Raw genomic sequence first — 65,945 nt, 5'->3', positions numbered from 1 at the left:
ATTTGACTTATTTTTATTTTTTATTTTTACATTAAATGGGTTTCAACTTGAGAGCTCTTGGAACGAGAGGGTTTGAGTAGCAATTTAGCTAAAAGCTCGTTGGCTAATTAGCATATTTATTTATATATTTCCTCATCACATACATATAAAAAAAAAAACAATAGGATAGCATCATTCCCGATTTCGGTATATGCCGCCCAACACTTAAACATGCAAGCCAATATTATTTATTTATTCCATTTCATTTCATTTTTATTCAGGTGGTAGGAGCCTCCAAACAAGACTCCCAAGGCCACATCCCACAAACCTGAGTTGGCAAACACCAAATATGCTATCTCAAATCCACCGATATAATTAAAAGATAAACCATGTATTTGTTCTTACAGATTCATCACAGATTCATCAGTGTGCCACTTCAACCCTCATAATTTAGAATTTCCTAATTCTATCCTTATTGTTTTTATGAAGTTCATTTTTTTCCCTTGAATACCTAGAGATTAATCTAAATAAAACCCAAAATAACAAGAAAAAACCAAATTAAAAATTAAACTATTAATACTTAGGAGTAAGATTGGAACTTTATAAAAACTAAAAGGATAAAACTGACAGATTTTAAATCTTATAAGGAGTGGGAGTGAAACTTACTGAATCTGTTGGAGCAAAGAGAAAAACAAAATCCCATAATTATATATACAGAGACCAACGTAACTCTTTGATTTGATCTATCCGAAAAGGAGAAGTTTACACATCAGCATCTAATCAAGTTTGACCTAACCTAAGATAACCCTAACTCCTAAATAAATCTTAAAAATAGGGAAACGATAAAACGAACAAGGGTCAATACGCGGCGCCTTGCTGTCTCTTCTTCTCCTATAAATAACTCTCTCAAGAATCGCCGAACTCTCAAACGAGAAAAAAAACGATCATCATATTCATCCAAAAAAGCAAGAAATCAAAACTGTAATCTCCTCTGATACTCTACTTTTTCACGTATAGAAATCTGCATTGATTGACGATAGATTCTTCTTCTCTAATTTTCACTACTCTCCCACAACGATCTGAAGCGGATATATATATATATATACACACCATGTCAAAGGGTGAAATGGCTAATTCAGATCTCTCAATGATCCTTCCAAGAGTTCTCATCGTCTCCCGTCGAACCGTTCGCAAGAATAAGTTTGTAGATTTTGTTGGTTCGTTCCCTTTTCTCCACTACGTACCCTTAATTTGTCTTTTGTTATTATTGAATCACAAATCAAAAGCTCACCTTCTACGTGCGAATTGAATCTTTTTGCATGAATGATTTGAGTTTTCAAATAAAAACTCGAACGCGGTTTATCACTTGAGTGCTGCTCAGTCTCAAAAAATAATTTTTCAGTTTTCTGAAACATAACCAGTGTTTTATATTTAATATACAGGAGAATATCATCTAGATTTAATTGTAAGTTATGGGGCGGTGCCAGTTATAGTCCCAAGGGTAAGTGGAGTCCACATGCTATTGGAGAGCTTTGAGCCTATTCATGGTGTTTTACTGTGCGAAGGTGAAGATATCGATCCATCTCATTACGATGCAGAACTATCTGTTTTTTCACCAGAAGAACTTGAAGAGATTAGAAAAGTCCATGTAAGTGATACTTCCATTGACAGGGAGAAAGATACAATTGAATTAAGGCTTGCAAAGCTTTGCCTTGAAAGAAATATACCATACCTAGGAATATGCAGGGGATCCCAAGTCCTTAATGTTGCTTGTGGAGGTACACTTTATCAGGATGTTGAGAAAGAACTCTCAAAGAAAGTCCCTGAAGAACAAAGAGTGGTGCACATGGACTATGAGAATTATGACGGACACCGGCATGTGGTAAAGGTATTGGAAAACACTCCTTTGCATCAGTGGTTTAAAGATTCTTTGGAGGAAGATAAAATGGAAATCATGGTTAATAGCTATCACCACCAAGGTGTGAGGAAATTGGCTCAAAGATTTGTTCCAATGGCTTTTGCTCCTGATGGATTGATTGAAGGGTTTTATGATCCTGATGCTTACAATCCTGAAGAGGGAAAGTTCATCATGGGTCTTCAATTTCATCCAGAAAGGATGAGGAACGAAGACTCCGATGATTTTGACTACCCTGGATGTCCATCGGCATATAAGGTAAAGCCAAGACCTTAATAGTGGTAGCAACTAGAATCTAGTTTTCCTTTGAAAAAACCAAGAATACATGGTTTCTCTGCAGGAATTTGCTAAGGCAGTTATCGCTTACGAGAAGAAGCTTAATCGGTCAGAATGCGTGCTGGAAGCTCCTAAACTTAATCAAGAACTGGAGAGAAAAAGAAGAATACTTGTCAGAAGTTTCTCAATTGCAAGAAACATGTACAGCTCAGGAGGTGGAACTGGTCAAGAATCAGATCTGCAAGTTGGAGCAGAATTTCTAGAGGTTAGCATATATATGAAATCGATCGTGCTAGAAATGATTTATTTATTTATTTATCTGGACGTCCCTTTAGAGTGCATTTTACATGTAACCTGCAGGCAAGTACTGCGCTAAGTTTGCAGCAAGAGAAGAGACTGAAACAAATGGGTGCAACAGTGAGAAATGCGTCTGTGTACAAAGAAAGGTTGACCATGAATGAGGAGAGGGAGAGACTTGCAAGGGCTATCATGGGAAAAATGTCGATCAGCCAGTTATCCGACCTGATATCCTTCTATCATATGATGGGAAACTTATGTTCAGAGGCCTTGGAGAGAAAGCTTCAAGACCGGGTGGATGAAGAACCTGATTTCTAGAGAACACACTCTGCTAGCTTTTGTAAAACTGCTGTCTCTCTTGAGTCATTTCTTCCCTTCTTCAATAAAGTCTTGATGTTTCTCCCCTCTTTCTCCCCTTTCCGGTGGCAAATGAAATTAATACTCGCACCATCTTTCGCTAGCACGACTCGACATGAGAACAAAAAAAAAAAAAGTACAGCGTTTTTGACAAGTTTAGAAAAATATTAAGAATGACAAAGGTGAAATGTTGATTTAAAATAATCCAATCTAACAAAATAACCTCATAACGTTAGTGATATCTTAATGGTGATTATTAGTTACAATCTGTTCTAATTAAAATAAATAACACGTCATCAGTTTGGACCACGTAAACCACTCGTGTAAATAGCAACTCTCATACAATCTCTTTTCTTCTCAATCGCACCTTAAGATTTTCTCAGCAGAGAAAGTCAGGGAGAGAGGGATTATGAAACAAGGGAAATTTTGGGTATTTGAAACAATATTATCAGATTCATTGATTGAGAATGGTTTGTGAAAATCTTCAAAAGAGGGGTGGATAAGCAAAGCCATCCTATAAGTAGAGGAAAGCTTTCCCAAATTTACTCTAATATATTGAGTACCGAAATGCGCAAGCCGAAATTATCACGGCATGATTTAGCAATAACCAAACATGCCATCTAGGCTGTATTCGTATGTTGGAAAAACATGAAGATGAAGGCTTGGCTTAGAGATTGTAAAGGTAACAAAACAGGTTGAAAGAATAATATATAGAACCAAGGACTTCCATTAATTTTAGTTGCAAAGATTCTGCTTTTTTACTTCAATTTCCATCAGTCCAAGTCATGCTGGCATACCTATTCTGGCAGCACGTGAGTTGGCAAAATGGGCAAAGGGAGATACAAAGTAGAGGCAGTCGTCGGCTGTTTTCCACAGTTGACTGTTTTAGACAAAACTGACCTGATGTATTCCTGGTCTTGGGAGATGGTTTTTATTGTAATCTTACATGTTATTACTTTTTAAATAGGCGTGTATAGCATGCAAGTTCTGGAGAGCACAACATTATGCATCATAGCACACACATGGATGAACTTGTGTATATTTTTTTGAGTTAAAAAAAAAGCTTGGATTGATTCTTGTAATAACTTGTGTGTTTATTTCTTTCTATATATATTCCACTTATTTACAAAATTGAAAGAGTGTAGAAAACTTCTTTAGTTTGTGGACAAACTAGTTGTGAACAAATAGAAGAGAAGAAAAAACTGAGTCCAGCAGAGCAGAACAAGACTGACTGACGCATAGAAGCTGAAAATTTTGACGAGAAAAACAACCTGTGACAATGGATAATTGCCAGGCTATTTAACAATTTTTCTAAGCTGTCAACCAACTGATCACCTAGTTTGTTTTTCACAGTGGTTGACAGCTTCAAGTGGTAGACGCTGTTAAATGCGTTTTTTACAAGAAATATTATAAGCAAAAAATTTAAAAAAGAAGAGGAAGAAAGGCCGTACTCTGGCTTCGGGTGAGAAAAAAAAACCCAAACAATCAATTAAACTAAAATATTCGAAAAAATTAATAAAAAAATCAAACAAAGAAAAAAATCTGAATTAATCAATTAAAAAATCACATAAAATTTACAGTTTAGTTTTGATTTTAAAATTTGAAACTAATCAAACTAAACCACTTAAATCAATTCAATTGAACTAGTATTTAAAAAATACAAGTATAAATAAGATATTTTTTTCAAACTCTAAACTTAAATCAGTATTCCCAGACACCCCATCCCCCTGCTCTCTTCGTCTATCGCGTCTCTCAAATTTGCCTCATTCTTCTGTATACTCCACGACTATTAAGCTTTGTGCTCCTCTATCCTCCAAATAAAAGGCACACCACCTTAAATTAGATCATTCTGGAAATGACAGACAAGGAACTGAAATCTATGGAAAAAAAAAGGTATACAAGCTAATTAGAAGGCTAGCATAAGAGTTTCTGAAAAAAAAAAAGTTGAGAGACAACTTAACTAGCTAAAAAGAAGTGACTTTGAACGTGGAAAGAGATAAAGATAGATGGTGAAAATCTATGTAGACTTTTTGTATTTGGTTTCCTCTCATTCAAATAATAATGATTCGATTTTATATTTTAGTAACTTTTCATCTTCTCTGTGATTTTACAGTCAAATTACTTCACTTTTTCCCTTTCCTTTACTGTATCTTTTTGCAAGTTTAATTTTTGAATAAAAATCTAACAAAAATAAAATTAGGATTGAATTTTTAGATATCATGCGTAATCAACTTAAAAAAGAACCATGCTTGTTGAGGAAGTCAAGATATCTCATAGAAAAAAAGACACGGAGTTCAGAAAATAAAAGCAAGTATAAAAATAGATACCTGGAAAATATAACCAATAAAAACACTCAGAAAAAACTCAACCAAAATAAAAATAGTTTCAGTTCTAGAAAGGAAAAAAATCAAATCAAATCAAAATTAATCAAATCAAAACTAGTTTTCAATTCAGTTTAAATTTTTTTAAAAAATAATTTTAATTTAATTATTTATTTTGATCCAAAACCCAGAAGAAAAATGCTCAGCCCTGCTCCAGCCAAAACACAAGCAGCAGAACGGGACACGCGTGTTAGCCCCTCGTTGGTTTTCTTCCATCAAAAGCAAGAGCTGTGAGTTGAACACGGACCTCTACACAGAAAAAGCAAGCTCCTCGCTGATTGTAGACGATGGCAAAATCCATGGATAACAGACTGTACAATCTATCTGCACCATCTGGCTTGAATTAGGGTCACGAAAAGAAGGGTCATGCCACTCCAGTTGGTGCTAAAATGGCAGGCCAATGGGCTATAAAATCACCATACAAGGGAAACAAAACAATCTGGGACTACCATTCACCCGATCATAATGTACAGATAACAAAAACATTCTAACACACCACTCCTCAAGGATATCACGCAGTTAAGTGTTAAAATACATTGCTGGGGTAGGCTCAAACTTGAAAACACAACCTATCAAAATCCCCTTCCGGATGTTAAAACAAGACATTAAATCCTAAATACGGATAATCAGAGCATAAAAAAGTGCCTGGTTTATCGTGACATGCCCATTATAAAAAATATAGAAAACAAGCAAGACGAAACTCGGTTACACTGACAGCAACCCAACCACCTCTTTACCTTGGTTTAGCTCAGACCTTCAGCAGCACACATATCCTAACTCTGTTTTTCTATTCACTATTCTTGAGCCTTATTGCACTTGCACTCCTTCCATTCTGAACCATTCTCAACTTTATTTCTTTTTTCCCCTGTTTCTCATAAATTATTAAAAAAAAAACAGGAAACCAAGTAGAAAGGACACCCAAATCCACTAATCATCACGGTCTTCATTGTTAAACTCACATGTAAGGTATATATGCATGTACCAACGTATCGATGGAGTTCACTTCTAGCTAGCATAGTGTGTTAACAGTCATATCTTTGTATCACCTCGGCAGAAAAACAGGAAGTCTGGATGATTGACCCGAAGCAGTCTCAAAAATCTGCTAGCAGCCTGCAATAGCGAGTTTGCCAGCTGGCGGTCACCTCCACCATTAGAGGTCCACAAGGACCCCTTGAACTTGTAGGAAGCGAAACCAAAAACAGGCAAGGATATCTTGGGCATACCATCCACTTCACTGGGATATGCCATTAAAGGAGCCTGTGCAACTCGCCCACCTGCCAAGAAAGTTGGCATGATGAGTCTCATAAAAGTAACTGAAGGCAAACTTTAATTGATAGAGATATGTTAAGCAGTAAGATTTGTCATCCTGAAAATTATTCAGGTCCAGAAAAGTTGCAATGAGAAAGCAGGGGTTGCTACAATGACAGCACTGCCAAATGTTGGTGCCTCGCCATTCAAGTTGACTTCAGTAATACAATTTTACCATTTCATTCAAACCCACTGGTCTAATATGCATCAACATTGTTCTGCTGCAGGTATTGTAGACTTCCCTTCAAGAGAAAAATAAAACTAAAAAGTCCAATCTATAAAAGATTTGGGGGAGGATGCCTGTGCTAAAAAGGATGTTTGCGGGCAGCAGAACAAAATATAATTTGCAGAAAGGCAGTGCATAATTACAGAAAGTAAAAGAGAAAGAAAGAATAAAGATGCATGTTTTAATTCATTAACCATTGTACCCTTACTCCTTCATCCACTGCGATTGTCATCCTTTACTTTCTGTCTCAAAATTTGAGCCATCTCAAAAGGTCCAAGAAATGTTAATTGTTCAATTTCCTATCATATGTATTCTCACGTTAACCACATAATAATCTTTTAATACCAGAAACCAATCCAGGGGTAAAGCCAAAGACCATTATACATGAGGTGGAAAGCAAAGAATTTAATGTGAGCCATTAAAAGATGGCATTTCAAATGGAAATGTTTTTAAAGGAGGGTCGATAAGTTTACAGTATAGTGAAAACAGTCTTGATTGAAATGCCTCTTCACTGAGTAAGAAGCAGACAAAGAAACTAAGACATATACAAAAAATAGCATCCTAAAAATAATGAAAACAGAGTGCCACATGGAAAATCAGCGGCCAGATGCATTCATTACCTCCCAATGAGGTATGAAGATAATGATATGTAAGGAAGCAAGCATCCAGATCTTTTAAAGTTGGTCCGGTGGGTATTCTGTAAATTGGGTACCTACAGAAGTCCATAAGGAACCATAAGTCATGTGTGAATATAACACTCAGATCATATACAACACTAGAATGTTGAATACCAGGCCACAGAAATCCAACTTGAAGGTAATAAATCACAACTTCTTAGCATCTTCAGCTCAGGGAAACGGAAGGCAAGATCCAATATCTGTGGCAGCAGAAAGAGTTTAGGATAAGGTCAAAAGAGAGAGCCTAAAAAGGGAGCCCAACTAATCAAAATATGCAAGAGTTTCTATCTATTGACAAGGACACTCAATAACCTTATCAGCTAATGGTTCCCGGCTGTAGGGAGGGTCTCGTTCAAGATACTCAAATAGCAAGCAACCTTGACAATTCACAGATTCACCCTCATCACTGGAGAAGTCCTCTTTATGGGCAACGTGTTGATCTCTCAACGATAATCTATCGATTCTAAGAGGAAAGTCATCTGTTACATGATGATGATTCAATTGATCCCTCGAGCATTTCACTCCTCTTTCATGCTCATAATCACTGCTTCCATCACTACTTGAATCCCTAAAATCACTGTCACTATCCTCACCCAATCGCCTGTCACAAGAATAACCTTCAGTTCTAGTATACAATCAGCCAATCAAAAATCATGTAAACAGCTAAAAAAAAGTAGGAGAACAAGATAATCTAAATTGTAATCAGTAAAATTGAGTGTATGTGTGAGTCAGCCTCTGTGAACCATTTCTAAATCTAACCACGCAAATGAGCTTAGTTGAGCACTAGCTATTTGTGCTTCGGAACAGTAACACTAGGACACAAGCATGATACTGCTTCCAAAACAGCTAATGCGTAGGCCAGTTATTGAAAGCTGAGGCATCAAGTAATTTTAATATTCTGTCATCGGGAATTAGGCTGTCGCAAGATATGGCTTTAGATCTAGTTAGATGAAAAAGGATAATGGAAACAGTAAAAAACTAATGAAAAGATTGTAATAAGTTGAAATCTGGGCTGTATTGAGTTGGACCTGAGTTCAATTCCATTGTGTAAATGTATTTAAAAGAAATCATACACGAAATAACTTTGTTGATAAAATGCAACACAACATTTTCTGTCACATGTTCAATATCCCACAATTTCAACAGCCTCAAAAAACAATTTAACAGACAGTACCAACTGCCCAACAGTACAAGATCTTATCCCAACAAATCAAAACCCAAGAGAAGGCCCGATGACATCCTATCTAGCAGAATAATTAGATGTACTAATCTAAATGTATATTAGAATCATCTTTCAAGACAGAAGTCTCATTTTTTTCATTTAGCAGCTGCGTAAGACCTTGACTACCCACAAAGAGAAGGATAAGTTTTGCAACAACATTAACAATTTAACTCCATATTTACATTTACGAGAGGCTTCATATAAATCTTTGACATTTACTGCAGAAAAACACAATTCATAATAGCCCGTAAGCACCAAGTTTGTAAGTAAACTTGAAGAGAAGCTGGCTCAAACTCCACTCAAACCAGATTGGCTGCACATTAGGATTAGCACTACATGAGTACATGCAAGCTCGAAGGTAAAGAGTAAACATAGACCACACTCAGATTAACTATACAAGCCTATTACATAAACTAAATGCGCACTATGGATTATGGAAGATACAGATGCAAACCAGGAATAACAGTACATGTTTCGCAAACAAATGACAGAAACCAAACAGCAAGCTATAATGAGGCAAATGACTCTAACCCGCAAGAACAACATTGTAACAAAGTGCAAATAACAGGTAACAACATTTCGATGTGTCAACATAAAAAAAAAAAGGCATGTTTTAAAAAAATAGCTAAACAGAAACCAAAACCATGACAAATAGTATTTTTATTTTTACCTTGACTTGGGAGGCATTTTTGTAGAATCGGCATATATTTGAATACCAGAAAGATAAGGAACATAATATTGAACAACACAGTCACTATCATTCAAAATTAAAGGCACTCCTGCACCATAAGCACTCCATTCTTTAAAAGATTCCCACAAGTCACCCAGCACGAAATACGGCTCGAATTCGACATCACACGTCCTCCATACCGGCATTGTCGTCTGCCACCAAAATTCATTTCAATAAATTACTAATAAATTTAAAAAAAAATAATTGAATGCCACCAAACCTTGGACGGATACTGTGCAGGAACAGAAGGCGTGATCGACTCCAAAAATCGATCCAGGTTACTCTCGGAAGCCGGAACAGCAACTTTTACCGGTTTAGTCAAGTGCTCTAAATCATCGGTCCGGTTCTCAACCGGTTTATCGTCAGTAACATCGCTTCGTGCTCTACGGAGTTGATCGGTCCGGTGAGCTTTGCGCGCTTTCACGGCATTATACAACCGATCCTCTTCTCCTCGTCCCCGCGTTAACTGCAATCCTGTCCCCAACATTTCTGCTTAAAAACAAATTAACTTCTTCTAAAATCTAATCACTAGTCTGTCTTATGTACGGAATAATCCTGTGAAGGACTAGATTGAAATAAGTTGAGAATATGCAGGTATTGTACGATTTTTGTGAGTTTATGAAAAAATAGATCAGAGAGAAAGGAAAAGAGAGAGAGAGTGGTGAAATCTTAAAACCCTAAAGATAGAGATTGTGAGAATTGATAATGGATCTGAAAGAGGCGATAGGGGTGGAATGGTAAATATTAGTCGAGGGGAAAAAAATTGAAACGACGAGAGAAGAGGAAAAGGTGAGAGACAAAACCCAGACGGAGGGAAAAGGAAAGAATTTGTTACTGTGTTTTAAATCGGTTTGTACTTGCAAAAAAAAACAAGAAGAAGATGATAATTTGAGGGAGTCCATATTTGACAAGATGGAATACCACTATTGGCCCCACCTAATCATCTGACATTAATCAATGGGGTTAATCTTATGGGGTTTTTAGTCAAGAAATTGCAGAGAGATAATATAATTAGAAAGTTGCTACCTGAATTAATTAGGGAAGATCTAAGGGCTTGACTAGACTGAGGGATTTGAATGGAAGATATTAAGGAGGTGTTTACACGTGTAAATAGGGAGATTGTAAGACACGTGTATGGTAGATTTTGGAGAGGAAAAGGAATACTGTCCTTTTCTTATCCCAATCGATTGTCTCGAGAAAATTAGCGTGGCTTTTCAACCTCCTTGTTTTGTTCCCTTACATGGCATTTATTTACTTTCCTCGGACAAAAAGATAAATATAATAAAAATAAATACAAAAGAGATAGAAAGAATTGTATTTGATACTTGTATATAAGATAAAATGAATGTTTTTTTATCTAGTTAGTTATGGTAGATAAAATATGATAAAATATATAAAAAAATTATTTTACCTACAATATATATTATTGTCAAACACTTGTATATTTAAAAAAATAATTACATATTTTTTTAGTTTTATATTAAGTGGTGAAATTAATAATATTCTAATGAATAAAGTTATAAAACTAGGAATAGCATGGAGGGTTGGCCCAAAACCGCCCAACCCTGAACTTGGATTGGTTCTAGTTAAAACAAATAGAAGAAGAATTGACTCAACCTAATCCGATCAAAACCCCAAGTTGACTTGTGATTAAACATGGGTCAAAAACTTGTTGACTTTTTAAAAAAATTTATGGTCGGAACAAGGTTTTTTGGATTATTTGAAAAAACATAGGTCAACCAAGGTGACCCTTTCGGCCAATGACCCAGGTCTTGCCCTTTACGTCTCCCGAGTTGGGTTTTAAAATTATAATAATAATAACTTTTATCCTTATCATAATTTTAAAACTCGTCCTGATGGGTCGACCCGGGACCCAGTAGCTCGGGCTGAAGAAAAAATAAGGGAAGAAAAAACTCAGTGTGACCCGGTTGACCCGGCAAGACCCAGTCAAAAACCCAGTTGTGACCCGTTGACTTTTGTTTTTGTTTTTTTACTAAAACGGCGTCGTTTTGATTTTTAAAAAAAATATTGACTCGGGTGACCCTGTTAAAACTCGGGACTCGGACCTTGGACCGGACCAGGTCTAAAAACTATGATCCTTATATTGACCTAGTTGACCTTCTCGATTCGTGACATGAGTCTTGCCCTAGGTTGATTTCAGGCTCGGGTTTTTAAACGATAATAATAATAATTTTTATTTTTATGCTGACTCGAGTCAAATTGGGTTGACCCTCTTGCTACATGACTTAGGCCTTGCTCTAAGTCAAAACTTGATTCAGGATTTTAAAATTACGATAATAATTATTTTTGTCACTGTATTGACTCGATTTGATAATTAAACCTACTCGTAACCCATGAATTGCCTCAGGTTGATCTCCGAATAAAGTTTTATAGCTATAATAACAATTATTTTTATTCTCATGTTGGCTTAGGTCAACCCAACCTGTGATTCAAACCTCGACTAGTGACCTGGATTTTATTATTAATCGACCCAAGTTAATTTTTAAAAATAATATAATAGGTATTTTTATGCTTACATGTTTTACATGAACATGTTTAGAATTAATAATTTTTTACAATAATATTTTATGAATAAAAGATATTGTTTTTTAGATATGCTATCTATTTTGAAACTAGTTACACTAAGTTGTTTTTATATCTTTGTTTTTCCGACCGAACATATTTGTATTTTTATTATTTTTGTTTTTTTTATATATAATAATAATCACATCTACATGCAGTGCGCGCGTGTAGGTTTGATTATTTATTTTATTTTATTTTTTTAATGAGATAGGTATCTAATTGTATTTTTTATCTCATTGTAAAAATGTTTTAAGCTTTGTTTCCGAAATAAAAATAGTTATAATTTATCTATATGCAGCGGTTATAGAAGAGGAATGTTAAGCTCATGTCTAGTATGATTTTTTAAATTGTTTTAAATTATTTTTTAATGTTTATTCAAAGAAAGGTTTATCTGTTAAAATTTGTTTTTAACTTAAATTAAGAGTTTGCTACAAAATCTTGATTTAATTAATTTATAATTCTAAATTATATATTCTAACTTATACTATATTATTTTTTTAAAAAAACATGTTTTGAGTTGCTTCTATTAAGTATATTTTTAATTTAAAGTTATTTTAACTTATTTTTATCTTAAATTAATTATAAAAAATCAAATTTTAGATTATAATGCATTGTCAAATATCATAATTTTAAAATTTATGCAGAACAAGTTTTAAATGCTATATATAAGTCAGTTTATCCAACTCTAAAATATAAATGTAGTGCTTGAAGAGACATGCTTTATTTTTTTACTTTTTAAATATTTGTTTTTTGTGTTGTAAAAATGTTTTTGAATATATATATATATATATATATATATTGTTTTTATATTTTTTAATGTAATAATATCAAAAATAAATTTTAAAAAATAAAAATATTATTTTAATATATTTACAAATAAAAAACAAATCCTAGATATAATCCTAAATGAACTCTAATAAGACAAAATGAGTGAGGAGACGCGGCTACAGTAATCCGTGGAGTCACATCTCCACGTTTGAAGCTGCGGGTCGTGGCAGGATCACTACTATTTCACATCCTCTTCAAATGTTTGATTATTATAATACGAAGAGAGGAGGAAGAGAGAGAAGTTTAGGATGTGTTCAACGACGAAGTGTTACTTTATTTAAAAAGAAAGAAAGAAGGAACAACATGTAAAATAAATATCGTATTCAAATACACTCTTTTTATAAACTAGAAAAAGGCCTGGCCGCATATCCAGAGCCCCAAGTAGATCTGGCTTCGTAGCAGATTGAATATTATTGGTCTGGTTTGATCGTTAGAGTCAATGTTATGGGTCTGGTTTAGCTGTGAGATTTAAAATATTTAAAAAAAAAATTATAGCACGGACTAATATATCAGTGTGTGTGTGTATATATATCATCCATTTTAATCTCTTGATGGCTGCTCCCACGAACTCAAAAAAATCACAAGCCGAGGAGTTGGTTATTTTACAGATCAACTCAGCTCAAAAGCCTTCTGCTCGTATTTTTCCAGAATATTTTTTATGAGAGATTGACTGCAGTAGCTGCTAAAACTCCATTGTTGGAAGAGCTTGACCTTTCATGCTGCTCATTATCAGAGGTAGCTCTAGAAAAAGTTGGGCATTGTTGTCCTTGACAAATCATGGCTTGCAGGCTATTCATGATGCCTGTCTCTTTACCCAGAATCACTTGATCTGCGCCAGTGTTTCAATGTGAACTCATTAAAGATTCGAGGCGGCCTTGCGGTTTTTTATGAAGGGTTTTTACATGTTAATTTTTTATTTATTTCGAAGACTACTTTCTCATGTGAACCTTGACTGTATTTTTTTATGCGCGTTATGAATTGGCTCTAAATTGACTTGGATCTCAGTTTTCAGCAAGTGTAAGTGGAGGTTGTTTTTTAATTATTTTTTATTGAAAATATATTAAAATAAATATTTTTATTTTAATATCAACATACTATAAAAAAAAACTAAAAATATTAATTTTAAGTTTTTTTAAAAACAACAGTACAAGTACACTCCCGAATAGTTTCTTCAAGTCGTCTAGTTTACTGCCTCTTGCCGAGAAAAAAAATTGATTTCCGTTCCATTCCGTGTTTCAGGTCGTGTTATGACTGCTCCTACCTAATTTAAACTAGAGCAGCAGCAAATTGAAAATGTTTGAGAACATGTATGCAGATCAGGCTGGATTTAATTAGGTAGAAAATTTCTCTCAAACTGTGTGTATCTTTAAATATCAAGAATATTATGGAAGACAAGTTTGATTTGAACACGGTTTTTATTACTTTAGAAATGAATATATTTTCTGAATTTTTATTGGAGAAAAAAAACTGGAAAAAAAGAAGAAAACGGAAAAAAAATATATATCTTGTGTTGCTGAAGACAAGTGCACTAAATAGTGCATTTTATAGCTTTGCTTCTGGTGATTCAACATTAATGAAAAAATATGTCTTAAAATTTAATATCATTATAGAGTATAGATAAGTATCCAACACATTTAAGTAACAAGAGTGTGGATTTTTTAGTTCAAAAGCAAGTAAATATCCCAAGCTGTGAGGTGGCCCCAGTTGAACATGTCATTTTTCCCGGCCGACGCTTGAGCTGATCAACTTGCACCCCTTGATCAATTCATGCCTTTTAAAAGGATTAATTTCTATAATATCTTGATCAGTCAATGAAATGTTGAAGTTTATTTAATATGTTTTTTTAACGATAAAGGTACTATCAAGCTATTTTATATATTAATTAAAATTAAAATTTTTTTGGATGATTTTGAGGATGCACTCCCTGTTAATATGATATATTCGTGAAATTTAATAAACTTTTTAAATATCGTTCCTACGATTTAAACTAAAAAAAATAGTAGAACTCTTTTTAGCCATCAAAACAACTTGTTTGAATTATTTCAATATAAAAACCTCTAGTATATAAGTGTTGAAAAAGGTTCCGTGGTCTGGCCACGTGCCACGTTGATAAAAAATAAAAAAAAAAATCAATTGCAGCAGCAAAAAATGAAGATGCCTATTCACGTGCACAATTGCATCGGTCTGACCAATTATCTTAATTTTAATTTTATGTTCCATTGGAATACCGAATTTAGTGGTGGGAGCGATTACTAGCATAGTTATTGATGCGATGCGGTTCGGGATTAATCCAGTTAAGAAATTAGATTCTGGGTTACATATGTTAATTTGAATTGACTGAAAAAATAATAAATTTTTTTTGAAGTTTTAATATTTTATATAAAAAAATTAAAAATTAATTCATGTGAATATAGGCTATATATGTTATAAATAATAAAGTTTTAAAAAAATATTTGAAAAATATTTTTTATATAATTTTATTTTTTAAGTTGAAGTATTTAAATCAAAAATATTTTTTATTCTAAATTAAAAAAATATAACTTCTTTTATTATGAATATAAAATATATATATTAAACGGTTTTAAATTCTATATATTTTTTTAGCATTTATTTAGTAAATTTTAAAATGAGTTGGTAATTAATTAAAAAATATATATATATATAAAATATATATATTGTTTTAAAAAAAGATCTTTATTGCCAAATCACCTGAATTTTAGATTGATGCGACAAATTGACTGTTTCTCTTTGGATAAATCATAAACCTAAATTTTCAATAAAACAAACCTAGCTAAGGCTTTAACAACTATGATTAGTTTCTCGAAAAAGGTTAGAGATCCAATATCCTAACGTCATCTCTGCCGACGAGAAAGAAAAAAAAACCGATTTTAATTTTAATTTTAAAAAAACCGAAAAAAAAACCGATCCAATATAAGTGTTGAAAAAGGTTCGGTGGTCTGGCCACGTGCCACGTTGATAAAAAAAAAATCAATTGCAGCAGCAAAAAATGAAGATGCCTATTCACGTGCACAATTGCATCGGTCTGACCAATTAACTTAATTTTAATTTTATGTTCCATTGGAATACCGAATTTAGTGGTGGGAGCGATTACTAGCATAGTTATTGATGCGGTTCGGGATTAATCCAGTTAAGAGATTAGATTTTTGGTTACATATGTTTATGTGGATTGACTGAAAAAGTAATAAAAAGCATTTAAAGTTCTAATATTTTATATAAAAAAATTAAAAATCAATTCATATGAATATAGACTATATTATAAATAATAAATTTTTTAAAAAATATTTAAAAAATATTTTTTTATATAATTTTATTTTTTAAGTTGAAGTATTTAAATCAAAAATATTTTTTATTTTAAATTAAAAAAATATAAATTTTTTTATTGTGAATATAAAATATATATATTAAACGGTTTTAAATTCTATATATTTTTTTAGTATTTATTTAGTAAATTTTAAAATGAGCTGGTAATTAATTAAAAAATATTTTTTTTTTAAAAAGACAGATCTTTATTGCCAAATCACCTGAATTTTAGATTGATGCGACAGATTGACTGTTTCTCTTTGGATAAATCATAAACTTAAATTTTCAATAAAACAAACCTAGCTAAGGCTTTAACAACTATGATTAGTTTCTCGAAAAAGGTTACAGATCCAATATCCTAACGTCATCTCTGCCGACGAGAAAAAAAAAAAAAACGATCGTGTATCTTTTACGCACTGGGTGTATTCTCCACGTCCCCTTTTATTTGTTGGACAAAAATATCCCTTAAACCACTAAAAGAAAAGTTGGTGTACAAAATATAATATTTTTTAAAAAAGCTTTAAAAAAATTTGAAAAAAAACATAAAAGAGATTAAAAAAATGAAATTCCTAGAAACATAAAACCTATAACATAAAAAGATGGCTTAACTCGTGAAAACAACATAAAAAGAAATTAGTAACCAGGGAAAATCTTGTAAAACCCCTATCCGGTAAAATTATCCTATTGGTATAGCTACGTTTCTACCTCCAAGGCTGTGCAATTTTATTTTGTTTTTTTCATTTTCAGATTTCACAAGCCAGCATTATTTTTCCAGGCTTTTCAACTTTTAAAAATTAAAAATTTATTTCCTGGAAAATTATTTTTCTCGTGATGGCTGTAGAGTATTTTCGTTTAGAAGGTGAAAAAAGAGCAGGTGAGAAAAAAAATCATGAGAGTGAAAATTTCTTGAAGAGATATATGCAAAAAGACCGGCTAATAATACTTCAAACATTTGGATCCGTCTTGGCTAGTCTCAGATGGTATGAAATGGGATTTTAAACTATGTAAAACGAATAACTATTTGTTCTATTTTCTCAGGTGGTACGATAATAACAACCTTGCTTAATAAATGTATTTAAAGCTTGTTATTATTGCTTAACAGGCCATCACAGTTTTTAGTCTGGAAATAATTTAACTTGACAATGAGTTCTACTTTTAGTCCTTTTAAAGACTTGAACATGGCTTCTGTGAACGCCACTACGGTGTTTGTTTTTGTTCTTGCACTGTGTTTTTTTAATTATTTTAGTATACTAATATCAAAAATTAAAATTAAAAATTAATTTAATGTTGAAAGAAAAAAATTAATAAAAAAAGCATATATTTTTTTAAAAAAATAAATGAACTTAAATCAACCAATCAAACTCTCAATGCAAGCCATGAATGTCATTGAATTCAATAATTTTTTTATTTCATGGATTATTTTTTTAAAAAATAAATTTACATGACAATAAAACACGTATGCAATTTTTTTGTTAATGAAATATCTTTTAAAATGAAAAAAAAATGATAAACATTTGGGACCGAGATAGCAAAAACAAACTATTGAAAACGAATGGTGAAATTATATATTTTTTTAATTTTAAGTCAAATAAAAAATATATAATCGGTAATAAATGGTAAAAAAAATTAAAAAAAATTGAGGGACAAAAATTACATTAAAAAAAAAGAGTGAATGTCATTGTTAGAAAAAAGGAGTAAATTTTTTTTCCATAAATTTGTTTATGACAAAAAAAAAAGTCACAGAAAAGTTCTATAATTTAGGATTATGGCCCAATGCATTGGGCCTTTAGAAGGAATGACTAAAGCATTTGAGCCTTTAAGCCTAAGTTTACATGTTGGGGTTTATTTATTTTCTCTCATATGATATTATTTTTTTAAAAAATACAGAAAAAGTGCATTGTCTTTTAACTTAGATTCTGGATACCATTATAATGACTGAAAAGTCAGGATTATAAGCTTTTAACCAAACAAATAAGTTTTTCAACTCCTTTAAAGCAAATTACTAGCCTTAAAACATGTAGAAATCAATTTAGCAACTTCGTAAACTAAAAAAAAAAAAAACACTCAAATCATGAAATCAAATTGAAAAAAATTTTCAATTCATGGACATGTTTTTTTTAGCAATGTTGAGGTTTAGAATAACTACTACAAGACTCTTCCTCGTCGGTTGTTACTTATTAACATCAATTTTAATTATTTTGATGGTCAAAATAGATGTAAATAATGACTTTTTATTTCCAAACTAAAAATTGACAGTCTTCTCTCTCTTCTTTTGCAAATAATGATTGAAAGACGAGGGAAATGAGCTCTAATACCAAAATTATATTTTTGAAAATTAGAGGGACCAAACACTTACAAATTAAAAAAAATAAGGGATTAAAATAAATTTTTTGTATGAAATTTGAAGCTATTATCTATTTCATTCGTGATTTTCACTTTGATTTCCTGACTTTCAATCAAACCCTTCATTCTAAAAAAATATATAATTGGATGCAGATTTAGATTTAAAAGGGCTCAACTATGTAAAAAAAATAAAAATAAAAGTAAGGATTAAATTGAAAATTTAACAACAATCAGCTATTCTAATTCATAAAATACACTGCAAAAAAGCTACAATGGCTACAATAGAAATGGTGTTCGTTAATTCACACGAACCATTCTTCTTGACCAGATTAAAAAAAAACAAATTTATACACAGGGAGGGACTAGAGATAGGAATCAATTATCAAATTATCGAACAAAATACTCTATCAAATTTGCAGGTCCACTAAAATCACATGGCCATGAAAGTACGGACGGAGAGGGGACAGATCGCAAGCACCGACCAAGCAGGCAAAACCAAGGAATTTCATTTATAAAAGTGGCCGTCTGATATTTTATAAGGTGGTTTTGCTTTTGCAAAATGCGCGATGGGCAATGAAAGGGCAAACGTGTGACGTGCCCCCACTAAAACTGATGTTCACTCCTTTTGATGAGTGGAACGACCTCACATAAATCAATGAGAATATTCACATCCATCACAACAAAGCAAACTTCTTATTAGTCCCTTAACTATACCGATTTTACAATCAGCTTCTTCATCTATATGCATCTCCTTGCATTCACCACGTTAAAGAACACTTGCATGGTTAAAGTATAAAATTTCTTCAATTTCATCCTAGTTTGTCCTGAATTGTCTTAAACTGAAAGTATTTTTGCACCTAAGTCTCCAATTATACCAATGGAAGGAACCGATTGACGAAAGACACATGGATGGATGACCCGATGGGTTAAATTAGCAGCTGAAGGACTCAATCAAGAAGCTATATATAGTCAGGGGACCGGTATAGGTTTGCCCCTGTAAGAAAATGGTTCTTCTGTTCTTAAAAAAATCGCAGATTCTAAAACCGAAGCATAATTCCGCATCAACACGGAGGGCTGCGGCGGCGACATGTGTGTATAGCTCGGTAATAAATTTTATTTGTTAAAAATAAAGACTATTTAAAAAATAGATTATAACTATTTTTTTATAAAAAAATAAAATTATAATTCATAATAGTCATCTTGATATTTTTTATTTGTGATAATCTAATTATGAATTCTTAATTTTATTTCATTTAAGAGAAAGTTATCATGAAAAAGCTATATTATTAACTAAGAAAATGTTTACATTATATTTATAATAAAAAATAATTCATGACATTAACTCAATATTAAAATATATATAAAAAACAATTTTATTTCTTATATTAAAAAACAATTTTATTTCTTATATTTCTAAAAAGTATCTGTATACATATAAAAAAATTGTATCATTCATATTTTTTTCTTTATTTGAAAAACAAAGAAAAAATTATATTGAAAAATCATTGAGAATCTCTAGGGTGTGTTTTTCTAAATTCAATATAGATTTGAAAAACTATTTTTCTAGTTTTCTAAATGTCAGAATATTGAAGTTTTAATTTTTAATTTCTCTGGCTTTTTTTTTTTAAAAAAATGAATCACTCCTCTATTTTTGTCTTTGAATAAGAGAGTTGCACCGAGTGAAGGCGCGCTAATTTCTGTCGGTAGAAGTAGAAGTGCAACAAGCAAAGATAAATATCAAGAATGATGGGCCTTATAGCCTTTAATATCTGCTGTGGCTAACAATTAGAAAAAATTGCTTTCATGGGAGATGAGCCATCAACGGGAAGAGTTGTGTGAAAATGCTGCGAGGAGACCTCGACCCCTTGCCAGTTCCTTCCGAACCTTTCTTATATTTCCCTGAAAGATCTCTTCAAAGATCAGCTGAAGAATTTCAACTGCAACAACCTTAAGGTTATGATGCTCTGGAGTGACTAAAACACATTTGCAGGCAATTTCAAGGCCACAGTTTTGATAAAAATTAGCACTCTATTTCCTGCAATCGCTTACGAAAACGTAGTGTGAACAAAGATTCCCCTGCTCTCGGACTTTTTTGAAGCATCCTAAATTGCGCTAACGCTCCTTCCTCTTCTTATCGGCCACCGTGTTTGTCTTTGTGGACATGTCCACACGTCTAGATCGCCTGTTCAGCTGCGGATCAATGCAGGACTTGTAATATCCTTTGGAATTCAAGATTGAGTGCCGAGATAATAATACTGTCATCGAGATCATGTCACACGATTACAACATTTGTTCAATCAATAAAGAGCTCCGTATTCTTACAGTTGTTCGGATGGAGACGAAGGATGATGGTTGCCCTAAGGATCTTTTTAACATCACCCTCGACAATACTTCCCTTTGATTATGCTCCTAAGAGTGTAAACCTAACTTTTGTATACAATTGCCCCCTGGAAAGCAGAATCAAATACCAATTGCCTCAAAATGCCCTGTAAAAGTTACGACTGCTGGAGGTTTTTATGTAGACGAACGAAAGTTGATTGGAAAGAACATGAAACACAACTTTACATTTTTTTGTGGCTTGGAGGAACGTTACACCCGTAAAGCAAGAGTGAAGAGAGGTTCGAATTGGACTACAAAGTTGATTGGAAAATTTGCTCGTTATGCACCACAAAAATAGGTGGGCAATGCGGGCATGAACAGAGTCTAGGCTTTACATGCTTTTTGCGAGGTAGGCATGTTCTCTCTTTATCAACTCGATGACCAAAATCATGAAACACAACCTAAACCTTGTTATGATTTAGACAATCTCATTCCTGGATTTTAAGAACCTTCGGCTTGAACAACAGAGAGAATTTTTTATGCGCATACATCAAATTTTTATTTTTTAATATAAAGTTTTAAAATTTTAAAAATACTATTATTTTATTTTTATTTACTCCTTTAATGTATTCATCAATTAAAACAAACACTTCGTAGTGTAGTGTAAGCAATGAAGCTGGTTACTTCGTAGTAAAATTGGAAATGGACGTTAATCCCAAAAATTGGAGATTTCACCAATTTTTTAAAATTTAAGTAAAATTTTGATGTTAATCTCTTCAAGTAAAAGAATTCGTCAGGATTTGGTTTCTAATGAAAAGTTTTGGTGTCAATTCCTATGGATATAAATTTTTGATGGAAAAGGATTTTTTTTTAATTAAAATCACGATGCCAGTCCCTATTCATGGAAGTTTTCGTCAAAATAAAATTCTAGCGAGTTTTTTTATATTCGACATATCGGCCCCATGGACCTCTTCATGTTTGGAAAAAGCCTCAATGAGTAATGTAGATTTATTATAAAATCCTGTAAAAATATTTTTTGTATTTTTTATGAAAATATTTAAAGCCAAAACTTCTTAGAATACTAGAAGGTTAGATATATTTTTTGACCTTTTATTTTACATTTATTTTTGTAAAGAACGAAACACAAGTTTTGTCATTATACAATGCCAGGATATGGAAAATGATTTCTTATAGAGGACCTGGCCAAAGAGGGCAACTCATAAAAAGAATTTTTATGATATATTTATTTTTTATCATCTTAGGACATCATGCTAAAAGGGCTTAAACAAGGGAAAAGTCCCAAAACCGTAGCCCAAAGAGGAAAGACAGACCCAGCCCCAGCTCAAAAGTACAGCCCAAGCGGGCAAGAAGAGCACCCAGAATGCAAACTAAACTATCATGGCTTAGACCCAAATGCAAACCAAACTATCAGCCTCAACAACCAAGCCTTTCCTTCCCTTTTAAAAAAAGAAACAGGGAACCCACTAACCAATTCTAGCCCAAGCCTGAATCTCCCTAAAAAAACTACAAAAGGGCAAACCCCGCTTGAATTTAGTCTTTCACCTTTTTTTAATTCCAGGAGAGTAAAACAACTGTCTAGTAAATAAATAAAAAAGGGCAGCGTGACATTTATACGTATCTGTGTAAGGGACAGACATAACAAACCTATTTGTTTTTGGATTTTTCAAATAATTTATAAAGAAAAATATTTTTTTATGGAAATAAAAAATTTCAGGGTAAAAAATTAGATTATAATAATCAATGTTATGAATAAAAAAATATGTTTTATATAAAAAATAAATACATAAAAGAAGAAAGAGAATCTTAGCCAAATAATTTTTCTGACAGAAATTCATAAAATAAAACTGTTTGTCAAATACAATGATGTCACCAAACAATTTTTTTAAGAAAAAATAAATAATTTTCTTGTCAAAGAAGCGTGATCCCCTGCTATATCATAAAATTGACTTGTAATTTATGTACCGTGACGAACCTTTTATGTATATAAAGTAAAAAGATTATGCGAATAACCCAAATTTTTATTTGTCAATATAAAATTTAAAATTTTAAAAAATACTATTTTTTATTTACTCTTTTAATGTATTCATTATTTAAAATAGATACTAGTATAAGCTAGTCACATCTTCTCTATTAAAACATTTAAAGAATTGACAATGAACATCATTGTTTTATATCCTTGTCTATCTTCTTCTTTTCATCTTCTTCTTTCTTTTCATTTTATTTCATTTTTTCTCATTTTTATTATTATAATATTTTAATAATCACCTAAATTATATTTTGGATTGGCTAAGTCGACTTAATCACGTCAAGACAACTCTTATATGATTTAATTTTAAAACCAGATTAAGAAAAGAATCAAGCTCAGAGAGTTTTTTTTTTATTAATTTCATCTTTTTTTTAATTTTATTATTGAATATATTTTACTAGCAGGATAGATTGTCTATGGATTAACCAAATTAGCTGAATCAAGTCAGGGTAACTCCCGTATAATTTAATTTTAAACTTGAATTAGGTGAGAAGTTGGGGTAAGATTGTATTTTATATCAATTTCATCTATAAACTATTTGAATGGTCAATTATAATGCTTTTAACTTGACAAAATAGATAGAGTCACGTCAAAAAAACTTCTTTATAATTTAATTATAAATCTAGAATAAATAAAAAACTTGGATCAGGAGGTTTCAAGATTGATCCACTAAACCATGTTTAATAAAAATGCTAAATAACTCTTATCGGTTTGTATATTTTTTATCGGCATTCAAGAAAAAACTTTAATACAACTTGCAACATATCACATTCCTATAACTAGTTGAAAATTAAAAGATCTTCGATTGTTGTTATTTTTTTCTTAACAAGTAACTTTGAACATTCTTTTTCTCCGAGTTGTGGTTGTGATAGTTGTTAAAATCATATCTTGATAATTTTCAGGGTATTATTTATTTTTATATTTAAAACTATATTTTTGTGTGTTTAAAAAGTATTTTTTGGATTGAAAAAGTATTGAACATGTGGAAAAAATAAATATATAAAAAAATTAATTTAATATGTTCTAAAGAATTTTTTTTAAAAAGTATTTAATATCACAATAAGAAACACGTCAACTAGAAGCAGGGGCAAAATTAGGACTTTAAAAATGAAGGGTGCCAAAATGAAATATATTACGATACATTTAAAAATTAAATAAACCAGCGATGGCTATGGTACATAACTTCACTTCAAGTTGCAAGAAGGCCCAGACGATGAAGGGCACAGAGTTTTTTAAGCTGGTCAACTTGCGCTGCTTTCCTGACAATGAACGCTTCCTTTGGGCAACACCGACTTGTGGTCTTATACTGCATTATATTCAACAGTCTAAGATTTCTAATCAGATATGAACAAGCCTCCTGCTACAAAAATTGTCAGAGGCAGAAAATCTGCAAAAATCAAGTCAAACTCACCCTCTTATAACTCCCGCTACATCGATTCCCTCTTCACCCTCCTCCCCCATAATTTATTCACCATCGTTCCTCTTCCTCCCTTTCTCTCTCTCCTCCCAAAAATCAAAGATCCATAAAAATGAACCTTAACTTCTTTTTAACACCTTTTTCTCCAATAATAAATCTCTTTATTGTCACTTTCTTTCTCCTGGCAAAGAAAGCCTCATGTACAGACCCTCAGTTCCTAGCTTGCAACCCCGAAAGCTGCAGCGATGGCCAAAACATAAGCTTCCCATTTCATATCCAAGGCGTGCAGCCCGACTTTTGTGGCTACCCTGGATTCACCATCTCTTGCAACGAAAAAGGCAAGCCAGTCTTTAATCTGTCCAATAGTGAGTATATCATCCACGACATCTACTACCAAAACCAGTCTCTTCGTGTCTCAAATGCAGCTGTTTTTGGCAAAAGCCCCTCCTGTACTCCTCAAATACAAAACATATCTCTAGATGATGGCAGGTTTCATCGATCTTCTAACGGTAAAGACCTCTTCTTGCTTTACAATTGCAACTCAACGCTGCTATCAAACAACAGTGAGCTTTTAAATTACAAGGTTGATTGTCCTGGGGAGAATGAAACTGTTCGGACTCTAGCAATGCTCGAAGATGATCCTTTATTGGGCTCTACTTTAGACAAATGTAGAACTCGAGTTTTGGCACCTGTGGATGTGTATAGAAGTGAGAATGTTGGGGCTGAAAGGATGTTAGAAAGAGGGTTTGTGTTGAATTGGACAGCAAGTAATTGTAGCATTTGTGAAGACAGTGGTGGCAAGTGTGGTTTTGACAACGCCGCGTACCATTTCAAATGTTTCTGCCCTGACAGACCTCATGCTTGGCGGTGTAATTATTCCGGTGAGTCATTTTATTATTAATTTTTTTCCTGTCTTGAAATTTTATCTCTTTCTTGAGAGTGATGGCTAGTATATGGTAGAGGCCCAGTGCCCACTTGTGTGTTTTGGCTAAGATAAGTGCCAGTTGTGTGTGCTGCTGGGATCGTTATGTCCACACAACCATGGTCAAAACATCTCCCTTCTTTCCACTGTCTAGATGAGGTTCATCTTTGCTAGGCTAGCGAAGTACAGACACCAAGAACAAAGTGTCTGTAGGTAGTGGGCTGTTGAGGCAAAAAGGGACCCGTTTAAGGGATCGGACAGGTGGACTTGGGTGGATAAATCTAATTCTCTAACATTAGCAAGTCATTAGGTTAGGGATAAATCTAATTCTCTAGAATTAACAAGAATCGCTATGATTATTAAACGGTTAAGGGTTCATGCAGTCTCCTCTTGATTTTTATCTTACATTGGTTTCTCAATGATTTTTTTCCTAGCGGGATCCTTGAACGTACTCGATATTCCCTCTTATGCGGACCTTCTATCACCCTAACTCACGCTGTCCATTTTTTTTCTTTTTCTTTTTTCATTTTTAACAGCCATTCAGTATAGAACTCGCTGAACAAAATCATTGGTTTAGTGCCAAAAAAAAACAAAACATATATTTCATTTTTTTTTCAAGCCACCTTCATTTTTAACCAGTCATCTTCTCCATTTCTTAAAAAAAAAAAGAAGCTTTGGTTTTCTGATCTGATTTGTTTGATTTTAACATCAAACGACCATTTTAATCTACACAAATACAAAAATGGATTTGGAAACAAATTTATCTGAAAAAAAAAGGATCCAATAACAAATTTGACATTGCTAGTAACGGTGTTGGATGGGAGAGCTCCATCGTTGAAAGTGAAAGAAGTCAAGATATCAAGTACAAGACTGCTTTTGGAAAGCATATCATACAGGAAGCAGTTTAAGAAGAAATCAAGAGTAGGAGGACCAAATCCACCTTTAACCCAATCTTTTTAAAAATCTAGTCTGCTATGTTCATAACGCGCGCAGGTGGGACCTCGAACTCTAAACTTGAATAGCCGTCCTAGTCAAAGGTAGTTTTCTTCAATTAATGGTCAAAATAAGCAAACGTACCAGAAATGAAGAATCAAACTCTTTTGCCAATTGTTTAGCTACGTCTTCTGGCTCTCTGATAAGCCTTCGAGTCAGAGTAATAGATTTCCTTACCAGTGGGGCAGCTTTTGACTTGACTCTCTAGTCTTACGCCCGCAATTATTTATTGAATTTCTATCCTAAAATTACAGAAGATTAGTTCTTGATTTTAATTATTCAACAAAGTGTGCTGAAAACTCAGGATGAGCGCGGCGAAAAAAATATTGTGCAACATCAAATAATTATTGACCGAAACTAGTTAAAACATCGGGATCTATGACTCTCTTCTGTAAAGAACAGGATCGGGGGAGTTTTCTTGATCAGAGGGACAATTTATATGCATCTAGATCCTCAAAGTTGAAAACTTTAAATCACAGCTAACTGGTTTACCTAATGAAGAGATATGACCCTTGATGTTGAATTTTTTTGTGAAATATATGAGGCGGCATAGTCTGACCACCGAAAGAGAACTACTTAATCATTTGGTTTGAAAATTAATTAATGCTTAATAGACGAGGCCGACAAAATGATGAAATATCCCGAGTTATAAAATAAGTCGTGCTCTTGATAACAACGTTTCCGGCCGAGAGGCTAATGTTGAATTTCCATCTAGTTCCTTTGCATCTCCGATTACTTTAGCTCCGCATCATTGCCAAAGAAGTGGCGGCCGATGGGGGTTTGAAGATGATACCTGTGTATTTTTCTGTGATGATAGCATGGCTCGCTTCCATGTTCTAAATTACATGCAGTTAAAGTACAAAAACACAGGTTACAAAGTGATCAATATCTTGTTAGAATAAGTGGTAAAGATCGCCCCCCCTTAAGAAACATGGCATTGCAAATATACGGCACTCGATATCATATTTGGAAGACTATTCCTCTTGTTAGTGGCAGATGCTACCCTCAGTACTCCAGGCACCACTAGGCATTGTCATAATTTGATTTATCCCAGATTCTCAGAAGATAGTTTTAAACCTATATTAGTCAGCTTAGTAGTCTGTTTCTATTGTAATTGCTAGGGTACAATCCCATGATGCTCCAGCCTAGAGGGGAAGGTAACAGGCAGGTTAAAATGGTGACCCAACAAGGTAGGGGATAATAGGCATGAACAAAATGGTGATTCAATGGAGGAAATGAGTTATTAGTTCGATCACCAAAACTGTCCTGTCTTTAATGCTTTCAACTGTGTTCCAATATTCGAAATGCTGGGATATTAGATCGCGTACTGGGGTAAAAAAAGAAGAAAAGAATGTCAGGCCTCTATAACATAAGGAAGAGGGAAGAAGAGAAGAGAACCATGGAGAACCCATGACACCCTGGAATTATCAGACGTTCATTATGTAGTTAGTTTACCACAATCTGAAAACCTTGTAATTCCGTTCTCCTTAACCTTTATCTGCTTCACTGACAAAGACCACCCAAAACTGTTGCCACCAGTTGATGGCCATGAATTGCCCTATCATAATTCAACCAGTTTGGCATTTGAGAGATGATTATGACCTCAATTTACCAATGGATTTCTCGATGATCTCACCACATTTGAATTTTTTGTCACATGCCAAATCTCTCTTGACTCCAATTTCTAATATATTACTACTGCAAGACCGTCGATAACTTCTGCAAGCTTGCAAACCACGTAGTGAAGTTCCTGTTTCATCATCATCTTTGTCTTTTGATCCCCTTTCTCTTAGGAGAACCAATCCCATATCATCTTTTCCTTTAACAGTCTAGACGTTAATAACAAGCTGCAAAAAAGTCCTAGCTTATATCACCACATGATTATGTTGAATGTGTGGGGCTTTTCTAGAGCCAAAGAAAAGTATTTCTACTGAAGTTGGTTGACTAATACAAAATTTTACATATTCAAGCTATATTTTCAAACGTGTGTCCCACTGCCCACCATATTTAATATTTCAGTTCATCTTCACAAGTCTTCTGAATCAAATTTCTTAGTCAACTGTCGTTTCTATCGGGTAAGGAACTAAGTACATATTGTAAGTTGCATTAACGGAGAGCCGAGAGGTACAGCCTACAGAGGCCTAGCTGTTACTAAGAGTAAGAGCAGCTAATCCTTGTTTGTGTCACTGTTGTTTTTATTTCCTAAATTGGAAATCTCAGAATGGTGCATGCTTGTCTGTTAGTATTCTTTATTCCTTTTCACCTCAAACTTCCTCTCTCCGCTGAAGAAGAAACTAGATACCATCCAAATTGCCAGCCCTTTCATTGTGGGAAACTCGGTGAAATCCACTTCCCATTCACCAACGCCTCACGTTCGCACTGTGGTTTTCTTATGGTTGATGGTTGTGATAAAGATACGCAGAAGATCCAATTAAAGAGGGAAGGGAGGTGGTATGAATTCTAAATTCCTCTCGTAGGCGTTGGAATGGACACAGTACCATTTCAGTTCTCACGATGAAGTCCTCTGGCAGCAGTAATTTTCCCATGATTGCAGAACCTTCAACAATTGGACTTTTCCTTGGCTCCCTTTTCTCTTCTTGCAATTTATGCCAAATCTGACCTTGTTCAAATGCAACAACCCTCACAGAGATGCAAGCCAATTAGATTCAAACCAAACAGCATTGCGGACTTAGGGGTAGGGGGTTTAGCACTTTTGTCTACAAAATAGAAAAACAACTCATTTTTTGGCCGCGGGAGTAAAACAACGAAAGACCGAAAAGTACCCTGCAAAAACTTAAGTATCTACCACACTCAGAAATTCGAAAGTTTACCGCGTCTTCAACCTCAGTGTTCGCTTATACAGTTTCCTGGAAACAGGAATCAACCTACAATGACATATTCACAATGCCCAATGCCAAGTTCACACTTGAAGTGCTAGTATCTCCTGCCTGTATGCACTGTCATCGTGGAGGAGGAGAATGCCAGATTAAAGAGCAAAAACTTCTCTGTTCCATTGCAAAAGAAGGTATAGACGACATAACACATGCAGAAAGACTTGCATATCTACATTGATCAAGCCTACATATTTCACTATATTTTGTGCTCTAATAGTTCTTAAAATTTCATAACCGTATAGAGTTAGCTTTACCTTTAGAGCCCTTCGTTAAACATGCCCAGCGGATAAGAACTCAGTCTACAAAGTGAATCTATATTGGAAAAAAACTTTCAAGGTTTGAACCTTTGTATGTGTGTATTCCTTAATTTCTGAGGTTAATTGGTTCTGAATCACTTTAGTTTTATTGTTCGACCTCATATAACATCATATTTCTTTGAAAATCTTTTTGCAGAAAAAGACAAGCCGGGATTGAAGCTAGGATTGAAGCTAGGATTGGGTAATTCAAAATCCAAAATTTCTCTGCTTTGTATGTTTCCATGATAACCTCCATAATTTCTAGCATGTATGGATTCCAGCAAGGTTATCTGTCATCCAAAGTATAAATCATCTGCCATCCAAAGTAATTCTCTCCTTTATCAGGTTTAGGCATCGGATGTCTGTTCATGGGAATAATTTTGTTGTCCTACATTTACCTGCGCCACTTCAAGAGAAGACGTGATTCCTCAAACTTGTTATCTATGAATTCTTCATCTGATCCCTCCTCAAAAGCAGACCTAGAAGGAGATGGTGTTTACCTCAGCATCCCCATCTTCTCTTATACTGAACTTGGGCAAGCCACCAATAATTTTGATAGTGAAAAGGAACTTGGAGATGGAGGTTTTGGAACTGTTTACTATGGTAAGAAGATGAAAGTTTAAAGTTTATGTTGATAGATCAACTATACTACAGTAGAAAACTGCTACTCAAAAGAAAAGGAAAGCTTTCCTAAAACTCAAGCAATTTGATCAATGGGTTTATTTTGAACCAGGGAAGCTCAAAGATGGACGGGAAGTTGCAGTTAAGCGCCTTTATGAACACAACTATAAAAGGGTTAAGCAGTTCATGAATGAAATTGAAATTCTTACTCGCCTGCACCACAAAAACCTCGTCTGCCTTTATGGATGCTCTTCACGACGCAGCCGTGAGCTACTACTTGTCTATGAATACATTCCCAATGGCACTGTTGCTGATCATCTACATGGAGATCAAGCAAAGTCCAGTCCACTGACCTGGCCTATTCGAATGAGCATAGCAATAGAAACAGCTAGTGCTCTGGCTTACCTTCATGCTTCTGACATCATACATCGTGATGTCAAGACGAACAACATCCTCCTTGACAACAATTTCAGCGTGAAAGTTGCAGATTTTGGGCTTTCCAGGTTGTTTCCCAAAGACGTTACTCACGTCTCGACTGTTCCACAAGGGACACCAGGCTATGTTGACCCTGAATATCACCAAAGTTACCAACTTACAGATAAGAGCGATGTCTATAGCTTTGGGGTTGTCCTGATTGAGCTCATATCATCAATGCCTGCTGTCGATATAACCAGGCACCGGCATGAGATTAATCTATCTAACTTAGCAATAAGCAAGATTCAGAAATGTGCATTTGATGAGTTGATTGATTCACGTCTTGGGTATAATTCAGACGAGGAAGTTAAAAGAATGACAACATCAGTTGCAGAGTTGGCTTTTCAATGCTTGCAGCAAGACAAGGAAACAAGACCTTCCATGGAAAATGTCTTGCAGCAGTTAAAAATAATTCAAGGCGGGGAGTCCATGGAGAATCTTTCTAACTTAGCAATAAGCAAGATTCAGGAATGTGCAGTTGACGAGCTGATTGATTCACGTCTTGGGTATAATTCAGACGAGGAAGTTAAAAGAATGACAACATCGGCTGCAGAGTTGGCTTTTCAATGTTTGCAGCAAGACAAGGAAACAAGACCTTCCATGGAAAATGTTTTGCAGCAGTTAAAAATAATTCAAGGCGGGGAGTCCTTGGAGAATCTTGAAGAAGTGCATGACGATACCAAGAGGTCGAAGAACACACTGCCACCACCTTCACCACCCTATTGCGATGAGGCTGGTCTATTGAAGAACATCCGTCTGCCACCTTCACCAGTTTCTGTTACCGCTAAATGGGCCAGTAGTAATTCTACTACACCTAATGAAAGCGTTTAAGTTTTCTTCCTCCATGCTGCTTACTTTCAAGTTGGTTGATGAGAGCATGGCTAATACCTGGTTTGAGTGCAAATGTAAGTTACCTTCTCCTTGTCGCCGTTTTGTTACACCCAAAAATTAAATCCTAGGCACAGCATTGGCGAGTTTATGTATAAATGAGTCCATATAATTACTGGAGGTTAAATCACTAATGTTTATATTCAGGCTTCAAATCATGGCTCATTTTTTTTATGCCCTTGTTCTTTTGCTTTCTACATGTTGATTGTGTTTAGAAAGGCAGAACTTATATTTCACTTTTAATCCTCTAATTAGCAACCACGGAACCATGATAGCTACCAACTTATAGCAGAACAGTGAAGCAAAGCTTTTGAAGTCATCCCTAATCGAGCGCAAGCAGCTTCAGATTCTGTTTCTTAGTGGTAACCCCAAGGCATCTAGTTTGTGAACTGAAAAATAGAAAAGAACTGGAAAGTATTATGCTCTCCGTTTGCTTCAACATGCCAGTTCCCTCTTTGTTCAGACTCGTCACGGGCAAGTTTATAAGATCTATTTAATATTTCAATTAGTTAAAGAATTTAAGTTAATGAAATTATAATAAATCAACATGAATTGTGGAAGTTTTTTAATTGAATATTTATTTTGTAGTATTTGATATCATGTTTTTTTTTATAAAAAAAATTAAATACATATTATAAATATTTTTTTATTTTGATGAATGAAAAGAGCAAACATGCAACCAATCATCCATATCACTTATAAAATATAATTAAGAGAATCAGTAATTGGAAGGAGGCAAGAATGGACAACAACAAAAAATGCTCAGACTGGATGTGAAAAAAAAATTAATTACTTGAAAAAAATCGAGACTGAAAAAATCATAAATATTGAAAGAAGAAGAAAGCCGGGTTGGGCACACAATAGGTCTGCATGTATGGGCCTGATTTCTGAACTCCTAGGCTAGACGGGCCTGGCCCAGGAACTTAAAAAAAATCAAACAAAAGTGGATGACGCGTTGTTTGCAAGGAGTGACGTGCTGTCCACCGCATGCAACTTTCGATGATCATTATGTCACCGAACAAATGGGGATTGCTGTTTTTGGCCCTTCACAATTTTTGTTTTACCTGAAAACACCATCGAATCATTTGGTAAAAACCATTTTGAATCTCAGAACACTTTCTAAGGCCCTCTAGAAATTAAAAATACCAAGCCTTCCTGCCTCTCCAGTCTTCTCTTTCCTCCCTCAATACTGAGGGACCTTGTTGTAAGAAAAATTAAGTTTAGGGATATTTGCATACAACTTCTTAACTTCAAGAACCAAAATGTAAAAAAAAAGAGAATAGATGCTATGGTTTGATCTAACTTTCATTCTCTCTTGTACTTTTATAAATTATACTTTTCATTTCGGGCCAAACAAAAAACTCAAACAAAATATAATATTAAGGACGTAAAATATTATTGAAGATATAAACTATACAATAAAAAATACTATTTATAAAAATATAAAAGGTAAGTGAAATTCAGATACAAATAAGAGTTTTGTAATTATTTCTGTAAAAAAATACACAAAATTTCCAAAAAACAATCTTTGGCAGAACAACCATATTTAGTTTTAGCTTTTTTTATAATAATATAATATAAAGTGCAGTCTGTCATTTTTTTTGGTTGAAGCGTTAGGTATTCAAGTAAAGGGAATAGAATTATGGTTGGCGGTGGAATTTAATGCTGGAAAATAGACTTGGAAAAATACGTCGCTGAAGTCTTCTTTTCCTTGGAAAAATAAAAACATTTTAATTTTTTTTAAAAAAACTTTTAAAACATAAAAACAAAATTGTAATCTTGGCTTTGTTGATATTATACGTGCGTATTTGGTATTGCGATAGCTGTTATAGTTGTGATTTGAAAAAAATTGTTTTATAAAAAGTACTTTTAATTGAGGTTGGTTTAAAAAAATAGGTGTTTGGTTAAAACTGTGGTTGAAATTGAAATTGAAGAAAAAGTAGTTTAATGTGTTTGGTTAAAAATGCTTTTGAAATTGAGGTTATAAAATAATTTTAAAAAATATATATATTAATATTGATGGTTTTTAATTTAAATATTGTGAATATAACTATTGTTATTACATAATGAAATAAATCATACTTTATATAAAAAAATTTTATTGTTCCATTAAACTATCTATAATTCCATTACGTACAAAATACATCCGACAAGAACTACAAAATTAGGTAAAGTATTATCAGGAATAAAATTAAGATTACAGTACGAGTAAATTTAATTCACCTTAAACTAATTTAAAAAAACAAAAAAAATTGTTGTTCACGTTCACTTGAACAGTGCGAGTGAAATCAATTAACTGGACTGATTTTTCAAAAAAAACTGTTCACGTAAACAGTGGAGGCATGCTCCACTGTTCACTGAACAGTAGAGCACGGTTCAACATTTTGCCGCGCAGGAAGCAACTCCTAGATGCTTTCTTTTTTTTTGCGTTTCAAACACAGCAGACTAATAGGGTCCGTTTGTTTACGCGGCTGCGGCTGCGTTTTAATTAAAACGCAGTTGGTAGCCGTTTGGTAATGAAAAAACTTGATTTACTGTGCCTGGGTCCCGCGTGTTTTTTGCGGCTGAAACGTTAAAAATAAAAAGCAGAAAAATCATGCTTTCCATTTACTGTGCAATTCACTTGCACTGTTAAAACAATTTTTTTTTTGTTTTTTTAGTGTGTATTAAATTTATTAATATTTTTTTTTAATAAATTAAATTTATTTGCATTGTGATATGGACAATATATTTTTACCGAAAAATTAGTATAGAGTAAATTAAATTTACTCGCACTGTAATATCAATTTTATACATGATAATATTTTATTTAATTGTATTATTAAATAGTTTAATGGAATAATAAAAAATATTTTATATAAAGTATTATTTATTTCATAATTTAATATGAGTAATTAATTCTACAATATTTAAATTTAAAACTATCAATATTAATATATATTTTTTAAAATTATTTTATAACCTCAATTTCAAAAGCATTCTTACCCAAACACATTAAACTACTTTTTTTCAACCTCAATTTCAACCACAGTTTTAACCAAACACTTATTTTTTCAAACTAACCTCAATTAAAACTACTTTTTTCAAACCACAACCACTACCGCAATACCAAACACATACTATGAGACCCATAAACAGTAACAAGCGTTTGTTTAATTAACCAAGCAGCTTACAAAATGAAACTGCAGGAAACATGAACGCTACCACGTAACCAAACGGGTTTGACTTAGATATTGTGTGGTACGTATTTGGGAAGAAGACTTTGAAAAGTCAATAGGTCAACTTCTCTTTGATTTGCTAGCCAGTGGGAAGGAGTCTTTCAAAGACCAGGTGCAAAATTACTGGGCTGGTGCTATCACCCACCAAACAGACGATATCTAACGTGTAAATTTCACAGGGCTACCCCACCTGCTGTCCATCTTAATTACTAGTCTTTTGCAAGTCAACTAACTTGTGTTGCCAGATAAAAGAATTATAACATTTGAGAATTGACAAGAAACTAGTTACTTGTTCTCTATTAAAACGTCTAAGAACTGACGACGAGCTTCATTGGTTATATGGATAGTAAACATTTAAGCTTTCTTGTACTTCTTCTTTTTCTTCTTTTCTTTTTTTCATTATCCCATTTCTTTATTTTAATTTTATCTTCTTTTTCCTCTCATTATTATTATTATTATAATATTTTAACAATTATCCGAGTTATATTTGATTTGCTAAGCCAGCTTGATCAGATTAAGACAACTTCTATATGATTTAATTTTAGACCCGATATGGAAAAAAAAATTGAGTTAAGAGGGTTTTTTTTACTGTTAATTTCATCATTTTTTTTCTTCTAAATTTTATCCTTAAATATTTTTTTACCGGTAGGACAAATTATTTATAGATCGACCAAGTTAACTAGATCAAGTTGGGACAACTTTATAAGATTTAATTTTAAATTCGAGTTAGGTAAGAAGTTAGAGTGAGAGGTTTTTTATATAAATTTCATCCACGAGCTATTTTACCGGTCAACCAAAATGCTTTTGAACAGGTTAGGTAGACGGAGTCACGCTAAGAAAACTTCCACACAGTTTAATCATAAATTTAGAAAAAACAAAATAGTTGAACTAAGATATTTTAAGATTGACATGTTAAATAATGTTTAATAAAAATATCAAATAAATCTTCTTGGTTTGCATATTTTTTACTCCGTTCACAAAAGTTTTAATTTTACCCTCATTGTAGTGCAAACCTATAACTAGTTAGAAACTAAAAGATTTTTTATTGTTGTCATTTTTTTCTTGACAAGTAACTCTGAATATTCTTTCTCTAAGCTTTGGTTGTGACAGTGTTAAAAACATATCTTGATAGTTTTTATGGTATTATTTATTTTTGCATTATGTGTGTTTTAAAAATGTTTTATGACTTGAAAAAGAATTGAACATGTTATAAAAAATATTTTAATATATTTAAAAGAGAAACACTTTTAAAAAGTATTCAATATCACAATAGTAAACACACACTATCAAGTTCTTGCACCGTGTTTCTAAAAATTTTGATTTTTTTAATTTAAAATATATATATTTTTTATGTTTTTAAATCGTTTTGATATTCTGATATCAAAAATAATTTTTTTAAAATAAAAAATTTCATTTTAAATAAAAAACACTTTGAACCGTCACTGCTATCACAATCTCAAACAAAATCTTTAATAATAATTAGCGAAAACCAGAAACACGGGCAAAATTAAGATTCTGAAAATGGAGGGTGCCAAAATGAAATATAATACGATACATGTAAAAATTAAATAAACCTGTAATGGCTAAGTATTTAATTATCACTTCTAAGTTGTAAGAAGGCCCAGACGATGAAGGGCACATAGCCTTGTGCTGGTCAACTTGCGCTGCTTTCCTGACAATGAACGCTCCATGTGGGCAACACCGACTTACATTGCCTTATATTCAACAGTCTAAGATTTCTAATCAGATATGAACAAGCCCCCTGCTATAAAAAATTGTCAGAGTCAGAAAAGCTGCAAAAATCAAGTCAAACTCACCCTCTTATAACTCCCGCTACATCGATTCCCTCTTCACCCTCGTCCCCCATAATTTATTCACCATCGTGCCTCTTCCTCCTCACTTTCTCTTTCTCCTCCACAAAATCGAGATCCATAAAAATGAACCATAACTTCTTTTTAACACCCTTTTCTCCAATAATAAATCTCTTTATTGTCACTTTCTTTCTCCTGGCAAAGAAAGCCTCATGTACAGACCCTCACTTCCTCGCTTGCAACCCCAAAAGCTGTAGCGATGGCCAAAGCATAAGCTTCCCATTTCATATCCAAGGCGTGCAACCCGACTATTGTGGCTACCCTGGATTCACTATCTCTTGCAACGACAAAGGCAAGCCAGTCTTTAATCTGTCCAATAGTGAGTATATCATCCACGAAATCTACTACCAAAACCAGTCTCTTCGTGTCTCAAATGCAGCTGTTTTTGGCAAAAGCCCCTCCTGTACTCCTCAAATCCAAAACATATCTCTAGATGATGGCAGGTTTGGTCAATCTTCTAACAGTACAGGCGTCTTCTTGCTTTACAATTGCAACTCAACGCTGCTATCAAATAACGGTGAGCTTTTAAATTACAAGGTTGATTGTCCTGGGGAGAATGAAACTGTATGGACTCTAGCAATGCTCGAAGATGATCCTCTACTGGGTTCTACTTTAGACAAATGTGGAACTCGAGTTTTGGCACCTGTGGATGTGTATAGAGGTGAGAATGTTGGGACTGAAAGGATGCTATTGCTAGAAGGAGGGTTTGTGTTGAATTGGACAGCAAGTAATTGTAGCGATTGTGAAGACAGTGGTGGCAAGTGTGGATTTGACAACGCCACGTACCATTTCAAATGTTTCTGCCCTGACAGACCTCATTCTCGGCGGTGTTATTCCGGTGAGTCATTTTATTATTAATTTTTTTCCTGTCTTGAAATTTTATCTCTTTCTTGAGAGTGATGGCTAGTATATGGTATAGGCCCATTGCCCACATGTGTGTTTTGGCTAAGATAAGTGCCAGTTGTGTGTGCTGCTGGGATCGTTATGTCCACACAACCATGGTCAAAACATCTCTCTTCTTTCCACTGTCTAGATGAGGTTCATCTTTGCTAGGCTAGCGAAGTACAGGCACCAAGAACAAACTGTCTGTAGGTAGGGGCTGTTTTGGCAAAAAGGGACCCGTTTAAGGGATCGGAGAGGTGGACTTGGCTGGATAAATCTAATTCTCTTACATTAGCCAGTCATTAGGATTAGGGATAAATCTAATTCTCTAAAATTAACAAGAATCGCTATGATTATTGAACGGTTAAGGGTTCATGCAGTCTCCTCTTGATTCAAAGAATTCAGAATGATGTTTCATTAAATAAACCCAATAATAATAAGTATGATCATCAATAAATGAAATATAATATCGAGACCCTCTTTTTATGGCAATAGAAAAAGATCCCCATACATCAGAATGAATCAAGTCAAATGGTGAAGAAAAAACAGAAATACTTCGATTAAAAGGTAAAACGGAAAATTTTGCTAGTTTACATTCACTACAGTCAGAAATATCACAAGTTTGAAAATTTCTTAAAGCTCATGTGGATGCCAAAAATCTCAAACAATAAGAAGAAACATGATCTAGGCGAGAATACCATAAATAAAAACTAGAAGATGAAGTACTCAAACAAAAAGAAGACAAATCAACAGTAGTAGTAGCAGCAGCGACAACTGACACTTTTAACTCGTTCAAAATATATAGTTCATTCTCTTTACAGTCTATCTCAATCAGCTTCTGAGACTTCAGATCTTGTACAAAAAAAAAGAGACGAAATGACTAAAGAATCACTAGAATCACATAATTGACCAACGAAAACAAGATTCCATTTGAGTTTTGAAATAAGATAAACATTAGGAAGAGACAAGTGATGCGTGATAACAAAACCAACACCTGTTATGGGCATGAAAGTGCCATCAACATTCATAATAGGAATGGAGGGCGAAGGGGACACATGGGTAAAAGATGAAGAATCTGGAGACATATGATGTGAAGCACCAGAATTTAAGATCCATTCAAAATATGACATACCTGAGGAATTATGAGGCAACTGACCGATGGAAAGAGAAGCGGACATTGCTTATGGCTGCAAGGAGAGACACTTCTGAAATTGCTCAGCTAGAGTACCAGGATCGGTGATAGAGTCTGATGAAGTTACTGTTGCAGTATTGTGGTGTGATGGTTTATAACCCTGAGGTGGTCTATGAACATTAGATTGTGACTGACTGTCATGCTTCTAATCTTGATTTTGTTGTCTCAACTTGGGACACTGAGTCTTCCAATGACCTCCTTGCTTACAGAAACTGCGCTCATCGAAGCCAACTTTTGTGTAAGGCTTATTTTGATGATTAGAGAATGACTTAGAAGGTACTGCTAGTACAGAAGGATTTGAAGTAGAAAGAATTTTCTTTTCAGAGTAAGACTGAAGATGTATTTCTTCAGCTAATAACTCACTAACAACATAGTCAACAGAAGACAATGAAGAACGATGCAGAATTGAACCTCTAAATCCTTCAAAATCACTGCGAAGTGCTGTTAAAAACTGTATCAATCGTTGTTGCTCTCTACGCTTAATATAGGCACCACATGCCTTTAATTCTGCCGATTATGTAAGAGTCCATTGATCCCAAAGATCTGCTATAACAGAATAAAGCTCCTAAATACTAATATTCTTTTGATGAAGAGCTCGTATGTCATTCTCCAACTGATACTGTTTTGCAAACTTTGGTTGCGTGAATAACCTATGCAAATGACCCCAAACCTCCTTTGTTGTCTTATGTTTCGCCAACTGCGTGCCTATGGAATGCTCAACAGAGTTGTTGATCCAAGTAATAATATTTGAATTGTTTGCTTTCTATATATCTATCAAAACAACATCCCCCTCCTCAATATTCTTAGGTATCACATAAGTTCCACTAACATATCCCCACATCTTCATACCTCTACAGAAAATTTCTCGTTACATAACTCCAATACGAATAATTTTTTCCATCCAACCTCACACTCACAGACTGAAGCGAATCATTTCTTTCGGTAGCCATAATTAACAAACAAAAAGAACCAGAACGCAAAAGCAACGAAAAACAAAGTACTAGATTGCAAAAACTGAATAGATATCGCATAAACTAAACAATATCTTTTTGAAATTATACGATTACACCAAAACACAACACAAATTGCAGAAATTGAAAACAAATATCAAATTGCAGAAGCTGAAGGAAAGACAAAATACCATATTTTGCAGAAGCGGAAGACAAAATATCACCCCAAATTTTTTTTTTTACATGAAAGAAAAACGAACATAAAAGAGAAAGGCTAAAATTCTCATTAATCTGTTTATTCTAAAGTGCTTGAGTTAACCTAAATCCAAAAAGATTATATATAAGTTAAACTAAAAATATTATTTTACTTTTAATAAACAAAATAAAAATAAATATATTATTTAACAATGCGGTCCTATATGGTGGATGGTTGTGATGAAAAATCTCAAAGGATCCAACTAGTAAGGGGAGGAAAATGGTTTGAACTTGAAAGCATCTCTGAAGCTGATACCATTTCAATCACTGATGAAGATTCACGGGGACATTTTCCAATTCATGCGATTCCTTCAGCAATTTGAGTCTTCCAGCCAGTCTCCTATACTTCTCTATTCAAGAAATCCCCACCCAAACTTTATTCAAATGAGACCCCAGTGTCATTTTTCCTCACCATCTTGAATTTAACTAAATAGGATGCAAGAACTTCAACATCTATTATACTCGCAACACCAGTCTACGTAGCCCTCCACCTAACTGTTCAATTCTTCAGCTCCCAGTGAATAATATCGAGAGTCCAGAATTTAACCTTGGAAAAGACCCTCCCTCTAAAAGAAACTCGCCCCACACAAGGGGTTGTCTTCAGGTTGTTAACAGCAACCTTCTCTATTGAAGCGTTAGTAACGCCTTTCTGTTATCATTGTTATTTGCTAAGAGGGGAATGTCACACCATCGAAGGAAAGCCCAAATGCATCTATTCAATTGAAGGTATGTATGATATGCATGGACACGACAAAAATAGGGAGAGATAAATACATGTAAGTTTATTTGTATTTGTATACTACGACCCAATATAGTCCTGAGGACCTTAAGACATTTTACTAGACCTACTATCCTTTATATCTGGTATTCCACTCAATTCCTGTCTTCTATGCAATTGATTTTAGCTTACTGGGTTTGGTTTACAATTATGGGTTGTGAGAATAGAATTTAGCTTGCCACAAAATCCCATATTACTCATAAGCAGGTCCTCCTTGCTCTGATTTTTTTTTTTTGCTGATTTTGTGCATGTTAAATATTGGAGAATTCGATTTGGCAAAGCATACATAAATTCGTTGTTTAACTTTTAGGTATTGCACTAATGCCATATATTTCCTTTTCTTGCTTGTGTTGCAGAGAGCAAGAAATTGAGATTGAAGCTCGGACTCGGACTAGGTAATTTACCTCCTCGAAATGTCTAGCAGCACATTTAATAGATGGCGTGATTTACTAAACTTTCCTTCACTGCTAGAGGAAGAAACATTCTTCAAAAATAGTTTAAATGACTTATTCTTAGACTGCATTATTTTCCTCAACTCCTTTTTTTACTACAGCTGTCGGCATTGGAGTTCTAATAATTACAATTTGCTGCATCATCATCAGAAAGTACTCATCCATTCACTTCCTTTCCTGTTGGAGAAAAACCAGAGGAAGTCAAAGTATAGAAGCTTTTCTGAGGAACTATGGAACCTTGGCACCAAAAAGATACAGTTATTCAGAACTTCAGAAAATGACCAAAAACTTCAAAGAGAAACTAGGCCAAGGAGGCTATGGAAGTGTTTTCAAAGGCAATTTACTTGATGGCCGTCTTGTTGCTGTTAAAGTCCTGAAGAAATCAAAGAGTAATGGAGAAGAATTTGTAAATGAAGTTTCTAGCATCGGCAGGACTTCCCACGTCAACATTGTTACTCTTCTGGGGTTCTGTTTTGAGGGTCCTAAACGAGCTATAATCTATGAGTTCATGTCTAATGGGTCACTTGACAAGCACATATATGAAGAAAATCTCTCGAAGGCACATCCCAAATTGGGGTGGGAAACATTATACCAAATTGCAGTTGGCATTGCTCGAGGATTAGAATACTTGCACAGAGGTTGCAACACAAGGATTTTACATTTTGACATAAAGCCTCATAACATTCTTCTAGATGAAAACTTGTGTCCTAAAATTTCTGATTTCGGCCTGGCTAAAATATGCCCCAGTAAAGAGAGTATCGTATCGATGTTGGGTGCAAGAGGAACTGCTGGATACATTACCCCCGAAGTATTTTGTAGAAATTTTGGAGGGGTCTCTCACAAATCCGATGTTTATAGCTATGGGATGCTAGTGTTAGAAATGATTGGAGGGAGAAAAAACTTTCGCGTCGGAGTTGATAATACCAGTGAGATCTATTTTCCACATTGGATATACAGGCGTCTTGAAATAGGCGAAGAACTTCAACTTCAAGGGGCTGGCAATGAAGTGGAGGAACAAAATGCAAGAAAAATGATTTTAGCAAGCTTGTGGTGCATACAAACCGACCCCTCAAATCGCCCACCAATGTCTAGAGTGGTAGACATGTTACAAGGAAGCCTTGAGTCCTTGCCAATCCCGCCGAAACCATACTTGTCTTCCCCTCCAAGATCTCCTCACGGATCAAATTCAAATTCTTAAACAACCACTATCATAATTCATGACCTTTAAGTTCCAAATACTCATCGCATCTTCCTTGCATGAGACAATGACGCATTGTACCCAAAATGTCTTGTAAAACTCTATGGCCTGAGCTAGTCAATATTGTGTATTTCTCTCAAAAGACTACATGCTGTTTGCAGAATTAAGATGCCGAAGACTCGTTCTAACTGACCAATTAGCGTCGTGGCGGTATGTTGGCGATTTGAATCCCAAATACAGACTTCAAACAGAGTCTTCTAGCCTTACTCTCTACTGTCGAAATGGGAGGGCTAGAAGAAGTGATCAGTTCAGTATAACTTTTACATCAGCAAGACCGACAGTTATTCCCAACTTAAAGTTGTTAAATGTATATGAGAATGTGATAGCGGTTACTGTTTAAAGTATTTTTCGCTCGGAAGTTTATTATAATACACACACACAAACACACTTATCTTCTTTTCTTTCCAGCAATTGAGTGTCTGAGAGCCAGTCCAGCATTTCTAATTAAGCATCTTAATAACTGTAAGACTATTATCAGCAGTCAGCACCTTCATTTAAAGATTGAACCATATAGTCTCAGCAATTAATATTTCTGTTTTGTGTACTCTGCCAATCCTTATGGGCTTTCAACATTCACAATCTCATATAAATCCTCCATGACACTTGTTCATCCAATTCCGATGGCCTTCCACAACTTCGCAATCTAAAATAGTTGCACGCTTGCACTGCATGAGTGGTCATGTGGACGAAGAATGACACGCCTGCAGCAAGATTAATAATGGAAATACCATCCTTGAAATTCCAAGAAATTTCTCCCTGTATTCTTTAACAATCACAAATGTGAAAGTGGCAAGCGTAATGTATGACAAGAAACTTCCTGGACAGAAAAATCCACCAAGTTGTCTTTTTGTTGTGGCTGAATGCATGCTTGATCTGCCAAATCAACTCGTTCCTTGCTATAATGCTCCAATAAAAAGATTTGGGAAATTACTAGAAGAAAATCAGCAGTTCTCAGACCACAATGCGGACATGCAGTACTGTATTTTTTTCAAATGCAAAAATTCCTCAAAGCATTTAATTTTTGTGTGGTAGGCATCACCATCCTTTCTTCAGTCTTTTTTACCAAGTCTTGCCTGTCAAATTATCCACTCAATAATAGCGGGTTGCATGGATGAAGAACTGCATGTGTTGCGAGAGTGGGGCCAAAGAGACCTCACTTCAGGCAAGAAAACTAACTGCTCATTGCTGTGTCGCCCTTCTTTTATTGGGAATTTTGAGATACGAACAATCTTGCAGCTTGCTGCTTCAATCAAGGACAAAATTAAGAAACTCCATGTATTATGTACTGGATAGATGATCCACGCTATGCTAACAGGTCAACCTAAATTTTTTTCAATTTAAAAACATATATTAAGACAATGTAAGTGTTTCTATAAGAAATACAAGTCTCGTGTCATTATCTAAATGCAACAACTATATATAAAATAAAATAAAATAATTTGACAAAAAAAAAATATTCAGATGACACGATTGTTTTTAAATAATCAAGAAACATTTGAGACTATTATCATTGATCTGACTAGGTTCACCGAGTTTGATTAATTTAATAATATGATTAAAAAAAATATTAACAATAAATAAAGCAAAAAAAATTAGCAATAATTAAATATAAAAATAAGCTACCAATATAATACTCATGAGTGTAAGAAAGAAAAGCCTAATATTAGAGACTCATTGTCTCTCTCTCGTGGTCATTATTTTACCATCAGAAAGAATTCACCGAAACAATTCTAATGTCACTACAAAAGGCTAGATGACGACATCAAAAGAGGTTGCATGCGTTGTAACAACAACGACCTGGAAACAAACCAAATAAAATATTATAAAGTGATCAAATCATGCTTATGTCTAATCAATTAATTTAATTTAATAAAAATATTTTTCTATAAGAAAGCTAAATTTAACAAAAAACGACAAAAAAAGACTCAAGATAACCCGAGTCATTTTCAAAACAAGTGAAAATTCATATAGAAAGCAAACAAAAAAAAAATAATGGAGCCTAATCTCCAATTAAATAAATGTCAAATGATAAACTAAAAAAACATAAACTTAAAAAAAGGTAAAAAAAAAAAGAAGCAAACTCGGGTGAATCTCTTATACCTTGGCTAATTTTCTAAACTTATTACTCATAAAATCTTAGATCTTGGCTCAATCAAGAAGATCAATTTTCAACAAATTTAATGTTGAAGAATAAAATAAAAAAAATATTAATCTAAAAAATTTGTCAAAGTAAAAAAAATCAATAAAAAAATAAGAATCGTATCTTATAGGAAACAATTGGAGGATGAAATCATAAAAACTTAAAAAACTTAAAGGAGAATGCAATTGAAAAAAATTCACAATTCTATATATTATTTTAAATTAAATCAATAGGAATAAAAAATAGACCAAATCTAAATGAAAAACAAATTTGAAGACTACTTTGAAAATTTAGAGGGTCAAGCAAGAAAATTAAGTGAGAGAGAGAAAAGAAGAAGAAAAAAAGATCATTGATACCAAACCAGAAGCTCGTTGGCTACACACGACGACCAAGAATGAAGGGGGCACCAAGACAATTCAAAAGCCGCCCCAAAAGCAATTGTTTTGCATCCAAACACCATTGCACGCACAGCCCAAATAACACGGGAATAACCCACACATTGACACGTGGAATGCTATGTCAACCATTTTTTTAATTACGCCTAAGCTAACCTGATTATAATAATAAAGAAAACTATGATGAAAATATAAAAAAGCCACTAACTATATCAGTTATTTATTGCGCTTAAAAAAATAAAAATATGAATAAACTCTTGAAAGATAGTTTAACATTTTTTGTTTTTATGGGCTTTTTAGTCATTTAACTTTTAAAAAAATAGAAGACCGATCTATTTCTAATTAATTAGATAATGACAAATTAATCCTAATGAAAAGATGAAATCTCCCCCGATTACTAGTTTAAAGTTTTTATGGTGTAAAGGCAAATACATCACTATAGTGTTTCAATGAATAACAATCTATGTCCAGATACACAATAACTTCAGTAGAAGATCTAGTTTTTCTGTTAACTGGTCATGGAGGGATGCTGACATTTTGAAACTTAATACCAACTCATGGTGTATGACTGATGCCTACTATTATAAGATCCAATGATAAATCTTTTGTTTTCTTAAATTGTACACTGGCAAACGACTTTAGATATCAAAATGGTATAAAAAATGATAGTAGAAACATTATATCTGAGATATTATTTATGCAATTATAGATGAGGAATAGCTCAAATCATCGAGAGATTGAGTTTTAGCTTATTTTTTGATTTAATTTATTTGAGTTTTTAATTGAAATTTATTAATTATATTTTATTTGTTGTGCTTGATTTAATTATTATTAGATATTTTATTTAATGTATTATAAGCTTAATTTTTTATTTTAATTAAAATTATAATATTATATTTTTCTTTTTCAGAGTAAATAACTCGAGTATAAAAATTTTTCTACTTTCTTAAAAACGCTTATATTATCTTAATATTTTTTTTAACGTTAAAAAAAAAATTGAGCTATCCGGTGGTATGGCGCTACCCCTGTCTAGTGTCTAGTTATCACTATGCAACAAATTGATTTCCTTGTAGAAAGGTTTTTCTTTGGGTCCCTCCACAGAGATTGCCCATGGATTGGAAGTAATTGAAACATCACCTTTGGACTCATGGCCACTAATATATATATATATATATATATATATATATATATATATATATATTTTTACTTCACAGATGACTATGACCCATGAGTTACACCTCTGCCTCTATGATCCCTCCTCCACGTTTGAACTTTCCTTGGACGCTTAATGTGTCTTTTTTCTCTCACCAATTTCTAATCTTCCCTGGAACTCCATCCTTGGCATCTAGTAAGCTCCGGGACCGTGTAATGGAGTCCATTCTTTGAGAAGGATGCATTATTGCATTGTTACCACAGGGCTCTTATCTAATTTAGCGAAACCCTGTACTTCGCTTTCTTGTTATTGCACATGCAGGCGTTCATAACAAGCTGCAAAGAAGTCTCTTTAATATTGCGTGGTATTTGGGAAGAAGACTTTGAAAAGTCAATAGGTCAACTTCTCTTTGATTTGCTACCAGTGGGAAGGAGTCTTTCAAAGACCAAGTGCAAATTTACTGGGCTGGTGCTATCACCGACCAAACAGACGATATCTAACATGTAAATTTCGCAGTGCTACCCCACCTGCTGTCCATCTTAATCACGAGTCTTCCTACTCAAGTTTCCAAGTCAACTGACGTGTGTTGCCAGATAAAGAATTATATGTACTTTGAAGAGACACCAAGACATAGTTCTAGTAAGAGAAGTTGATCCTGTTGGTGTCTCCATTTTGTTTCTTAAAATTGGGAGCTCGGGGATGGCTCCCGTCCCTTTGCTAGTTTTCTTTGCCCTCTTTCACCCTTTGCTTATTTGCGCTGCCAAAGAAGATGGCTTGGCCTTCAAGAAGTGTCCGCCTTTCAATTGTGGAAAGCTCGGAGAAATCGGGTTCCCATTTACCAAAAACACAAGTCCTGAGATATGCGGTCCCTGTATGGTGAATGGTTGTAACGAAAATTCTCAAAGGATCCAACTAGTAAGGGGAGGAAAATGGTTTGAACTTGAAAGCATCTCTCAGGCTGATACCATTTCAATCACCGATGAAGAATTACGGGGACATTTGAATTCCAATTCATGCGATTCCTTCAACAGTTTGAGTCTTCCACCAAGTCTCCCATACTTCTATAATAAAAAATTCTCCAACCTAACTTTATTCAAATGTGACCCCAGTGTCAATTTTCCTCACCGTCTTGAATTGAACTATACAGGATGCAAGAACTTCAGCATCTATTATACTCGCAACACCAGTCTGCCTAGTCCTCCACCTACCTGTTCAATTCTTCAGCTCCCAGTGACTAATACCGAGAGTTATGGTGACATATTCAGGCTGTTAACAGCTACCTTCTCTATTAAAGTGTCTGTATTGCCTTTCTGTTATCAATGTTATTTGCAAAGAGGGGACTGTAAAATCAACAAAGGAAACCTCAAATGCATCTATTCAATTAAAGGTATGATATGCATGGACGCAGCAAAAATAGGGAGAGATAAATACATGAAAGTTTGTTTGTATTTGTATACTACGACCCAATATAGTCCTGAGGACCTTAAGACATTTTCTAGACCTACTGTTCTTTATATCTGGTATTCCACTCAATTCTTGTCTTCTATGCAATTGATTTTAGCTTACTGGGTTTGGCTTACAATTATGGGTCGTGAGAATAGAATTTAGCTTGCCACAAAAACCCATATTACTCATAAGCAAGTCCTCCTTGCTCTGTTTTTTTTTTTTGGCTGATTTTTGTGCATGTTAAATATTGGAGAATTCGATTTGGCAAAGCATGCATAAATTCGTTGCTTTAACTTTTGCACTAATGCCATATTTCCTTTTTTATTTGTGTTGCAGAGAGAAAAAAATTGAGATTGAAGCTCGGACTAGGTAATTTACCTCTCAACATTTCAATTTCTCTTCTGCGTATGTTTCGGCAACAACATTCAATGAAAAACCTCCTGCCAGTAAAATAGTTTCCTCCAAGGATATATTCAAGTTAAAAGTACAGTACTCTTCTTTTCAACTGCAGGTCTCGTAGTCCCTTTCATGGTATTAATAATTTTGGTGTCCGTATTTTTCATCCGGTGGCATCGACACAAGAGAAAACACATTTCCTCTAACGTCAATTCAGCAAATGCTTCTTCAGATCCCTCATCAAAATCAGACCCGGAAGGGGACACTAACTACTTTGGGGTCCCCATCTTCTCCTATTCTGAACTTGAAGAAGCCACAAACAACTTCGATTCCAAACACGAACTTGGTGACGGAGGTTTCGGAACTGTATATTACGGTAGGTTTTCTTAACTGAAAAACAAAGGATGAAAGAAAGAAAGCTAGCGACTATATTTATGGGCTTTCTTTTTTTATTTATCAATCTCGACAGGCAAACTCCGAGATGGGCGGGAAGTTGCAGTCAAGCGCCTATATGAACACAATCGTAAGAGGATAAAGCAGTTCATGAATGAAATTCAAATCCTTACCCGCCTGCGCCACAAAAATCTTGTGTCTCTTTATGGGTGTACTTCTTGCTACAGCCGCGAGCTCCTCCTTGTCTATGAATACATTCCCAATGGCACAGTTGCAGATCATCTCCATCATGATCGAGCCAAATCTGGTTCACTAACTTGGACTATTCGAATGAGGATTGCCATAGAAACGGCTAGCGCATTGGCTTATCTGCATGCAACTGATATCATTCACCGGGATGTAAAAACGAACAATATCCTTCTTGACAACAATTTCTGTGTGAAAGTTGCAGATTTTGGGCTTTCCAGGTTGTTCCCCAACGATGCCACTCACATCTCAACTGCTCCACAGGGAACACCTGGCTATCTTGACCCAGAATACCATCAGTGTTACCAGCTGACAGCTAAGAGTGATGTCTATAGCTTTGGTGTTGTCCTCATTGAGCTCATATCATCAATGCCTGCTGTTGATATGACTAGGAATCAGCATGAGATTAATTTGGCCACATTAGCAATGAACATGATTCAAAAATGTGCATTTGATGAGTTGATTGACCCATATCTTGGGTACAAGTCAGATGAGGAAATTAAAAGAATGACAACTTCAGTTGCAGAGTTGGCTTTTTTATGCTTGCAGCAGGGCAAGGAAATCAGACCTTGTATGAATGAGGTGCTAAAGGAACTAAAAGCAATGGAGAGTGGGGGGTATGAGTTGGGGAATCTGGAACAGGAGCATGGTGATAACGATGCATCAAAGAAAAAGGAACCTCCGGATTGTGATGTGGCTGCATTGCTAAAGAATATCCGGTCACCGCTGTCATCGAATTCCACAACTGATCAGTGGTTTAGCAGTTCTACTACACCTAATGTCAGCAATTAATATTTCAACTGTGTCGCTTTATTAGTATATTTTGGCCGTTATATCCATGTCCAAACTGCAATAGAGAGATTGGTGACCAGAAAACTGCATACCTTTTCTTTAATTTACACCTCGAAAATATCCTCAATACAATTTGTGCATCCCATGGCTCCTCCAGAACTCCAAATGCTTTGAACTATTTATGTTCTGTTTCTTTACCATCATTCTCCTAAAACTAGAACTGTGTGGTTATGTTTTACAAGCAAATTAAATCCCTGATATTCGAACAGATTTCTCCACTGATGCTCCTACTCCACAACAGGTTGATCCAATAGTGGTCGATAGAGAACGGAAGAGGAGCTAGAAATGCTTGGTCATGGCAAGTTCTATTCATAAGTGTAAGGCATATATCTCCAAGCCAATTGGAAACTGAAGATACCATATTGTTATCTAAGGTTTGAATGTAGGGGCTAGGGAGGCCGGGAGAAGAATTCTTCTTTTTGCGAGGAGGACGTGCTTTTCTAAAATAATTTATTTGATGATACAAACATACATGAATAAGACAAATAAAAAAAAAACTTATCACCCGTAAAAAAAATATAAAAATATGTCCCGTTCATATTTCTTCTCTATTTATATCTAGTTTTGTCTTCTTTAGATTTTGTCCATGTGTTGATTCTTTGATCTCTACAAAGCAAGGCAAAGGACAAGACAGACTTTTCCAAAGCCCTCTTCTAATCTATGAAGACAACATAATTTTCTCATTTTCCAAGATATTCCATTCAAAGGAGGGAAGGAAGGAAGGAAGGAAGGAAGCACGCACTTTAAGAAAACTAAAGTAGAGAATTGGAGATTTCCAAAACTGATCCTTTCCTCTTTCTTCCAAGCAAAACCACAAACACACAAACATCATTATTACCATCACACTGATAGTGATAGATACTCCCTATTTTTATTTTAAATTCAAAATTTTCCACCGAAATTTCAGGTAACTTAAATAGACAGGCAAATCAGATATAGAGAGCGAACAAATTAAGAGACAACGAGGGAGGAACCTGCCAACAATGGCGACGTTGCAGAAATTCAAGCTTCTAGCAACACAATGCGGCGTTGCACAGAGTCCAACACGAAGCCCGAGAACGAGTCCAGTTGTCCACCTCCCCCAGCGCCGTAAAACCACACTCCGGATGCTCCTCGGACGCCGCTCTCCTCGTCGCCAGGAACCACAGCTACCGCCGATTCACCCGGTGGCGCCGTTGCCGGAGAGAAAGAGAGACACTTTGAAGGACTTGTTTATATCTTCGGCGATGTCGTTTGATGATGAATTAGAAGAGGGGAAGAGAGGGAAAGAGATGGAAGATGTGATTGGAGGAGGATTTGGAGGTAAGTGTGACGTGTATAGGATGAAAGTTAACGGTTTAGGAGATGGACCGGGTTCGCCTAGACCCGGTTGGATCGGGCTTAGACACCGGTCTATTTTGAGGAGAGCTTGGCGGCCTATGCTTGTTGCTATCCCGGAGACTGAGGAACTTCAATGTTAATTTGATTTTAACTGCCATGTCAGGGGTTTTCTACTGTTACTGAAGTGCTAGTAAATAACTTTGGTATTAATCCAATTTTTTTGGGTTAAAAAAAAAGAAAAAAAGAGAGAGAAAGAGGGAGTGTTTCTATTTGCCGATATGAGTTAGGGATGTAGAGGGGTAATTTGATTTAACTATGCAAATGAAATACTGAATTTCTCAAATTCAGTTATGATTACAGTTAACCTTTTTCTTCCTCCCTTCTTAGTTTTCTTTTATTTATTTCAGATCAAATATATTGGTGCATTCAGTTTCATACATCGGATTGGAGTGGCGTTCTGTTTTTCATAGGTCCCAGGTGTTTAATTCTTCTAAATACTCCCTCAAAAATAATATCAGAATTAGAAGATTTTTAATCATAAATAATTGGTAGTGAGGAAGTCTCTCTCTCTCCAAAGCTTGCTTCTTGACACGGTTATTTATCTTTGTTGCCCTGAAGCATCATATTGAATTTTGCTGGCGGAGAATAGCATGTAAAAGAAGGAAAAAAGATGAGCAGTGGAAAAGTGGTGTGTGGTGCAAGAATGACAGCCTGAAATGAAAATGTCAGGCTGAATTTGAGTGTTGAACACTTTAGAAGGTGTGCAGGAGAAAGTGAAAGGGGGTTAATTGGACTAGTAGGAGTGAGAATAGGGTATGGGACCCGATCAAAACATGGGAAGAAAAGGCAGAGGATGAGGGCAACCTCACGCAAGAAATAAATTTAATAAAAAAAGAAGCTCGACAGTGAAGATGCCTGTGGGAGATGTCATGCTTCTTCCACTCCTCCATTAAAACTAAATTTGGCGCCCTTGTATTAAATTTTCACTTCAATTGGTATGATAGGAATCACCATCTTTCACCGAATATATAACTAGTCTCATAGCCTCGTTTTAGCATTCTGTGTTCTATAATTTTGTAGCGTTTTTGCCTACAGGAAGCTTCCTGGCCCTCCGCTATATATATTGATGCTGATATTGTCATCTGGTCTAAAGATTAATCCTTATGTAGTTTAAATGATTAAATAACTTCTAAACCAACCTGATTATAAAAAAAAAAACATGATTAAAATATAAAAAAGCCATTAGATGTTTGTTAATATTTTTTTTATATGTAAAAAGGTATATTAGTCATTTTATTAAGTTTAAAAAATAAAAATACTCTTGAAAGATAGCTTAACATTTTTTGCTTTTATGGGCTTTTTAGTCATCTGACTGTTAAAAAAAATATAGAAGACCGATCTACGATGACGACAAATTAATCCTAATGAAAAGATGAAATCTCCGCCGATTACTGGTTTAAAGTTTTTATGATGTAAAGGCAAATACATCATCCGTAATGGAGTCCAGATACATATTAACTTCACTAGAAGATCTAGTTTTTCTGTTAACTGGTCATGGAGGGATGGAGACATTTTGAAACTTAATACCAACTCATGGTGTATGACTGATGCCTACTATTATAAGATCCAATTATAAATCTTTTGTTTTCTTAGATTGTACACTCACAAACGGCTTTATATAGCAAAATGGTGTTTTTTTTCCATGAAACAAAAGAAGAAGACAATGAGAAAAACATATTTTAGACACGGTTTACCCACTTATATGATCATCAACAAATGATAGCTTAAACAATTAAAAGATTGAGATTTAATTTATATTCTGGTTTAATTTATTTGAATTTTTAATAGAAATTTATTAATTAAATTTTATTTAATGGATTTAATTTAATTATTATTGAGTATTTTATTTTTATAAACTTAATTTTTTTATTTTAGTTAGAATTATAGTATTTATATTCTCCTCTGGACAGGGAGTCAATATCTCAAGGTTTAAATTTTCTCTACTTTTTTAAAAACGCTTACATTATCTTAATATTTTTTTAACGTTAAAAAAAAAAAAATAGCTATCCGGTGGTGTAGCGCTACCCCTGTCTAGTTATTACCACGCAACAAATTGATTTCCTTGTAGAAAGGTTTTTCCTTGGATCCCTCCACGTAGAATGCCCATGGAATGGAAGTAATTGAAACATCACCTTTGGACTCATGGTCACTGATATTATTATTTTTTTAACTTTAGAGATGACTATGACCCATGAATTACACCTCTGCCTCTATGATCCCTCCTCCACGTTTGAACTTTCCTTGGACGCTTAATGTGTCATTTTTCTCTCACCAATTTCTAATCTTCCCTAGAACTCCATCCTTGGCATCTAGTAAGCTCAGGGGCCGTCTAATGGAGTCCATTCTTTGAGAAGGATGCCTTATTGCATTGTTACTGCAGGGTCCTTATCTAATTTAGCGAAACCCTATGCTTCGCTTTCTTGTTATTGCACATGCAGGCATTTATAACAAGCTGCAAAGAAGTCTCTGTTCATATTGCGTGGTATTTGGGAAGAAGACTTTGAAAAGTCAATAGGTCAACTTCTCTTTGATTTGCTAGCCAGCGGGAAGGAGTCTTTCAAAGACCAGGTGCAAATTTACTGGGCTGGTGCTATCACCGACCAAACAGACGATATCTAACATGTAAATTTCGCAGGGCTGCCCCACCTGCTGTCCATCTTAATTACTAGTCTTCCTACTCCAGTTTCCAAGTCAACTGACGTGTGTTGCCAGAAAAAGAATTATATGTACTTTGAAGAGACACCAAGACAGAGTTCAAGCAAGAGAAGTTGATCTTGTTGGTGTCTCCATTTTGTTTCTTAAAATTGGGAGCTCGGGGATGGCTCCCGTCCCTTTGCTAGTTTTCTTTGTCCTCTTTCACCCTTTGCTTCTTTGCGCTTCCAAAGAAGATGCCTGGCCCTTGAAGAAGTGTCCGCCTTTCAATTGTGGAAAGCTCGGAGAAATCCGGTTCCCATTTACCAACAACACAAGTCCTGAGATATGCGGTCCCTCTGTGGTGGATGGTTGTAACGAAGATTCTCAAAGGATCCAACTAGTAAGGGGAGGAAAATGGTTTGAACTTCACAGCATCTCTCAGGCTGGTACTATGTCAATCACTGATAAAGATTTAAGGGGACATTTGAATTCCAATTCATGCGATTCCTTTAACAATTTGAGTCTTCCACCAAGTCTCCCATACTTCTCTATTCAAGAAATCTCCACCCAAACTTTATTCAAATGTGACCCTAGTGTCAATTTTCCTCACCGTCTTGAATTGAACTATACAGGATGCAAGAATTTCAGCATCTATTATACTCGCAACACCAGTCTGCCTAGTCCTCCACCTACCTGTTCAATTCTTCAGCTTCCAGTGAATAATACCGAGAGTTATGGCGACATATTCAGGCTGTTAACAGCTACCTTCTCTATTGAAGTGTCAGTATTGCCTCTGTGTTATCTTTGTTATTTGCAAAGAGGGGAATGTGATCACACCATGGAAGGAAACCTCAAATGCATCCATTCAATTGAAGGTATGATATGCATGGACGCCGCAAAAATAGGGAGAGATAAATATATGCAAGTTTGTTTATATTTGTATACTACGACCCAATATAGTTCTGAGGACCTTAAGACATTTAGTAGACCTTCTATTCTTTATATCTGGTATTCCACTCAATTCCTGTCTTCTATGCAATTGATTTTAGCTTACTGGGTTTGGTTTACAATTATGGGTCGTGAGAATAGAATTTAGCTTGCCACAGAATCCCATATTACTCATAAGCAGGTCCTCCTTGCTCTTAAGCATTTTTTTTTTCTGATTTTTGTGCATGTTAAATATTGGAGACTTCGATTGGGCAGAGCATGCATAAATTCGAAGTTTTAAGTTTTGCACTAATACCATATTTCCTTTTTTATTTGTGTTGCCGAGAACAAAATATTGAGATTGAAGCTCGGACTAGGTAATTTATCTCCTCAACATTTCAATTTCTCTTCTGCATATGTTTCGGCAACAACATTCAATGAAAAACCTCCTGCCAGTAAAATAGTTTCCTCCAAGGATATATTACTCATAAGCAGGTCCTCTTTGCTCTGATTTTTTTTTGCTGATTTTTGTGCATGTTAAATATTGGAGAATTCGATTTGGCAAAGCATGCATAAATTCATTGTTTTAACTTGTAGGTTTTGCACTAATGCCATATTTCCTTTTCTTGCTTGTGTTGCAGAGAGCAAGAAATTGAGATTGACTCTCGGACTAGGTAATTTACCTCTTCTAAATGTCTAGCAGCACATATGCATAGATGGCGTGATTTACTAAACTTTTCTTCACTGCTAGAGGAAGAAACATTCTTCAAAAATAGTTTAAATGACTCATTCTTAGACTGCATTATTTTCCTCATCTTCTTTTTTTACTACAGTTATCAGCATTGGAGTTCTTATAATTACAATCTGTTGCGTCATCATTAGAAAGTACTCATCCATTCACTTCCTTTCCTGTTGGAGAAAACCCAGAGGAAGTCAAAGTATGGAAGTTTTTCTGAGGAACTATGGAACCTTGGCACCAAAAAGATACAGTTATTCAGAACTTAAGAAAATGACCAAAAACTTCAAAGAGAAACTAGGCCAAGGAGGCTATGGAAGTGTTTTCAAAGGCAATTTACTTGATGGTCGTCTTGTTGCTGTTAAAGTCCTGAAGAAATCAAAGAGTAATGGAGAAGAATTTGTAAATGAAGTTTCAAGCATCGGCATGACTTCCCACGTCAACATTGTTACTCTTCTGGGGTTCTGTTTTGAGGGTCCTAAACGAGCTCTAATCTATGAGTTCATGTCTAATGGGTCACTTGACAAGCACATATATGAAGAAAATCTCTCGAAGGCACAACCTAAATTGAGGTGGGAAACATTATACCAAATTGCAGTTGGCATTGCTCGAGGATTAGAATACTTGCACAGAGGTTGCAACACAAGGATTTTACATTTTGACATAAAGCCTCATAATATTCTTCTAGATGAAAACTTCTGTCCTAAAATTTCTGATTTCGGCCTGGCTAAAATATGCCCCAGTAAAGAGAGTATCGTATCGATGTTGGGTGCAAGAGGAACTGCTGGATACATTGCCCCCGAAGTATTTTGTAGAAATTTTGGAGGGGTTTCTCACAAATCTGATGTTTATAGCTATGGGATGCTAGTGTTAGAAATGATTGGAGGGAAAAAAAACTTTCGCGTCGGAGTTGATAATGCCAGTGAGATCTATTTTCCACATTGGATATACAAGCGTCTTGAAATAGGTGAAGAACTTCAACTTCGAGGGGCTGGCAATGAAGTGGAGGAACAAAATGCAAGAAAAATGATTTTGGCAAGCTTGTGGTGCATACAAACCGACCCCTCAAATCGCCCACCAATGTCTAGAGTGGTAGACATGTTGCAAGGAAGTCTTGAGTCCTTGCCATTCCCGCCGAAACCTTACTTGTCTTCCCCTCCAAGACCTCCTCACGGATCAAATTCAAATTCAAATTCAAATTCATAAACAACCACTGTCATAATTCATCGAAGGACAGAGCAAATGCATCCATTCAATTGAAGGTATGATATGCATGGACACAGCAAAAATAAGGAGAGATAAATACATGAAAGTTTGTTTATATTTGTATACTACGACCCAATATAGTCCTGAGGACCTTTAAGACATTTTACTAGACCTACTATCCTTTATATCTGGTATTCCACTCAATTCCTGACTTCTATGCAATTGATTTTAGCTTATTGGGTTTGGTTTACAATTATGGGTCGTGAGAATAGAATTTAGTTTGCCACAAAATCCCATATTACTCATAAGCAGGTCCTCCTTGCTCTTAATTATATTTTTTTTCTGATTTTTATGCATGTTAAATATTGGAGAGTTCGATTGGGCTAAGCATGCATAAATTCGTAGTTTTAAGTTTCGCACTAATAACATATTTCCTTTTTTATTTGTGTTGCAGAGCAAAAAATTGAGATTGAAGCTCGGACTAGGTAATTTACCTCCTCAACATTTCAATTTCTCTTCTGCATATGTTTCGGCAACAACATTCAATGAAAAACCCCCTGCCAGTAAAATAGTTTCCTCCAAGGATATATTCAAGTTAAAAGTACAGTACTCTTCTTTTCAACTGCAGGTCTCGGAGTCCCCCTTTCATGGTATTAATAATTTTGGTGTCAATATTTTTCATCCGGTGGCATCGACACCAGAGAAAACACATTTCCTCTCACGTCAATTCAGCAAATGCTTCTTCAGACCCCTCTTCAAAATCAGACCCGGAAGGGGACAATAACTACTTTGGGGTCCCCATCTTTCACCGAATATATGATTAGTCTGATAGCCTCGTTTTAGCATTCTGTGTTCTATAATTTTGCAGCGTTTTTGCCAACAGGAAACTTCCTGGCCCTCTGCTATATTGATGCTGTTATTGTTATCTGGTCTCAAGATTAACTTGTTTTAAATAAACTCTACTCTCGAATTGATCTGAAGAACTAACAAATTACAAGCATGACAACAAGCGAAATATACATATGCATACACTACAAGTCAAGATTCTAAACACCTGCTCATCCAAATCTAACCATGATATCCTTTTGCCTCCCTAAGTAAAGTTAACAGGATGGAAATATCTAAAATGCCTGGTCCACGAATGCACATCATTAAATCCTTCGATCATCCCCAACGTCCAAAGCGGAAGTCAGGCATTGAAAACTAAACTAGGTATAAACGGCCTGAGGACGGAAAACAGGAAGGAAAAAAAAAGACTGAATCAACCAACTTAGGCCTTACCTTACCTTACCAAAAAATAAATCAAAATTTTGGCGAGAGAATTTTGCATTTTTTTATTACCTTCACGTTTAACTTGTCCATTTCATTTTCTGTTGAGAATTTCCCCAACAGGGATGTTGTAAAGAAACAGCACCAATCAGTGCGCAGCAGGTAGCTGCTCTTTGTTTCCCAAAGGAATAGAGGGAGTCTTATTTGGTTGGGTTTATGATTGCCCCGAAACGGTGTTGCTACTATTAACATTTCCTTTGATCGCCTATTGAGGTTTGGCATGGTCATCGGATTTAGTCTGGGCATGTGAATGCTTCTTGTCAGGAAGCAGAATGCCCTTGAAGAACTTGTGTATCATCTCATAACTGGTCAATGTAATCACAGCAGACGGAGTCGTTCTCATTAAGTTAGTTGCACAGCCACGGTAAAATCCACGAAAACCTTCCTTTTGGAACACTTTCTTAATGCAATCAACAACACCGGCATAATGGGCCTCAGAATTTCTGAGCTGCCCTTGCTCTTGAAGTCTTGAACGTACCACCTGGTATTTGACATTAAGATATTATAACAATAGACAAACACACACAGGAAGGGGATGGAGTATTCATGGGAGATAAAACCTCACTAGAGTAAAGTGCCATGTCAAAGCGTACCTCATGTGGATAAGTCAGTACAGAGGCAAGTACTTTGGATATTGAAGAGGCAATTGCGACATCCCCAGGGCTTAAATTATTAACAGTTGTATTACCTGAGAACTTCAAAATAGTATAATCAGAGCTGTTCGAATATAATTACAGAAGTTGGACTGTTATAAGATAATAAACAATACCCTTCTTTGCCATGTAACACTTGATCTTTTCATATGCTGGAAATTGAATTGCAACATGACTTATCCCAGCCAAAGAAGGCAAAATCCCACTGTTTCAAACAAAGAATGCAGCATTATGAAACCAAATCATGAGAAGAAGATTTTCTAATCATCTTAAAACAATAGTACAAATGCTTGCAAAACATTACAAACATAAAGGGGCTTAACTATTACAGAAATGTACTTTCACATCAATTCCTTCAGCATTTAAAAGCTTAATCAAGAAAGCTGAATCAAAATTAAGAGTTTACACCAGACCTATACAAGCCTAGCATGCCTTCCTCTTGTTTAATCCGCCTCAAAGCAGAAAGTATGCTTTTGTAAGGAACCACACCTGGCCTCATTCCTTGCGTCTAAAAGAGAAGAAAAACAGATGAATATCTAAAGTGGAACAGCAATGGTGCAACAATTATTAATCGATTATAAGCTATGCAGAGTAACAGTTGTTGTTCACATGAAATATCAGAGTACCCGGACATCCAAGCAAAGAATCATCAGGCATCGTAGCTAATCAGAATATAGAAAAGAAAGTTTCTTCTCTAACACAATATGGTCATGCACATTGACTGTTTAGGATCTAAGAATAACTAAATATACAAGGGAAACATAATGTTAAATAGTGTTGACTGAAGTTTCTTCTCTTATTTTGAAGTTTGAAGATGGCTAGAATTGATGAGGAGTTTGATCCTCATAACTCCACCCACTCTCCAGTTATGACCTGGTTTAGATACTTCTGCGAGACTAAATATATAGCGACATGGTTGTCCCAATTCAGCTATGAACTCTGGCAAGGCAGCAGCTTAAACCAAGTGCAGCTAGAAAGTCCATTCCACTAAAAACATGTGCATACACGTTTGTCAAATCAAAAACTACAGTGAAGTTTTGATAGAAGCCTTCAACAATTTAGCAGGCAGCAATTATAGTTGACATGTTATAGAACCATTGTGATCTTAACAAGTATACATATTCAGAGGAAATCAGATTCATAACCATGCTGACTTACCTGGAGTCTGGTTTTCACAACCCACAATGGATTTGTTGCAATGGATGTTGCAGCCCCAGCACCAGCAGCAGCTACCATGTTTGCACCAACTGAGAGCTGGCTATCCCCATCCTCTACAATATGAGACATAAGATTTTAGAATAAATCAAAATAAGAACAGTACTTGACATTCTTCAATCTCAGAGAGATTATTAATAGAACGTGGTTTCTCATGTGAACTCAAAAGAAGACCAACGCATAATTTTCAAGTAAGAAACTCTTAGAAAAACCAACCATTTGAAAGGATGCCTTTAATTTGCTCATAAACTGTGAAATACACCTACAAATGAAATGAACACATTTGTCATTACAGGAAATGTGAAGAGCACATAAGGTGGTAGTTCTGCATGTGTTTGTCTTGACAGAAAAAAAAAGTAATTTAACACAGTTCCCTTTGATCAATCCCGGAGATAATTCATGCCCTGGAATTTAGAGGGTGTTTTCATTATATAATTTTTCAATCAACATGGATAGGGTGATGGCTTCTTATTGATCATTGTCTTCTTTCTGCAGACATGTCAACAATTATTTTCCATTCATTGGAAAATAAAACCAGATTTCCTATTCCCCAACATTAAAATTCTCCACAAGAACACAAGGAAGAACCAAAGAGGCAAGCTTGGGACACGGTGGATTCAGAAAATCCACACTTTAAGTCCTAGATCATAGACATTACATTTTAGCCCAACTAATCACATTGTAAGCACCCTAGTGTCTTTCAAGCATCTATCTATAAATTCAAAAATTATAAAGCAACATAGGCAATACTCACAGCCCAGTTCGGAAGAAGTGCCATTATTGTTGGGGAGAGCCCACGATACAATCCCTTAAAACCTTCAGTTCTGACAATGTGTTGAAGACTTGAGATGATGATACTACCTGAGCATAGAGGGCACGGAAGAGCACAAGAATGGGTTTAAATCAATAAGCAAGGAAACTGCACTATCCATCTGGTATTTGGAGAATAATCATATTTTCTAGTTCATCTAAGGAATGATGGCAATCCAATATACTCTGAATGTCACAATTACCAGTTAATAATGATTGCGTAGGACAATTAGGGAAGACAATGCATGCATGTTTAGGGGAAAAGGTCAAGAAGATGGAGGAAGGAAGTTAGAAGTTTCCCATTGAAACAGATGACATAATCGTAACACTTTATGGACTGCCTTAGTACTTAAAACCAAAAATTTATCATAAACCAACAAACAAGCACCTGTAAAAAAATATTACCACTCATTATCTCAGTTTAGTCATAAACAAAAAATCAGGGTTCATGTTCCTATTAGGTTCCTTGTCAAAGCTATTTAGCCTTCTGTTTCTTAAAAAGGTGCAGTCTTTACTCGTCTAAATATCTAAAAAGCAATTCAATCGCAGAACACATCCCCAGAATGTGCACCATAGATGCTTATAAGTTGACCAATTCATAGTTTTTCAAAGGATTACCATAAAACATTATATTCAAGGGCACAAAATCTTCCATACCTCCTTGACCTGAATTGAGAGGCAAGCCATGGACTTGTAACCTTGTCTTGATCACATCCAATGGGCACATAAACGTGGCTGCAATAACACCTGCAAGAAGAATCAACTATATAATCTTGCAGAAATTATCCAATCTTTAATCACCTAAACTTGCATGCACCAACCAACAAACAAAAATTCTTGTGATTTCTTGAATTAGACATAAAACCCACAAATTAAAATCACAAACAAAACATTATCAACCAAAAGTCTTGAGCTTTATCAAGCAAACCTGCGGAGGCACCAGCACCAGCATGGCATGCTAACTCCCTGGGGCTTCGCTTTTGGGAAGCTTCCCCACCTCCAGTCATCTTTGAAACCTCACTACAATTCTAAGAATTCTATAAAACAAAACCAAATCACCATGGCAGATCTATATCTACATCAATCAATATATATACCTATAGGTATATGTAAGAGAGAAAAAACACGAGCCCCCTCTCTCTATGACTCTATTGCATTACATTGATCGAGAGGGCTATGTTTTCGAGGTGGGGTTGGCCTCTTTGAAGGGTTGTTAACTTATTAGGACTGAATTTTTTTGGACCCGGTTGCTCTTAGACGTGGAAGAAACACTGAATTGAAGAGGTACGATTTTTAGCCTTCTGGCAAGTATTTTTGGAAGGGAATGAATGGGATCCTCAAGGAAGTGTTCTTTTTTTTTCTCTTTTCAAACTAACGATTGAGAAAAAAAGATTGGGTCTTTGCCAGAATACTTTATTCGTTTTTTTCATAAAAGAAGGATGAATATTAACACTTTTTACTTCAGGGTTTGTTTTTGTTTTTGTTTTGCGTTTTGAATGGGAAAGCTGGTTATGTGAAATCAGAACCTTAATTTTCTGTCAGTGGAGAGTGAGTAAATTAACTAAATTATTTACGATACCCGTAGTTAATTGATCTGAACGCTTTTTGGAATTTTTTTATAATTTCATTTATAAAAAAATTTTAAAAAAAAATTAGTTAGATTTTTTTGTTCAAGTCAAACGGTTTGTACTCACACTCACCCCAAACAAAGTTATTTTTTTTCTTAAAAAACACTTTTTAAAAAACTTACTTTCATCATTAAAAATAAATTTAAAAATAAATATTATTTTAATATATTTTTAAATAAAAAAATTAAAAAAAATTCTACAATGATATAAGCTATAAATTTTCTCTGGAGAGCACGAAGCATCTCAATTTTTTCGTTGGCCATCAGTGAAGTGTTATTTTTCATGGTACATACCTTTATTTACACTTCGACCCTCTGTCACGGCGACTTTGCCGTTTCATTTTGGACAGGTGATCATGCTACGACATTCGACACTTCTACGGTTCTGCCTCTACTTCACTTGTGTATCTGAGACTCGGTCTCTTTTCAGTGAAGCTCTTGTTCCTTGATGATTGGAGTATCGAAAGGAGGTCATCGGCCGTGACTCTAGCTGAATTAGTTGGATTCGATCTCTCCTTCACAACCTCCTCCGTCTTCTACAGTTCTACTGAACAAAGCTCTTGTGATTCATCACGAAAATCTAGACATCGTATATTCTTGTATTGTATTATATTATATTGATTAATTATTATTAACATAAACTAAGATTTGTGGGGGGAAATATTGTAGCTCAAAAGAGAAATTGCTAGTCATTGAAATAGAGGACTGAAAAGTTTGACCATTTTATCAGAAAAGACAAAGCTGACTTTTCATGGGATTTATAAGTTATTATTGATTTAATTAGGGTGGCTTGGTTTTTTTGTGCTTTTGGCACATTGAATTTATTTAAATGCGGCTAAATTTTTGTTTTTTTTATTATTATTAATGTAAATGTTCGGATTAATTTATGTATATTTCGACTAATCTTACAGGCCCTGAAATTAACGACCATATAAGCCTCTAGTGGTCATGAGGTTTTTGAGACTTGAATTAGTAAACTCTAGAGAACAAATCTAGAATCTAATCAATTGAGTTACGATTTTTTTTTCTTGGATTTTTTCGTTTTATAAGCACAGTGTAATGATCATGTAATCTTTAAGTTTAAAAAATCTTAAAACTATTTAAGGACTTGTTGATACTTTCATCTTGGTTTTTTTCATAGTTTTCATATAGTTTGAAGGGTAAATTGTTAAACCCGAGTCTAAAATCTTATGGATTCTAAATTTAGAAAACTAACTCATATTTAGAAACTTTATCCGAGTTTTCTTGATCTTTCTTGTTGTTAAATTAAGGTTGCCTTTTTTATATGGTATTGAATTAAATGATTTTATAAAAAGCAAGCTACTCAATGATCCGAGTCTCGAAATTAATTTTTTATTTCTTCGAAAGCACTTACATTACCTTGACTTTTTTTTCATATTTAGTTAAAAAATTTATAGCATATGGTTTAGCGCTGACCACCAATCTTTGATTAACCATGATTGACCTTCCCAATTTGTCTTGGTATAGGTTTCATGAGATTATCACATTCTTTTATCTTGAATTGCGAGTTTTGCAGGTTAATCATGGTTGATAAAAATTAATCTAATAGGTCGTCATCTCAATATTTTTTTAAAAATAATATATCATCCAATATATCAATATTTTAATATTTTAAACTTTTTTTTATCTAGTATGCATTAAATTATTGACTTTCTAGCATCTTTATATTTTTAAAAAATTTTAAAAAATATCTAACCCACAACGTATCACTCTTAAAAAAATAGTCAAGGCTAAAATGTGTCAGGTGTAAAAACACGCGTAGTATTTGAATAAATTATTTAATACAAACAATTTAAGAGTAAAATCAAGTCCTTATCTGAAATAGGACCAGGTTTTCATTCAATTAGTTTATATTTTTTTTCTGAATAGGCCAAGCTTATGTAAGAGGTGTGCTATTAAAATTACTTAGAAAAAAAATAATTTCAATTAACATGTAAGCTGTTTTAAAAATACCATTACAATTTAAAAAAGAAGAAGAAGATAGAAACATACTGAACATAGAGAATCACGTTCTTTATGCTAACGTTTTCCTTTTGTGGTTTTTTAAACCTCAATTAATATATATATATATATATATATATATATATATATTCTTGTATTTTTAATCTTTTTGTATTTTATTTATTTGTGTCACTCATCCAGGATAGTTTCGAAAATAAAAAAAACTACTAACATCACCAAATTAAACATGGTGTTAGGTAGATGGTTTACATTAATCATAGAGCAAGGATTTAATTAATAAAAAAATCAAGTAGAGGGACCAGATTAAACCTTTTGAAGAGCTATAGGGACAACATGTGTCTTAAACCGAGGGAAACTTCATCCTTCTCGTATATTGATGAGCCTAGATTAAAACGTTGCTTTTTTTTTTTTACCTTGGAGCAAACAGGCCTGGCATGTGGGCTGTGGGGGCGAGAAAGGCTCGTTCTCAGATGCTGTTCATGATCAGCAGTGAAACGAATTTATGTTTTTGAGTGCAAACAGATTTCTGTAAATATCTTTGCTGGTGATCGTACTATTAGACTACTGCCCTCGTATACATTATTACATGTTAAATAGCCCATACAAAACATAGCTCTTGTAATTAGTTCATCACAAATTTGGAACGAAAACAATGTCTGTCATGCTGTGTTTCTGCAGCCGAAATATGGAGCCTGCACGCGTACACCGATTGTTTATAAATGTTATAATAATTATTTTTAATATTAATATATCAAAATAATCTGGAAAATAAAAAAATATTAATTTAAGATAAATAAAAAAATTAAATTTTTAATTTTTTAAAAAACTCAAAAACAACACAAGATATTTGATTAAAAAAAATTCATATTTACTTATGAAAATAAAAGAAAAAAAAGCTAAATCCATACTTGCTACGTAGCATAGGGGAGCAATGGATCATGGCTGTCCTCCTACCAAATGACTAGTAGCATATTTATAGTTGCTTAGAAAAAATAAAAAACTATCGAGAGAGCTATGTAAATAGCTCACCCATGAGAGTCTAAATCAATCTTGTTGTATTTATCGTAGCTTATAGTTAATGGCATATGTATGTCTCCGATCGAAGGTATACTTGGAAATATCCTAAATTTTGACTAACATAAATATAATGAGTATTTTCAGATAAAAAAGATGATATGACACTAGCATAATGTATTGTTTTTTTTTAAATTGATTTTTTTAATTTTGTTTTTAATTAATATTTTTTATATTTTTAGATTATTTTAATATGTTGATATCAAAATAATTTTTTTAAAATTAAAAAAATATTATTTTAATATATTTTCAAGCAAAAAACATTTTAAAAAATAATCATCATTACATTTTCAAACATAAGTAAATAATTCTCCGGTTTTTATAAATTAATCCTCGACATTTTAAAATTCTTAACTTAGTCTCTTGATTTTTTTGCTAGTCATTGCGTTGTCAAGACATCTTGGTTTTTTTTTCTAAGCTTCTTCTTTGTTGGTTTTTAATTACATAGGTCAAAGGGTAACTTAAAATTTTAAAAAACAACAACAACAACAAATGTTTCAATGGAGCATTAGTCAACAATAGTCAAAGGACTGAATTATAGGTTTCCAATCATGAGGGGCTAAGTCGTATGGGTTCAAAAACCATTAATGTTATTGAACATAGCAAGGAGTGCATGCTTGGCCATTAATGCTGCCACTCCCCTCCAGAGAGAGAGGGTGCTCCTCTTGACCAAGAACATGATTTTACGGATTACTATTTGTCAAGCAATTGAGATTTGAAATGAAGCTAGCATCTTTTTACGGCAATCCTATGCATCAATGCTGCCTCCATTTCCTTCATTTCGATAGCCCTTCATGCCTAAACTATGGCCTCTAGTAATTTACAAGGAAAGTAGTCCTAGCAAGACCACATGCAGGCCGGCTAATCACATGGCTCGAGACAAGGATGTTGGTTTCTTTTTGGAATGAATAGTGAGTGAATTTGGATTGCGTGGATGATCTGATTCCTCTGTTTTTTTTTTTATATATGGTTTTAATTTCTCTTACAGGAGACTCTGGGTGGCCTGATATTAATTAATTCCTTTTTTTTAGAATAAAATGATCTGGGGTAAATTGTTGTTTGATTCTTGTATTTTTTAGTTAACTAGTTAATCAATCCCTTTGGCTTAAAAAACCAATATCAAGTTCTTATATTTTCATATTTGTTGTCTTAATTCCTCCTCGACTTGCTTGGACTGCAT

General features: G+C 34.4%; 8 protein-coding genes across 11 annotated transcripts; 6 read left to right on the top strand and 2 right to left on the bottom strand.

Moving 5' to 3' along the window:
- Window positions 1-884: 884 nt before the first annotated feature.
- On the top strand, window positions 885-2,870 carry LOC133696896 (putative glutamine amidotransferase GAT1_2.1). The gene is made up of 4 exons (XM_062119190.1): window positions 885-1,196; window positions 1,422-2,152; window positions 2,235-2,435; window positions 2,531-2,870. Exons 1-4 carry the CDS (start codon window positions 1,091-1,093, stop codon window positions 2,783-2,785), a joined length of 1,293 nt encoding a protein of 430 aa, XP_061975174.1. The 5' UTR covers window positions 885-1,090; the 3' UTR covers window positions 2,786-2,870.
- A 2,761-nt stretch (window positions 2,871-5,631) lies between these two features.
- Window positions 5,632-10,348, bottom strand: LOC133697711 (uncharacterized). Its single transcript, XM_062120454.1, has 6 exons — window positions 9,589-10,348; window positions 9,309-9,520; window positions 7,729-8,017; window positions 7,531-7,616; window positions 7,360-7,451; window positions 5,632-6,479 (listed from the first exon to the last, which is right to left on the bottom strand). Exons 1-6 carry the CDS (start codon window positions 9,853-9,855, stop codon window positions 6,235-6,237), a joined length of 1,191 nt encoding a protein of 396 aa, XP_061976438.1. The 5' UTR covers window positions 9,856-10,348; the 3' UTR covers window positions 5,632-6,234.
- Window positions 10,349-24,021: 13,673 nt separating this feature from the next.
- LOC133697675 (LEAF RUST 10 DISEASE-RESISTANCE LOCUS RECEPTOR-LIKE PROTEIN KINASE-like 1.2) lies at window positions 24,022-31,488 on the top strand. Of its 2 annotated transcripts, none has more exons than XM_062120395.1 (4): window positions 24,022-25,107; window positions 29,489-29,563; window positions 29,677-29,934; window positions 30,065-31,488. In XM_062120395.1, the coding sequence occupies exons 1-4, from the start codon at window positions 24,339-24,341 to the stop codon at window positions 31,255-31,257; spliced, it is 2,295 nt and encodes a 764-aa protein (XP_061976379.1). In that variant the 5' UTR covers window positions 24,022-24,338; the 3' UTR covers window positions 31,258-31,488. The 2 variants fall into 2 exon arrangements, with proteins under 2 accessions (XP_061976379.1, XP_061976380.1); XM_062120396.1 differs by having other exon boundaries at window positions 24,023-25,107; window positions 29,489-29,533.
- A 4,778-nt stretch (window positions 31,489-36,266) lies between these two features.
- On the top strand, window positions 36,267-42,252 carry LOC133697869 (LEAF RUST 10 DISEASE-RESISTANCE LOCUS RECEPTOR-LIKE PROTEIN KINASE-like 2.1). The gene is made up of 3 exons (XM_062120681.1): window positions 36,267-37,241; window positions 40,817-40,855; window positions 41,014-42,252. The coding sequence occupies exons 1-3, from the start codon at window positions 36,470-36,472 to the stop codon at window positions 42,108-42,110; spliced, it is 1,908 nt and encodes a 635-aa protein (XP_061976665.1). The 5' UTR covers window positions 36,267-36,469; the 3' UTR covers window positions 42,111-42,252.
- Window positions 42,253-46,480: 4,228 nt separating this feature from the next.
- Window positions 46,481-50,875, top strand: LOC133697868 (LEAF RUST 10 DISEASE-RESISTANCE LOCUS RECEPTOR-LIKE PROTEIN KINASE-like 1.1). Of its 2 annotated transcripts, XM_062120679.1 has the most exons (6): window positions 46,481-47,245; window positions 47,641-47,673; window positions 47,816-48,076; window positions 48,170-49,119; window positions 49,433-49,508; window positions 50,099-50,875. In XM_062120679.1, exons 1-5 carry the CDS (start codon window positions 46,558-46,560, stop codon window positions 49,472-49,474), a joined length of 1,974 nt encoding a protein of 657 aa, XP_061976663.1. In that variant the 5' UTR covers window positions 46,481-46,557; the 3' UTR covers window positions 49,475-49,508; window positions 50,099-50,875. The 2 variants fall into 2 exon arrangements, with proteins under 2 accessions (XP_061976663.1, XP_061976662.1); XM_062120678.1 differs by having other exon boundaries at window positions 49,433-50,875.
- Window positions 50,175-50,875, top strand: LOC133697872 (uncharacterized). The gene has a single exon (XM_062120684.1). It carries the CDS (start codon window positions 50,175-50,177, stop codon window positions 50,649-50,651), a length of 477 nt encoding a protein of 158 aa, XP_061976668.1. The 3' UTR covers window positions 50,652-50,875.
- Window positions 50,876-52,870: 1,995 nt separating this feature from the next.
- Window positions 52,871-57,031, top strand: LOC133697870 (LEAF RUST 10 DISEASE-RESISTANCE LOCUS RECEPTOR-LIKE PROTEIN KINASE-like 2.1). Its single transcript, XM_062120682.1, has 5 exons — window positions 52,871-54,080; window positions 54,774-54,806; window positions 54,966-56,130; window positions 56,529-56,559; window positions 56,703-57,031. The coding sequence occupies exons 1-3, from the start codon at window positions 53,390-53,392 to the stop codon at window positions 56,072-56,074; spliced, it is 1,833 nt and encodes a 610-aa protein (XP_061976666.1). The 5' UTR covers window positions 52,871-53,389; the 3' UTR covers window positions 56,075-56,130; window positions 56,529-56,559; window positions 56,703-57,031.
- Window positions 57,032-57,044: 13 nt separating this feature from the next.
- LOC133697871 (nicotinamide adenine dinucleotide transporter 2, mitochondrial-like) lies at window positions 57,045-61,565 on the bottom strand. 2 transcript variants are annotated; one of them, XR_009842949.1, is made up of 10 exons: window positions 61,010-61,565; window positions 60,739-60,828; window positions 60,026-60,132; window positions 59,488-59,533; window positions 59,215-59,327; window positions 58,470-58,564; window positions 58,173-58,261; window positions 57,997-58,091; window positions 57,416-57,884; window positions 57,045-57,297 (listed from the first exon to the last, which is right to left on the bottom strand). XR_009842949.1 is itself a non-coding variant. In XM_062120683.1 (9 exons), exons 1-9 carry the CDS (start codon window positions 61,086-61,088, stop codon window positions 57,609-57,611), a joined length of 990 nt encoding a protein of 329 aa, XP_061976667.1. In that variant the 5' UTR covers window positions 61,089-61,565; the 3' UTR covers window positions 57,383-57,608. The 2 variants fall into 2 exon arrangements, 1 of the variants encoding a protein (XP_061976667.1); XM_062120683.1 differs by lacking the exon at window positions 57,045-57,297 and having other exon boundaries at window positions 57,383-57,884.
- Window positions 61,566-65,945: the final 4,380 nt, after the last annotated feature.

This window comes from Populus nigra, chromosome 6 (genome assembly GCF_951802175.1).
Source record: "Populus nigra chromosome 6, ddPopNigr1.1, whole genome shotgun sequence".
NCBI classification, from domain to species: Eukaryota; Viridiplantae; Streptophyta; class Magnoliopsida; order Malpighiales; family Salicaceae; genus Populus; species Populus nigra.
This window is presented reverse-complemented; position numbering and strand designations above follow the sequence as displayed.

Excerpts from the sequence above, each read along its gene's own strand:
- LOC133696896 (XM_062119190.1), top strand. The coding sequence starts at position 1,091 with ATGTCAAAGGGTGAAATGGCTAATTCAGATCTCTCAATGATCCTTCCA. Across the intron at positions 1,197-1,421 it reads TAAGTTTGTAGATTTTGTTG|GAGAATATCATCTAGATTTA; the intron begins GTTCGTTCCCTT and ends TTTAATATACAG. Across the intron at positions 2,153-2,234 it reads GATGTCCATCGGCATATAAG|GAATTTGCTAAGGCAGTTAT; the intron begins GTAAAGCCAAGA and ends GTTTCTCTGCAG.
- LOC133697711 (XM_062120454.1), bottom strand. The coding sequence starts at position 9,855 with ATGTTGGGGACAGGATTGCAGTTAACGCGGGGACGAGGAGAAGAGGAT. Across the intron at positions 9,521-9,588 it reads CTGCACAGTATCCGTCCAAG|ACGACAATGCCGGTATGGAG; the intron begins GTTTGGTGGCAT and ends TTTTGGTGGCAG. Across the intron at positions 8,018-9,308 it reads AAAATGCCTCCCAAGTCAAG|GCGATTGGGTGAGGATAGTG; the intron begins GTAAAAATAAAA and ends TTCTTGTGACAG.
- LOC133697675 (XM_062120395.1), top strand. The coding sequence starts at position 24,339 with ATGAACCTTAACTTCTTTTTAACACCTTTTTCTCCAATAATAAATCTC. Across the intron at positions 29,564-29,676 it reads ATCCAAAATTTCTCTGCTTT|GTTTAGGCATCGGATGTCTG; the intron begins GTATGTTTCCAT and ends CTCCTTTATCAG. Across the intron at positions 29,935-30,064 it reads TTTTGGAACTGTTTACTATG|GGAAGCTCAAAGATGGACGG; the intron begins GTAAGAAGATGA and ends ATTTTGAACCAG.
- LOC133697869 (XM_062120681.1), top strand. The coding sequence starts at position 36,470 with ATGAACCATAACTTCTTTTTAACACCCTTTTCTCCAATAATAAATCTC. Across the intron at positions 37,242-40,816 it reads TTCTCGGCGGTGTTATTCCG|AGAGCAAGAAATTGAGATTG; the intron begins GTGAGTCATTTT and ends CTTGTGTTGCAG. Across the intron at positions 40,856-41,013 it reads GAAGCTCGGACTCGGACTAG|CTGTCGGCATTGGAGTTCTA; the intron begins GTAATTTACCTC and ends TTTTTACTACAG.
- LOC133697868 (XM_062120679.1), top strand. The coding sequence starts at position 46,558 with ATGGCTCCCGTCCCTTTGCTAGTTTTCTTTGCCCTCTTTCACCCTTTG. Across the intron at positions 47,246-47,640 it reads ATGCATCTATTCAATTAAAG|AGAGAAAAAAATTGAGATTG; the intron begins GTATGATATGCA and ends TTTGTGTTGCAG. Across the intron at positions 48,077-48,169 it reads TTTCGGAACTGTATATTACG|GCAAACTCCGAGATGGGCGG; the intron begins GTAGGTTTTCTT and ends CAATCTCGACAG.
- LOC133697872 (XM_062120684.1), top strand. The coding sequence starts at position 50,175 with ATGGCGACGTTGCAGAAATTCAAGCTTCTAGCAACACAATGCGGCGTT.
- LOC133697870 (XM_062120682.1), top strand. The coding sequence starts at position 53,390 with ATGGCTCCCGTCCCTTTGCTAGTTTTCTTTGTCCTCTTTCACCCTTTG. Across the intron at positions 54,081-54,773 it reads ATGCATCCATTCAATTGAAG|AGAGCAAGAAATTGAGATTG; the intron begins GTATGATATGCA and ends CTTGTGTTGCAG. Across the intron at positions 54,807-54,965 it reads GAGATTGACTCTCGGACTAG|TTATCAGCATTGGAGTTCTT; the intron begins GTAATTTACCTC and ends TTTTTACTACAG.
- LOC133697871 (XM_062120683.1), bottom strand. The coding sequence starts at position 61,088 with ATGACTGGAGGTGGGGAAGCTTCCCAAAAGCGAAGCCCCAGGGAGTTA. Across the intron at positions 59,328-59,487 it reads TAAAGGCATCCTTTCAAATG|AGGATGGGGATAGCCAGCTC; the intron begins GTTGGTTTTTCT and ends CTCATATTGTAG. Across the intron at positions 57,885-57,996 it reads TACTGACTTATCCACATGAG|GTGGTACGTTCAAGACTTCA; the intron begins GTACGCTTTGAC and ends GTCAAATACCAG.